Source organism: Euprymna scolopes, chromosome 13 (assembly GCF_053919585.1).
Source record: "Euprymna scolopes isolate OS-2025 chromosome 13, ASM5391958v1, whole genome shotgun sequence".
NCBI lineage: Eukaryota > Metazoa > Mollusca > Cephalopoda > Sepiida > Sepiolidae > Euprymna > Euprymna scolopes.
Genome location: NC_136494.1, coordinates 45161902 through 45233990, shown reverse-complemented (window position 1 = coordinate 45233990; position 72089 = coordinate 45161902).

Below are 72089 nucleotides of genomic sequence, written 5' to 3'. Positions count from 1 at the left end.
AGAAAACTTGGTTGATTTTATTTTTTACTTATACAAGCGTAAATTGTAAACTGAATTCGTATGATGGATGCGAAATTCAAAGATTCACTGTTGGAATTGTTTCAATTCCAGGCAAACCAAAATCACGCGTTGCAAAAGCAGAAAATTCAACAAGTAGAAAGAGAAGAGATATTTAAACAAGCATTTGAAGAAAAAATGCTTCAACAACAGAAACGCTTCGAGGAAATATTGATGAAAACACAGGATGAACAAAGAAAACTTCTGAAGGCGACACAGTTAACTAAAGTGGAGGATAATCATAACGCATTTTATCAAACAGCTGTGTGGGCCGCTATTGAAAATTTCAATTATAATCCAGAAGACGATGTACTATAGACGATATGAGGATATTTTTATATCGGATTGTGGTATCTGGTCAGACGCGAAAAAAGTTAGGTTTTTGCTAAGGAAATTGGGAACAACCTAGCATATCAAGTTCGTGAATTTTATTCTCCCAAAAAAGACCAGTGAGTTGAGCTTCCAAGGAACAGTTACGCTACTTACAGAACTGTTTTCTGCAAAAACGTTTCTTTTCCATAGGCGATATAAATATATGAATATTACTAGAAGAGAGGAAGACGACTACACTACTTATGCAAGTATAGTGAACAAGCATTGCGACGATTTTAAACTGGAGGAATTATTAACAGATAATTTTAAATGTTTAATATTTGTGCAAGGGCTGGTCTTAAATAAAGACGTTGAAATCAGGTGTAGTGTTTTAAATAAACTCGAAAACGAACCGAATTTAAAACTACAAAACTTAGCGGAAGACTGTGAACGGTTTATTGAATTGAAACAAGACAGTCGTAACATAGAGGAAAACGGAGTGTCACATATTAAAAAGACCCATCAAAAGAACAATTTGTAAGAGTATCTTGTGTAGGAGACGGTGAGACTCGACGTGGGCGACGAAGCGTTTCACTGAAGAACCACGGCAACACACAGCAAACCAACAAACAATCACAGCCACGGCGCGAAGGCAACTAACAAAGCTCAGCTGACTGCACGAATAGACACGGAACCCAACGGTCACTGTACTGATCGCCACGAACGTCAGAACCCGACTGACTCGCACCTCCAATGGACCGATTTTTATTACTCAAGATGGCCTAGCTAATTTGCATCCCCGCGAGATCTCGCGCGATCCTGCGAGATTCCGTCTCTAATAAAAGCAGGCAGGCGCCATCTTGAAACTCTTTCTTCCGCTGCCCCGACCACAGGATCAGCCACCACCCCACACGCCAGGCACACACGGACCCTCTTGCGCCGAGGGCTACGGTTAGTCTCACACTCCCCCCTGGTCTCCAGATCACATACGTGACACGGCGGACGTGGCCGTTTGATTCGAGCACTCCTGCGGAGGGGTATTGCCGGGACTTCCTCATCGGAGCTCTCAGAAGTGGCATCGGAAGCATCAGCATTAGAGCTCGCAGTTGAGTCATCAGGTCCATGGGGCACAGGTTGGATCCATCGCTCATCGTCGGATGACTCGCTCCTTCCACTGCTCGCAGTTGAGTCACCAGGTTCGTGGGGCACGGGTTGGATCCATCACTCATCGTCGGATGACTCGCTACTTCCACTGCTTGCCGATTGGTCAGCGCTTAGAGCGGGCCGGACATCGACTAGTATGGCCTGTTCACTGATGACGCCGGTGACCCGCCCCCTCCAAAAGCTGCTGGTGCACCGGCCGCCGGGTGGCTTCACCCAGACGGTGTCTCCCACTTGGTACGTCCCCTGGGGTTCTCGTTGGTCGGGTAGACACACTTCAACGTCCTTGACGCGCACGTGGTAGTGATGAATCGCATCAGCAGGCGCACTGCCGCCAGTCACGGTGTCCTTAGGCGTTGTGTTGTATCTGTAAACCGCCTCCGCGATCGTACACTTCTTCCTGGCCGCGATCCTCTTCACGGTTCGGTGGCATCGCTCCGCTATGCCATTGCCGCTCGGCACATACGCGCATCGGTGTCGAAGGCGGATCCCCCAGTTGTCCATAAAATGCCTAAATTCCCTGCTGCAGAACGCCGTGTCGTTATCTGTGAGGATCTCCTCAGGCGGCCCCCTTTCGTAGAATATGGATTCCAATTCGTGGATGACACTGGTGGAATCCTGCCTTGCCAATTGGCGCCAAATCGCGAACCTCGTTGGCCCGCAGTCTATCAGCGTGAGGAAGTGTTGGCTGCCGTAGTGGGTTATATCCATACCCAACCGACTCCAAGTCGCGTCCACTCCCAGCTGTCCTTTCCGCCATCTGGCTGGGGCGGGGTCGATGGACTGGCACGTTTGGCACTCCCTGACCACTGCTCTTACTGCGCTTTTTGGTATTGATGGTCTAGCCAACTTCACAAAGTAGTAGGTCCGTTGCACTCCGGGGTGCCCACTGTCGTGATGTATCTTCCTGATTTCGTCCTCCTCGACGGAGGCAGCACACAGAGGCAATGGCTTAGCTTCTTTCTTCATAGCCTCATACCATCTCCGTGGTACCTGAGTGAGCTTGTCGGCGAGGTTGTAGTCCGAGGCGACGAGCACTACGTCTACGGACAGGTTGTACTCCGTCACCAGTTTTTTCACAGTCTCGAGCCTCCGTCTTATCAGCATTTCGCTGGCTGCCTTGGTGCGTGCCCTGGCCTTGCTCGTGAGTGTGTCCGACACCCAGTGGTGCACGCAAAGTGAGTCAGTGTGCACACGCAGTTTCTTCACTTCCCATTGAAGTGCCAGGTTAATGCCCTTTATTACAGCGTCGAGTTCTGCCAGGTTGATATGGGCAGCATCATTCGCCGGTCGCAGCCAGCAGGCATCCTCAACTACGGCCCCATCTTTCTCCAAAACTACACCGATCGCTAGAGAACTTGCGTCCACCCACACGCTCAGTTTGTCTCCCTGCACGCACCAGTCCCCTGTGGCGGGGTCATTCTTTTTCACACTAGCGACGGTCTCCTTTAACATTCGAACCAATAGTTCGTCGGTTATCTCATCGTCCCAGCCTTTGCTGACCGCATTTGCCCTCCTTTTTATGACGCCTGTCGCTGCACGAACCCATCCGCATACTGGAAGGTGCCCCACAAGTTTTCCGCACAGGGAGAACACGGCACGTCTTGTGTAAACGTCGGGTACGTCGGGAACTGCGGTTCCACGCCTCCACTTCAGGATCCCTCGCTCCTCTTGAACGCTCAAGCCCAATACGCGGGCACCATCCTCAAGCCGCTCAGAGTCCTTGCAGTTTAGACCAAACTCGGCAAGTTTGGATCTTACGCGCGAAGAGGACACAATATCTTCGTTCACGTATATATCGTCAATATACGCCGATGTTCCCTTTCTGATCCATTCTTCTTGTGACAACACGGCATTGACGATAGCCTTCATTATCTGGGGTGCTACGTTTAGCCCAAATCCGAGTCGCGTAAGACAGTATCTCTTCCTGGAAAACATCACTGTCTGGAAAGGCCACATCGCCTCGCCGATCCGGACCTGCAAATATGCTTTTCTCAAGTCCAGTAGGGACACATTGGACCCCTGCCGGCGCCACTCTCGAAGCTTGCTGGCACAGACGTCGGCGTCCGCTGTGAACGCATCAACGTGCGCATTCAACTCACGGTAGTCCATTACCGGCCTCACCTTTGACTTGTTAGGTTGGGCAACTGCCATCAGCGGTATCAGGCCCTTGGGGGGTCCAAGTTTGTCGTAGGGGTATGGAATCAGCCAACCGTTCTTAATCCATTCACGGAGCTCGCTTTCGTATGCAGGCCTTATCTGGTCGGCATACGGTACTCTGCCACTTTGTTTTGTAGTTTGGCCGGTTCCTTGTCTTCTGACCACCTCCAAGTGGCGGTCCACGCCTTCTGTTGGTCGTCGAATTCCGCACTGAAGTCCGGCTGGTCGACTCTTAGTGCTGCGCACACCGGGGTCCTATCCTGAAACTCTACAACGCCAGCACGCGTTATGCGCACGCCGCCCAGGGCTTTGATGGCATCGTAGCCTAGTAACAGGTCGAAACTCAGCGGTTTTTCGCGTGTCACCAGCGCTTCGACGTTGGCTGAGTTCCCAGTTCTTGTGCGAATGTGTACCACACCCACGCCGCAACACATTCGTATTTTTCCAGTGATGGTAGTTATCCTGACGTTCTTCTTTTTCCACGCCCGACAGAAGTCCGCACACACTATGGTGCGGGAGCAACCGGAATCAAGGAGGGCTGAACATAACGTGTCATTAACTCGGACCTGAATGACAGGGAGCGCTTTGTTTATTTTCTGTTCGGGGAAGAGGTCGGCACTGGCACCTTGTCCCCGTCCCCGTTTCCCGCACAGTCTCGGGCCATGTGCCCAGTCTTGTTACAGCGGTAGCAGCGAACAGCCGTCGACCGCCTTCTACAATTTCTTGCCATGTGGCCCCGCCCGTTGCATCTGTAGCAGATGACATCACCTTGCGGGCTGGGTCCCTGAGACGGTCCTTCGCCACTTGGTGGGGCCTGTGCGACGGCGACTACCGGTTCCTGCACCGTCGAGTCGTCCTTCATTATTGTCCTGGCTCTGTCCACTAGGTCACTCAGCGGTAGTGAGGACATGGTAGAGGTTGCTCGCAGGAGCTGCTTTGCTCCAGCGGGGAGTCCTGACAGGAATTTGTAGGCTAGGGCCCTCTCGGGAAGACCGCCGAACAACACCGTCAGCTTCTTAAGTTCGGCGAGATACACGTCCACAGTTTCGCCCAAGCGTATAGACCTCGTCTCAAACTGCTCCCATGCAGTGGCGGGGTCAGTGGCGAACGCCCTGTACAACGCCGCCTTGATACTCGAGTAGTCACACTTCTCCTCAGCGCTGAGTTGCTGATATACAGCGAAGGCCCCGCCGGTCAGCCGCAGAGGAATCACGCGCTCGACATTTTTCACGCCGGACAACTGACAATGTAACTCGACCTTCTCAACCCAGCTGAGTACCGGGTCGGATCCGTCGAATTCCGGTATCAACTTTAGATCGAACCTATCCGCCATTGAAGAAAAGAAAACCAAGTTCGGAGTGGGGAGGCCGAAATAGCTTGTAAGAGTATCTTGTGTAGGAGACGGTGAGACTCGTCGTGGGCGACGAAGCGTTTCACTGAAGAACCACGGCAACACACAGCAAACCAACAAACAATCACAGCCACGGCGCGAAGGCAACTAACAAAGCTCAGCTGACTGCACGAATAGACACGGAACCCAACGGTCACTGTACTGATCGCCACGAACGTCAGAACCCGACTGACTCGCACCTCCAATGGACCGATTTTTATTACTCAAGATGGCCTAGCTAATTTGCATCCCCGCGAGATCTCGCGCGATCCTGCGAGATTCCGTCTCTAATAAAAGCAGGCAGGCGCCATCTTGAAACTCTTTCTTCCGCTGCCCCGACCACAGGATCAGCCACCACCCCACACGCCAGGCACACACGGACCCTCTTGCGCCGAGGGCTACGGTTAGTCTCACACAATTCGACTTAAAAAAATAACCAGAGAAAGAAACAGGGAAAAGATCCACCTGGACCATGTTGGAGGTGTGGAAATAAACATTGATACAATGAGTGTCCCTACAAATTCAAATAATGTGACAACTGCTACCAGAAAGGGCATAAAGCATCGCATTGTAGAAAAAATCTGGTAGAAAGACATCCATTAAACTTACGAAAATTGAACCTGAGGAACAAAATATCCGGAAATATGTACAGGTCAAAATGTTTAAAAAGAAAGTAAGGCTACAGCTTGATAGTGGGTCTGATATTTCCATTATTAATGTACAGAGATGGAAGAGGCTTGATTAAATCATATAAAACGGCGAGAAGCGTAAGTGGCGAAAAAATTACCTTCGAAGGAGAATTATTGACGAATATTTTTTTCCAGAATAGGGCCAAAAAAGCAAGAATTTTTGTCATGTAAAATTCAAACAACCTCTTTGGAACTGATCTGTTCGAAAAGTTTAGACTATGGAATCTGCCTTTAAGCTCATTTTGCCAAAAGGTTGAGGATTCGAATGTGGAGGCAGAAAAACTCAAGAGGGAGTTAAAAGAGAATTTCTCAGGCGTATTTTCAGGCAGTTTGGGAAGGTGTACAAAAGCAGTAGCAAAATTTGACGTAAAAGTAAATGAACAGTCAGTGTTCAGAAAGAAAAGAAATGTTCCATACGTCGCTATAGAACAGATAGACGGTGAATTAGAAAGACTCGAAAATATGGGTGTCATCGGAAAAAATTGATCATAGTGAGTGGGCTGCACCAACGGTTTACATCAAAAGGAAGAGTAAGGAGATTCGGGTTTGCGCCGACTTCGCGACAGGCTTAAACAGGGCATTACAAGATCATCATTATCCTCTTCCGAACCCTGAAGAGATATTTGCGAAACTGAGTGGAGGGAAATATTTTTCTAAAATCAACCTCAGTGACGTAGACTTACAAGTTCCAGTCGATGAGGAGTTTTCAAAGCTGCTATGTATTAACACCCATAAGGGATTTTACAAGTTTAACAGACTTCCTTTTTGGGGTCAAAATCGCCCCTGCGATTTTTCAGCAAATTATGGACATTATATTAAATGGGTTGGATTTCGTAGTGTTTCATCAACACATCGTCCAGGTTGACGATGTGTTAATGAAAAGCGCTAGCAAAGAACAACACAAAGCTCACGTAAACCAAGTATTCAAAAGGATCCAGGATTATGGATTTAAAGTAAAACAGGAAAAATGTACATTTTTCATGGAGAAAATAAATTACTTGGGGCAAATCATCGATAAACATATAGATCGAGTGCAATAAAGAATATGCCTGCTCCAGAGAATATTGAGTCTTTACAAAGTTTCTTAGGTTTGGCAAATTACTACAATGTATTTGTGTCAAATATGCATAAACTAAGGTCGCCTTTAAATGAACTGTTAAGGAAAGACCAAAAAATGGGTCTGGACATAAAAGTGTGAAGAAGCATTTCGAGTAATTAAAGAGACTTTAACGTCTGACTTGTTTCTGGCACATTATAATCCCAAACGTGAAATTATAGTTGCAAGCGATGCCAGCTCATATGGCATAAGAGCATGCATTTTACACAAAATGGACGATAGAAAAGTGAAACCCATAGCACATTCATCCCGATCACTTTTGCCAGCCGAAAAGAATTATTCACAAATAGAAAAAGAGGCGCTAAGCATTATATTCGCGGTAAAGAAATTTCATCGTTTCCTGCACGGTAGGCAATTTCTGTTACAAACACCACAGACCATTATTAACGATTTTTGGATCGAAAAAGGGACTACCACAACATACGGCGAATAGACTCCAAAGATGGGGTGCCATACTTCTGAATTACAATTTTCAAATGGAGTATGTACCAACTAAAAAATTTGGTCACGCAGACGGTTATCGATGTGAATACCTAAGCAGACAGAACCATTGGCGGATATGGTAATAGCAACCATTCAAGCGGAAGTTGAAGTAAAAAATACGTTATGTGACACAATAAGAGAACTTCCAGTAACGCTTGATGAGATTAAGAGTAAGGCAGAGGTGGACGAATTTATTATACGCACGAAAGAAAGGATCAACAATAACAAACTGGATGAAGAAATGTATTCAATTTGCGATAACGTCCTGTTATATAGCGACAGGGTGTTAATTCCTGCGACATTACAGAAAAGAATGTTCAAGGAATTCCATGTAGGGCATCCAGGTATATGAAGAATGGAAAGCCTTATGCGCCCTTTCGTTTATTGGCCAAACATGGATAAGGCTATAGAAGAAAAAATCAGGGAGTGTAGAGGATGCGCATTAGCTATGAAAGCTCCTCCAACTCAATTCGGATCGTGGGCAAAACCGGACCGACCTTGGTCTAGGATTCGTTTAGATTTTGCAGGACCACTAGATGAGTTCTGCTTACTCATTGTTTTAGATAGCCTATCTTAATGGCCGGAAGTATTAAAATGCAAGAGTCCCACATCCGAGGTAACTATCAACTTCCTGTATGAACTATTCGCTAGGTTTGGAGTAGTAGACTGCATTGTTACAAACAATAAAACGCAATTTACATTTTTTAAACATTTTTGCGAGGATCATCTAATCGAGCATATAACCATTCCGCCATACCACCCAAAAAGTAATGGACAAGCAGAGAAATCCGTTGACACATTCAAGAGAGCTCTGATAAAAAGCTAGTGGGTCGCCAACGGATAAATCAATCCAACAGTTTTTACAAGTCTACAGAGCCACTTCGAATACAAACATCGAAATGTTGAAGACACCTGCTGAGGTTATGTTCGGATGCAAGGTTAGATCGATTTTTCACAAGTTGTTACCAAACCAGGATAGGCCAAACCTCAAAAAACCGATAACAAAAGAACGGTACAAAGTTGGCGAAAGAGTCTTTTACAAGACTTTCTGGGAGTCCGGCATTGTTGAGAAACAAATAGGCAACATGGTCTACATGATTAAGGGACCAGACTTTGTGCAAAAACGTCACACTAACCAAATTCGGAAAAGATACTCGAACAGTGAGGTGACCAAATTGCCCGAGGAGGACATCATGGAACCAGTGTTTGATACTTTGCAGGTGCCCATACCAGAGACAGCTCAAGAGAACAGAAGATCAAACAAAAAATGGCAATCAACAGAATTGATTAGGGTGAACCCAAAACAAAAACGTTATTAATCCCAGACGAGATATTTTTAAAGGGCGTGTGTTGTACCAGCCTTTCTTGAACAGAGGAATTTACACTGATTAGCACTATAAATAGCGCTAGTAATTCCAACACCGGTGAGAGAGATGCGAATGCACTTCAACTGCTAGCTGAGTGGCCAGCAGATATACACGCTTTCCTATCTTTGTACATTATTGTTAATACGTTTGTTCCAAACCTCAACTTGATTGTTCTGATTTTCACTGTTGTTCCACAACACAACAGATATACCGGCTACTGAAAACGTCACTACCCAACAGAGTTTCTTGGAATTTATTCCAAACATGCCTAATCTCCATGCTCAGCTGAACGAACTCTTCAGAAAATATAAAGTTTAGAAATGGACACCCGAATGCCAGGAGACATTCGATAAAACTATCAAAGTTCTAACGTCGAACTTATTCTTCATCCGAAACTGGAAATTATACTTGTTTGCGATGCAAGCTCATACAGAATAGGAGTATGCATCCTTCATATAATACGAGATGAAACTCACAATCCTATTGCTCATGCATATAGGGAACTACTTCCAGCTGAGAAACATTACTCCCAAATCACAAAGAAGACATTAGGAATCATATTTGCAAAAACGAAATTCCACCATTGCATACACGAAAGATTTTGCACGTTACAAACAGAACACAAACTTGCCATTTTTATTTACATTTGTGATTTTTGTTTCGGTCGTCTCCTATATCTTTCTCCTCTCCTTCTTCAGAAACGAACGATGTGCAGGACTCTGTCTGACTCTGAAACAAATACTGCCCACTCAAGAAAATTCACCGTCTTTTATGCCCCTTGAGGCTTGCATGTATGCAAATGAGTACGAGCCTCACATTGTGTTCAGTCACGCATGCACGTCATTTTGGTATCAGCCGGCATGACGTTCGCCTCGTTACATATTGTCTACACTCACCCATGATTCCTGATCATAGCACATGCACGGTCACACTGGTAATCTCGGGTGTGTGTTTCGTTGTACGGGTGGTTCTGAGATTTCGCTATTTCATGTTGTCAGGCAAACAGGCAGTATGATATCCCAGGGTTATCTGAAGCCTCATTATTTGCTCTGCCAGACAGGATAGCACCACTTCTAGGTTGAACGTCCTTCCCATGACCTGGGACCCTGTCGACAATAACGGCTTGTCGGTTGATCACATGTTACCGTTCCTTCTTGGAACTTGGATGTATAGTGAGATGGTACTGGCTTTGTGTGGGTCATTATTCCTTATCCTAACCTCACGTCTGTATATCCCGTTGGCAGTTTCAGTCAATGATGATGTATTATCCTTGGATGCGACTTTGTACCAATACACTGCTTCCTGAACAGAGCATCTCTTTTTATCTGCAATTCGTTTAATACAGTGGCTTCATTCTGCTGTCAGATAGGCACACTTCCCCACTAGTTAACACAGTGTCAGTAGAATATATGGCAACCACAGTCGGTGACTATCAAGAAGTGTTTGCCAATTAACTTTTACCACTAATCCCCTTTTTGTCCAATGAATTGCAGTCGGATCAATTGTCTGACATTCTTCACATGTTCTTATAACTGACTGTACATCAGCTTTGGTAATCGTTGGGCAAACTCAACCGGCAAAATACTTTGTATGTTGGATGCCTGGATGTCCATTACTATTCTGTATTTCCATGATCTGACTACTTATCATTTCATCACTTATCATTTCATCACTTATCATTTCATCACTTATCATGGCACAGGTCAGAGATACAGGCTCAGGTGCAGATTTTATTCTTTCTAGGCATCTTTGTGATACTTAGGTCATGGGGCCCACCAATTTCTGGCTCAATGAGATCAGAACCATGTTGATGGACAGTCCATACTCTTCTACAAGCAACTTTATTGTTTCCAATTGTCGCTGGAGCAACACTTCACTGGTCACCTTTGTGCATACTCTGGTCTTTCCAGTAGGTGTGTCCACTTACTGAGTCGATTGAAGTGTATGGCTTTACACTTCTATTGTGATGCCAGATTGATGCCCTGCAGTACCGCATTGAGTTCAGCCAAATTATTGTGGTGGACGTCGTTCAGGCATCATGGCCAATATGCATTATTGAGCACAGCATCATCACATTCTAGGAGCACACTGGTCGCTCAAGAACTTGCATATACCCATACAGTGACATAGGCTCTGTGAAGGATCACTTTACTTCACCCTGGCTATTGTTTCTTCGACGATTTGTTGAATATGCTTCCACATATTTGTTCAGTTCATAACAAGGCTTTTCCTTGGTTGTGCTGAACAATTGCCATCAGCAGAATTAATCCCTTTGGGGGACTGAGTTCTTTCTCTGAGTATCAGCCATCTGTTGCGAATCCAAGTTTGCTATTCCCAATTATTGTCCTTTAGAACATGTTCAGGCATTAAGGTGTCCAATGTTTCTTAATTCGGTCGAATACAACATCAAAGTTGGCTTGTTCTATTTTCACTGCGACACCAGCATTGCCACTGGATACTTCATTTGGGAACTTCGCCTCACCATATTCCTTTATATGAATACCGCCCAACATCAAGTCCAAGCAGGAGATCGCACTCTAATAGATCATCCATGGTCAGCATCTCCACCACTACAGGGATCCTCTTATCTATCTGCAGATTCACCTCGGACTTTCCTGGTTATGCCTTTTCCATCCACGGTTAGTAACTTTTTTTGTGTCTATTTGCTGGACCACAAACCGTACTCCTTTCAAGAGATCATGTGCATTGTGAGTCAGTCAATATGTGACACATCACTTCATTGACACATCACTCCATTGACACATCACTCCATTGACACATCACTTCATTGACACATCACTTCATTGACACATCACTTCATTGACACATCACTCCATTGACACATCACTCCATTGACAGATCACTCTATTGACACATCACTTCATTGACACATCACTCCATTGACACATCACTCCATTGACAGATCACTTCATTGACACATCACTCTATTGACACATCACTTCATTGACACATCACTCCATTGACAGATCACTCCATTGACAGATCACTTCATTGACACATCACTTCATTGACACATCACTCCATTGACAGATCACTCTATTGACACATCACTCCATTGACACATCACTCCATTGACACATCACTTCATTGACACATCACTTCATTGACACATCACTCCATTGACAGATCACTCCATTGACAGATCACTCTATTGACACATCACTTCATTGACACATCACTCCATTGACAGATCACTCCATTGACAGATCACTCTATTGACACATCACTTCATTGACACATCACTCCATTGACACATCACTCCATTGACACATCACTCTATTGACACATCACTTCATTGACACATCACTCCATTGACAGATCACTCCATTGACACATCACTCTATTGACACATCACTTCATTGACACATCACTCCATTGACAGATCACTCCATTGACACATCACTCTATTGACACATCACTTCATTGACACATCACTCCATTGACACATCACTTCATTGACACATCACTCCATTGACACATCACTTCATTGACACATCACTTCATTGACACATCACTCCATTGACACATCACTCCATTGACAGATCACTCTATTGACACATCACTCCATTGACACATCACTCCATTGACAGATCACTCCATTGACAGATCACTTCATTGACACATCACTTCATTGACACATCACTCCATTGACAGATCACTCTATTGACACATCACTCCATTGACACATCACTCCATTGACGCATCACTTCATTGACACATCACTCCATTGACAGATCACTCTATTGACACATCACTTCATTGACACATCACTCCATTGACAGATCACTCCATTGACAGATCACTCTATTGACACATCACTCCATTGACAGATCACTCTATTGACACATCACTTCATTGACACATCACTCCATTGACACATCACTCCATTGACAGATCACTCTATTGACACATCACTTCATTGACACATCACTCCATTGACACATCACTCCATTGACAGATCACTCTATTGACACATCACTTCATTGACACATCACTCCATTGACACATCACTCCATTGACAGATCACTCTATTGACACATCACTTCATTGACACATCACTCCATTGACACATCACTTCATTGACAGATCACTCTATTGACACATCACTCCATTGACACATCACTTCATTGACACATCACTTCATTGACACATCACTCCATTGACAGATCACTCTATTGACACATCACTTCATTGACACATCACTCCATTGACACATCACTCCATTGACACATCACTTCATTGACACATCACTTCATTGACACATCACTCCATTGACAGATCACTCCATTGACAGATCACTTCATTGACACATCACTTCATTGACACATCACTTCATTCACACATCACTTCATTGACACATCACTCCATTGACACATCACTTCATTGACACATCACTCTATTGACACATACACGCATTACTGGGAAGTTGATGTTTGTTTTTCTCAGGGCGAGATAGATGCTCACATCTTGCCCCTGTTTCCATTTTCTGGACATTTTAATGCGATGTTGTCCTCCCTCTGGCATCTATAACATCGGATGGTTGGCTTACAGCACTGCCTCAGACATTCAAATTGGCAAATGATTGGGCCTGGAGAAATTAAAGCAATGCATCGAATTCTCTGTGAGCTTCGTCAACGGCACGTTTTCTGTGACTGATCGGTTGAAGATGGTAGCGATCTTTTCAGTGTTCACAACAGATTTTGCTTGGCTGAGCATGCTTTCCATCTTGATGTGATCAATGTTGGAAGATGCAAGAAATAGCCCCTGGATATGGACAGGCAGTCTGGCCATGAATGCATACTTCAATGTCTGACTGGGAACTCCTTTGAACAGGCTGGAGAGTTTCATCAATGCAGTATAGAACTCATCTTACGCAGTGTATTTTGTACGAGCGAAAGGTGTGTCTTGAAAACATCTTGTATGCCTCACATGGGTTAAACAAAAAGGCCCTGCAAAGCACATCTTTTACCCTTGTCATATTTGTCTTATCTGCATCCAACAATTACTGGTAAACATCGAAGGTCCCTCCCACTACTTACAATGGGATTACTTGCTCAAGCCTGTCAATTTCCAAGAGTTTGTAAATCAGGTTCACTCTTTCCAACCAGTCTAAAATTGACGTTGCTCCATCAATTTCTATTATGAGTTTTAGGTCAAACCTTCTTCAGCCATAATGCCGAAATAGCTTGTGTTTGTTCTTTGTTTTAGCCATCTCCTACTTCTTCTCCTCTGCTTCTAAAACGCTAAAACGAACGATGTGCAAGACTCTTTCTTTTATTTTTTTTTACACGGTGGTCACCACTTATTAAGGCCTGGTAGCCACTCAGGGATAAGGGTTATTGCAAGTACAGTACGTTAGTGTGGAGATTTGATGAAGTGTTTACTTAAGGGGGTGGTTCGCTAGGAATTTGTTAACGTTGGACTTGAAAACATCCAGGTAGGAAACATGCAGACGGAACAGAGTTCCACAGGCGTGCAGTTCTAAGAAAGAAGCTTTGTTCATGGAATCCACGTTTTGATTTATGCACAGATAAAGAGTGGGGAAAATTTTTCACAGTGGATTTAGCGAGGGGGGACCAGAAATTGGAGTTCAGACGAGCACCTGCCATGGAAATAACGATAGAACAAGGATAGGCTCGCAACGTCTCTTCTGTGGGAGAGAGGTTGCAGGGTAGAGAAAAGGGCATCCTCCACTAAGCCACAAAGTCTATTTTGTACTCTGTCAAGGCAGGATAGGCTGTTTTTAGCAGCTCCTGCCCAGATATGGCAACAGTATTCCATCCTTGGACGTACTTGGCTTTTATATAGATAGAGAATTGCATCAGTAGTGAGATATCTTCTGGAGCGGTAGAAGGATCCCACCATCTTTCCAGCGACCTTGGCAACAGACTTGATGTACGTGTTCCATTTCAGATCAGGAGTAAAAGTCAAACCCAGAAGCTTGTCAAAAAACGGGGCTTCACCCAGACGAGAGCCATCCATCACAATTGATGGCAGATAGGGATCAGAGCGTTGATGATGTAAAGATAGGAGTTTGGTTTTAGATGCATTAAAGATAACCAGCCACATCTTCCCCCACTGAACCACGTGCTCCAGATCAGAGGAGAGAGAATCAGAGAGAACTTTGTCATTTACAGCCTTTGATGTGTTGCCGTAGATGGTTGTGTCATCAGCATAGATGTTAACGAATGATTTTAGTATGTGTTTAGGGAGGTCATTGATGTAGATCAGGAAGAGAGTTGGGCCCAGGATTGACCCTTGAGGGACTCCAGCATTAATACTGCAGACCTCTGATTTTTGTCCATCGACCACTACTCTTATGAGCCTATCGGAGAGAAATGATTTAATGATTGAGAAAACATTTCCAATTATACCGTAGCTGGAAATCTTGTGAAGTAGGCCCTTATGCCATACCTTGTCGAAGGCCTTTGATATATCAAGAGCAATTGCCCTAGAAAGGAAGCCTTTGTCAAGAGATTCACTAATCCTGTGAGATATAACCGTTGGCACATCTGTGGTAGATCTTGCAGAATGGAAACCATATTGTGTGTCACTAAGAAGATTGTTTCTGCTGAGGTGGTTTACTATTTCTCTATTTAATATGGATTCCAGCAACTTACTCATAACACAGAGGAGGCTTATTGGTCTGCACTGAGAGGGAGATGACTTATCACCTGAATTCTTAAATACAGGGCATACTGATGAGGTTTTCCAGGGAGTCAGAAAGCACTTCTCCTTAAGGCAACACTTAAACAGTTTCGTAAGTATGGGAATAAGTTCTGGTTGAAACTTTTTTAACACTATAATTGGGATGCCATCAGGGCCAGTTGCTTTACTGGAATCAAGGTTCTTGATTAGCTTGGCGACCTCATACACAGATATTTGCATGTTACCTAGCGTGTTCTGTGTTATAGGAGGAAATATGGGAAGTTGATGGCCTTCGTCGCATAGGGTAGAATTAGCTGCAAAGTTCTTTGCAAATAGTTTGGCCTTGTCTGATGCTGACGAGATGACCTCTGGTCTATTGATAATGGTTGGGATAGAACGTGCACTTCTGTTCAGGATCCTATTTTTTATTTGCCAAAACTGGTGGGAACTTAGCCGCTGATCAGCTACTTTGATTTAACAGACTGGGCATATAGCTCTCTTGCATTTTTTATTACTCTTTTACAGTGGTTGCTGGCGTTCCTGAAAGCAGCTTTAGTCTCAGTGCATCTATTACGTTGGTAGTTATGGAAAAAGTGATTTCTGTGCGCGATAGTAGCAGATTATTCTGGGGAGAACCATGGCTGGCTGTTATGTTTTTGTTGGAATTTTTAGATGGTATGAATTGGTCTATGCCTACAATTAACCATTAGGTCAGATCTGATACTATAGAAGACACATCCTTTTTAAACATGGAATGCAGAGGTAAGTCAGATATGAATGTACGGAAGCTGTCCCAGTCAGCCATAGAGTATCAGTATACAGTACGGTGGAGGGGTACGTCTGGGGACTTATTATATTTCATTTTTATCTTAACTGATATGACGGAGTGGTCGGAGGATCTTAGAGGAGAATGAACGGAACGTGAACATAGCTCAAGGGAAGTTGAGAGAAAAAGGTCTAGGAGGCTTGCATATTGACCAGTATTATCGGGCACACGGGTGGGTTTGCGAACAATCTGAGTGAGGTCATAAGCAATGGCAAAATCATGACGAAACCTCCCCTCATCGTCTGTCTTATTTGAATGGGTCAGCCATTCCATGTTATGGACGTTGAAGTCACCACAGATGTGGATGTTAGCCGAGGGATGTGAAGACAGTATGTGGTCTATTTTCTCAGATATGGTCTTAAAGATAGTATGGGCAATCAACAATTCCCCCACTATCCAACAATCACGAGGTTGTCTCCTCAGCAACCGACAAGGCTAACATGCTTGCCAGTCGGTTTGCCTCAAACTCCACACTGGACCCTTCCAACCACCCCCTACCTGACTTTCCTATGCGGACAGACGCCACGCTAGACGATCTGAAAATCACTCCTGCTCAGGTGCGTGTCATCATAAAAAACCTTGACACTTCAAAAGCATGTGGACCTGATCACATCCCAGCTGTGCTATTAAAAAAGTGCTCAGCCGAAGTAGCTCCAGTTCTCTCCAAACTCTAGAACAAATGCCTTAATGAAGCTTGCTTTCCGGGCTGTTGGAAAACTGCTTCTGTTGTACCAGTATTCAAGAATTCTGGCGAAAGGACTGACCCATCAAGTTATTGCCCCATTAGCCTCCTCCCACTTTTTGCCAAAATATTTGAGACCATAATTAACCATGCTCTAGTCCATCACCTTACAGATGCTAAACTTCTGACTGACAAACAATATGGATTTAGACAAGCCCGTTTCACAGCAGACATCCTAACTGTAATCTCTGAATGTATATACCATTCACTGGACAAAGCGGGGGAAGGCAGAGCAGTAGCTCTAGATATATCTAAGGCTTTTGACAGGGTATGGCCTGAGGGTCTCCTCAGGAAAATTAGATCATACGGTATCACTGGTAGAATACTTAACATAATTAAATCCTTCTTAGATAAGAGAAAAATCCAGGTTGTCCTCGATGGTCGTACATCTAAACAATGTGATATAAATGCGGGGGTGCCCCAGGGTTCTATCCTTGGACCTCTATTGTTCCTGATATTCATAAATGACCTCCCCGACAAAATTGCCTCTGAGATGGGTATCTATGCTGATGACACTACACTCTATGGCAGGCACGACAGGAAGACGAATGAACACATTTCTAAAGAAATGGCAGAAACACTAGAGGAAGACCTCCAATCTGTGGTGGAATGGGGACAAAAGTGGTTGGTCGCGTTCAATGCCGCCAAGACTAAACTAGTTTCATTCAATAATTACAAGAAACCCTCTCTACCACCTATAGCAATGGCCAACGACTCTTTATCTGAGAGTACATCTTTCAAACTCCTTAGCCTAACGTTCACAAGAAACATGAGTTGGAGCAATTACATTGAAGGCATTGCCAGGGCCGCTGGAAGAAAGATGGGCTCTCTCTACCGTGCTAGACAACTACTAACACCCGAAAGTATCCTGTACCTCTATAAGGCCACCATTCGTGCATGTATGGAGTATTGCTGTCACATCTGGGCTGGTGCATCTGTTACTAGTCTCTCGCTCCTTGACAAGGTTCAAAAGAGAGTCAAAAACCTAATAGGCCCTGAACTAGCATCTAAGCTTCAGCCTCTGTTCCATCGATGAAATGTTGCATCCGTCTGCCTTTTCTACAAGTATTTTAGGGGTGAATGCTCTGACGAACTGCAATCACTTGTGCCCCCACGACGTGAGCACCCTTGATAAACCCGACAGGCTGCTAAATCCCACCCCTACACAGTTGAGATCCCTAGATGTAAAAGATCTTTTTACTCCATTAGTTTCTTCCCCAGAACCGCTAGACTCTGGAATTCTATTCCAGGTCCCTGCTTCCTCAACAGTACTGACGTGCAGAAGTTCAAGTGTAACGTGAACCGACATCTTGCTGCTCAAATCCCTACATAGTACCCCAGTAGTTGTTGCTCCTGATAGTAGTCCCCTACACCAAAGTGGCAATTTGCCTTGTTTGGGGTGAAAATGTAATAAAAAAATTTTTTTTTTTTTTAAACTCCGCTGTTATGGGGCCGATAGAGGGCAAATATAAATGCAGTGGTGTAAGCAAGTGCAACCAGGAAGCACATATAGGGTAAATTAGGATCTTCTTTAGAGATATCCCTGCCACACGGGAAGCCATCTTTAATGTAGGCACATATTCCATGCCCATGGCGATCTTGGGGGTCAGATTTAGCTGTTTAGTTAGAGTATCCGTTAATTATGAACTCATCTAGGGAAGTGGTCAGCCCTATTCCAGTTTCGCTTAGAAAGAATATGTTCAGTTTCGTCTCCTGTAATTGGGTTTCAACCTCTGGAAGGTTGGAACGTAGACCCCTGATGTTGGCGAAGGAGACCTGGTAGTAGGGGTCTACGTTGGAAGATGGGGTTCTAGGTTTATTCGAGTTTTTTTTTCTGGAGATAATTCATGTTGAGGTTTTGGGATTTGTGGAACAGGTCGGCATACTTGGTTAGAGCAGTACAGAGAGGGAAAGTAAGAGAGAAAAAGACAGGAAATTTTTTTTTTTTTGTAGCACATGAAAAGGTAAAGCCATAACAATTACCCACTAGTATGGCATCGAGAGGCCCCACCAGAGACTACAGCATGGTCCAGAATCCATTCACCAAATGGCAATACGGCAGTCCCAGTACTTTGCGCCTGCTGATAGGACAGCCTCCTTAGTGGTTAATCCAAGGTTCGGGTCCCTGACTATCAGGCGGATTACGTCAGCCCAGACAAAACGTTTACCTCCAGCACCCTTACTAGTGACATGGCCACAAGGATAGACATAGAGATAGAAAATTTTCGACATCTCAGACTACTGTTCACCAAGTACTACCGACCTTTAAAGCAGCTTTTTCTTCACCCTTTGTCAGAAAAATCACTCATTTGAATGAGGACTGATGGACAAAAAAGGAGAAGCGAGAGTTACTGGAGCTGCCGATAACACATCCACTGTATCATCTATTCTCCATTTAAAAAAAAAAGTGGGGGAATGGGTACAAGTGACTTATTAATATCTAAGTAGTAAAGTCTGTGCTAAATTATTAATTCAGGACACTTTTGATGATAATCTCCTGTCCCATATTAATGGGTGGAAGTTTTTTTATCAATTTGTAAAGTCGGCTTAATATTAATTTACATTTGAGTTTAGATAATTATTCAAGGTATTAATTTAGGAGATTCGTTTTCATAGGTGACTTTTACTTTGCTAATGTCACTGTATTATATTTCGAATATAATTGAAAATAAGACTAACTATATTAGATGGTTTGATTGGCTAGCTAGGAAGCAAGCATTTCCAATATAAGCAAGCTTGCAGTAATAGTATATATTAAGTATATTAAATAAAGTCCTAACTTTATCTACTGTAATAGAGAAAATAATTCTCGGCATTTTGGTTCTTTATTGCTTGCATTTTATGAAACTGCACTCCGTGTCTGTCTTACACTGAAACAAATACTGTCTACCTCAAGAAAATTCACCGTCTTTTATGCCTCTTGAGGCTTGCATGCATGTACGAGCCTCACTTTGAATTCAGTCGAACATGCGCAATGCTATCTCAGCATCGGCTGGTGTGACGCTTGTCTCATCATACATTGTCTAAAATAGCAAATAAGTGGTGGGCAACAATTTTACTAAACTATAATTTTAAGATGGAATACTTTTCTTTGAAAAATTCGGCCATGCTAATGAATTATCAAGACTATTTCCGAAACAAAGAGAGCTGATTCTGATTCTATGATTGCTTCTTTACAAACTGATGGGAAAATAAAAGTGATTCGTTCAACACTATAAGAAAATCCTATGTGACCTTAAATGAAAAAACATGAAGCTCTCAATTATGAGTTCCTATTTACAATGCCTCCCCACGGGACAGAGTTAGACACCAGGGTCGTTTTTTAACGTGGAGAAAAGGAACAAAAATAAAAATTGTCTCAGTCGTGAAGGATTTCTCCTCCACTGACAAAGAACAAGAAATTGAAGGGCAGCATCTGAAGAACAGATGGTATTTATTTGCTCCCCCACCGAGCAAATTAGGCACAAGGCCGATTTTTAATGTGAGGAGTGAAGGGGAAATGGGGACCAACTCCCCGGGGAGTAGGGGAGCTGGATAGTGACAATTGGTATGAAGGGTTGCCCCTACATTGACCAAGGTCTTATATGTGGGGTTGCCCCCACATATGGTCTTTGCTTGCAGTATCTGCTGGAACAGATGGTATTTATTTGCTCCCCCACCGAGCAAATTAGGCACAAGGCCGATTTTTAATGTGAGGAGTGAAGGGAGGGGGAAGGGGAAAAGGGGACCAGCTCCCGAGAGGTGGGAAATGGGAGCTGGTTAAAGGTCAGACATGTGGGGTTGCCCCCACATCTGGTCTTTGCTAGTCATAGCTAGTCATAGCTTGCAGTATCTGCCGGAACAGATGGTATTTATTTGCTCCCCCACCGAGCAAATTAGGCACAAGGCCAATTTTTAATGTGAGGAGTGAAGGGAAGGGGAAGGGAAAAAGGGGACCAGCTCCCGAGAGGTGGGAAATGGGAGCTGGTTAAAGGTCAGGCATGTGGGGTTGCCCCCACATCTGGTCTTTGCTAGTCATAGCTAGTCATGGCTGGCAGTATCTGCCGGAACAGATGGTATTTATTTGCTCCCCCACCGAGCAAATTAGGCACAAGGCCGATTTTTAATGTGAGGAATGAAGGGAGGGGGAAGGGGAAAAGGGGACCAGCTCCCGAGAGGTGGGAAATGGGAGCTGGTTAAAGATCAGGCATGTGGGGTTGCCCCCACATCTGGTCTTTGCTAGTCATAGCTAGTCAGCTTGCAGCATCTGCCGGAACAGATGGTATTTATTTGCTCCCCCACCGAGTAAATTAGGCACAAGGCCGATTTTTAATGTGAGGAGTGAAGGGAGGGGGAAGGGGAAAAGGGGACCAGCTCCCGAGAGGTGGGAAATGGGAGCTGGTTAAAGGTCAGACATGTGGGGTTGCCCCCACATCTGGTCTTTGCTAGTCATAGCTAGTCATAGCTTGCAGTATCTGCCGGAACAGATGGTATTTATTTGCTCCCCCACCGAGCAAATTAGGCACAAGGCCAATTTTTAATGTGAGGAGTGAAGGGAAGGGGAAGGGAAAAAGGGGACCAGCTCCCGAGAGGTGGGAAATGGGAGCTGGTTAAAGGTCAGGCATGTGGGGTTGCCCCCACATCTGGTCTTTGCTAGTCATAGCTAGTCATAGCTTGCAGTATCTGCCGGAACAGATGGTATTTATTTGCTCCCCCACCGAGCAAATTAGGCACAAGGCCGATTTTTAATGTGAGGAATGAAGGGAGGGGGATGGGGAAAAGGGGACCAGCTCCCGAGAGGTGGGAAATGGGAGCTGGTTAAAGGTCAGGCATGTGGGGTTGCCCCCACATCTGGTCTTTGCTAGTCATAGCTAGTCATAGCTTGCAGTATCTGCCGGAACAGATGGTATTTATTTGCTCCCCCACCGAGCAAATTAGGCACAAGGCCGATTTTTAATGTGAGGAGTGAAGGGAGGGGGAAGGGGAAAAGGGGACCAGCTCCTGAGAGGTGGGAAATAGGAGCTGGTTAAAGGTCAGGTATGTGGGGTTACCCCCACATCCGGTCTTTGCTAGTCATAGCTAGTCATAGCTTGCAGCATCTGCCGGAACAGATGGTATTTATTTGCTCCCCCACTGAGCAAATTAGGCACAAGGCCGTTTTTAATGTGAGGTAAAAACCAGCTCCCCTTAAAGTAGGCAAAAAGGGGGCACTCTGGTTACCAAAAATAATAATTGTCCCAGTATAGAGGGTTTCCCCTCCATTGACTGGTACAAATTATCTTAAGTGCAGTATCTGCCGGAACAGATGGTATTTATTTGCTCCCCCACTGAGCAAATTAGGCACAAGGCCGTTTTTAATGTGAGGTAAAAACCAGCTCCCCTAAAAGTAGGCAAAAAGGGGGCACTCTGGTTACCAAAAATAATAATTGTCCCAGTATAGAGGGTTTCCCCTCCATTGACTGGTACAAATTATCTTAAGTGCAGCATCTGCCGGAACAGATGGTATTTATTTGCTCCCCCACTGAGCAAATTAGGCACAAGGCCGTTTTTAATGTGAGGTAAAAACCAGCTCCCCAAAAAGGGGGCACTCTGGTTACCAAAAATAATAATTGTCCCAGTATAGAGGGTTTCCCCTCCATTGACTGGTACAAATTATCTTAAGTGCAGCATCTGCCGGAACAGATGGTATTTATTTGCTCCCCCACTGAGCAAATTAGGCACAAGGCCGTTTTTAATGTGAGGTAAAAACCAGCTCCCCTAAAAGGGGTCACTCTGGTTACCAAAAATAATAATTGTCCCAGTATAGAGGGTTTCCCCTCCATTGACTGGTACAAATTATCTTAAGTGCAGTATCTGCCGGAACAGATGGTGTTTATTTGCTCCCCCACTGAGCAAATTAGGCACAAGGCCGTTTTTAATGTGAGGTAAAAACCAGCTCCCCTAAAAGTAGGCAAAAAGGGGGCACTCTGGTTACCAAAAATAATAATTGTCCCAGTATAGAGGGTTTCCCCTCCATTGACTGGTACAAATTATCTTAAGTGCAGCATCTGCCGGAACAGATGGTATTTATTTGCTCCCCCACTGAGCAAATTAGGCACAAGGCCGTTTTTAATGTGAGGTAAAAACCAGCTCCCCTAAAAGGGGTCACTCTGGTTACCAAAAATAATAATTGTCCCAGTATAGAGGGTTTCCCCTCCATTGACTGGTACAAATTATCTTAAGTGCAGTATCTGCCGGAACAGATGGTATTTATTTGCTCCCCCACCGAGCAAATTAGGCACAAGGCCGATTTTTAATGTAAGGAGTGAAGGGAGGGGGAAGGGGCAAAGGGGACCAGCTCCCGAGAGGTGGGAAATGGGAGCTGGTTAAAGGTCAGACATGTGGGGTTGCCCCCACATCTGGTCTTTGCTAGTCATAGCTTGCAGTATCTGCCGGAACAGATGGTGTTTATTTGCTCCCCCACCGAGCAAATTAGGCACAAGGCCGATTTTTAATGTGAGGAGTGAAGGGAGGGGGAAGGGAAAAAGGGGACCAGCTCCCGAGAGGTGGGAAATGGGAGCTGGTTAATGGTCAGGCATGTGGGGTTGCCCCCACATCTGGTCTTTGCTAGTCATAGCTAGTCATAGCTTGCAGTATCTGCCGGAACAGATGGTATTTATTTGCTCCCCCACCGAGCAAATTAGGCACAAGGCCGATTTTTAATGTGAGGAGTGAAGGGAGGGGGAAGGGAAAAAGGGGACCAGCTCCCGAGAGGTGGGAAATGGGAGCTGGTTAATGGTCAGGCATGTGGGGTTGCCCCCACATCTGGTCTTTGCTAGTCATAGCTAGTCATAGCTAGTCATAGCTTGCAGCATCTGCCGGAACAGATGGTATTTATTTGCTCCCCCACCGAGCAAATTAGGCACAAGGCCGATTTTTAATGTGAGGAGTGAAGGGAGGGGGAAGGGGAAAAGGGGACCAGCTCCCGAGAGGTGGGAAATGGGAGCTGGTTAAAGGTCAGACATGTGGGGTTGCCCCCACATCTGGTCTTTGCTAGTCATAGCTTGCAGTATCTGCCGGAACAGATACTACACTTTGATCTTGATCTGAAGGCCAACAAATGCATTATTAATCTAACTACTACTACTCTTTCTTTCTCTTCCCTTTAGCCTAACTTGTCTCTAGTGGCTTCCTCCTCCCCCCACACACCTTGACAGTTGCCGTTGACTAAATTTCTGAAGGAGGAAAAGCATCTTTCACTCAAAAGCAGAGAGGCTGGCAGTTCATATGTAATTTGGTCCTGATACCCTGATGTATATGATTTGAATTTTCCTCAACTGATCATCTCTTAACAGTTTTGGATTATTCATCACAACAGCACAGAATTAAATTTCCTTCAAGTGTTCACAATTATCTTTTGTAACTGTTTTAAAACTCCATAAACAGTTATATATACTTCTTTTGTTTCAGGACACATACAAAAGGCTATACCACACTTTGGATTTACACAATTACAGTTTGATTTTTTCTTTTTCTCTTTTTTCTCTTTTGGCAAACCTTATTTTACATTCTATGACCACCATGCAGTTTGATAAAATGCAGTTTGATAAAATGCAGTTTGATAAAATGCAGTTTGATAAAATGCAGTTTGATAAAATGCAGTTTGATAAAATGCAGTTTGATAAAATGCAGTTTCATAAAATGCAGTTTGATAAAATGCAGTTTCATAAAATGCAGTTTCATAAGATGCAGTTTCATAAAATGCAGTTTCATAAAATGCAGTTTCATAAAATGCTAAAACCAGCAAATTTTTACCTCAGCTGTCTATATGATTTGCTAACTAGTTTCTTTCCTCTGAAAAGAAGAATCCTCCACGGAATAAGGATATTTTACCGCCTTTCTGGGGGGGGAGGGGTGTAATCTGCCGAAAAATAAATTTTTACATGTAAATTTTCAGTTTGCAGTTTTTATGATATATATATATATATATATATTATATATTTTATATATATATATATATATATATATATATATATATATATATATATATATATATATATATATAGAGAGAGAGAGAGAGAGAGAGAGAGAGAGAGAGAGCATGACATGCAAACAGAAATATAATAAATGTGTAATATTATATTTATCCTAGTAACTAATCCATTATCTAAAATAATCACCTCATGGCATAAGTATGATATTTTCAAGATTGTCATTACAGATTAAAAAGGCGATATTTTTTATCATATTGTGGTTTGAGTTGTCCCCCTTTGCAAATTGGCTGTTTGGAGAAATGGAAAACTAGATGGCTCTGGTTGATAGTCAATTTGCATAAGTGGAGAAATGGGCAGCATATAAACGGTGCTTTAAAAAAAGTAATTATTGGTAATCATTTATTGATATCTTTGTATATTAATTTGCCTTATATTGTATTGATATTTGTCTTGACATTTTTTTATTATTGTTGCAAAGAATTGTGTGGAAGTATTGAATACAACGATGTCGAATTCCGCGTTGATAAATGATTTTGTACTAATATCTTTTTTCTTTTTTTTATCTCTTTTTCTTTTTTTTTCTGCGACGTTTTGTCATCTCCACCCTAATGTAACGTGTAATGTTTATCGTCCAGTTTAAAAAGTTATGAAAAACAAATGAAGCCATTATCATCAGCAGCAAAAGGAGAACCAAATAAAGAATTTTTCCCCCGTTCGGAAAACAAATAACTCTTGGGCAAGAATTCTTATTGGTCGATCCCTAAAAGTAATTATTTAAAATGGCCGATTCTGTAGATAAAACGCAAAATTCTGACGCATTATCGATTTACTCATACAAACATAAACCTTTTTCTCGGCATTAAAATAAAAAAAAAAATTAAAAAAAAAAAAAAAAACAGGTTAGGTTTGATAGATGAGGTTTTAAAAATAGATGGACGCAGATTCGAGTGTGAACGTTGGTGTTTTCTCGCCCAACTAAACTAATAAATAGAATTCACATTAAACAAACGTGGATTCGTAATCGACGTTTCTAAAAGTACATCGAATGTGGTGAAATGAATACCTATGCCAACTTGGAATTCGATAAGCTGAGTTCAAATCTGTTTGTGACGTAGTCATTTGCTTATGTTGTGTCTCTTGCGGATTGCCTTAACTTTGATAACTCACCATTCCAAAGTTTTTTATTCTTTCACTTGATACGAGAGAAGTCGAGAGTGGAACTTCTCTAGTGAGGTAGAGATTCAATAGGTGTATCAGAATTTTGAGGGAATTTTTGACATCCCTTACACAAAACTGCAAATAAAATAGAAAAAACTCGTAATTTCTCTTTTTAAAGTGGGTTGTTTGTTTTCTTTATGGAATATACTTCCAAAATAAACTATTAAAGTTGTTTAAAAAATAGAAATATTTTTTTATTAAAAAAAACAGTGTTTACAAAGTGCCGGCGCGCCTTCATGAAGCCATTTTTTTACGTAATGAAATCAATTGAATTTTACGAGTTAAATATTTTTAAATTTTTCAATTTTAAAAATCTATCAAAATTTTTCTATTGGTTCAATTTTTACGATATTTCAGGGTCAATGTGAAATTTTATGCTCTTTCCAATAAAGTAAATATAATATTTTGGACAAACTTTTTTATTATTCACCCCACCCCCATTTTGAAATGTCTATTCAAATTTCAATAATTAATTTATGTATCAAAGTTTTATACATCACAAATTGAAGATAAAAGATCAATAAATAAAATATTGTGCTGCTGCTATCGCGCACAGAAATCAATTTTTCCATAGCTACCAACGTAATAGATGCACTGAGACTAAAGCTGCTTTCAGGAACGCCAGCAACCACTGTAAAAGAGTAATAAAAAATGCAAGAGAGCTATATGCCCAGTCTGCTAAATCCAAGGTAGCTGATCAGCGGCTTGGTTCCCACCAGTTTTGGCAAATAAAAAATAGGATCTTGAACAGAAGTGTGCGTTCTATCCCAACCATTATCAATGGACCAGAGGTCATCTCCTCAGCGTCAGACAAGGCCAAACTATTTGCAAAGAACTTTGCAGCTATGCGACGAAGGCCATCAACTTTGCAGCTATGCGACGAAGGCCATCAACTCCCCATATTTCCTCCTATAACACAGAACACGCTAGGTAACATACAAATATCCGTGCATGAGGTCGCCAAGCTAATCAAGAACCTAGATTCCAGTAAAGCAACTGGCCCTGATGGCATCCCAATTATAGTGTTAAAAAAGCTTCAACCAGAACTTGCTCCCATACTTACGAAACTATTTAAGTGCTGCCTTAAGGAGAAGTGCTTTCCGACTCCCTGGAAGACCTCATCAGTTTGCCCTGTATTTAAGAATTCAGGTGATAAGTCATCTCGCTCTCAGTACAGACCAATAAGTCTCCTGTGTGTTATGAGTAAGTTGCTGGATTTCATATTAAATAGAGAAATAGTAAACCACCTCAGCAGGAATAACCTTCTTAGTGACACACAATATGGTTTCCGCTCTGCAAGATCTACCGCAGATGTGCTAACGGTTATATCTCACAGGATTAGTGAATCTCTTGACAAAGGCTTCCTTTCTAGGGCAATTGCTCTTGACATATCAAAGGCCTTCGACAAGGTATGGCATAAGGGTCTACTTCACAAGATTTCCAGCTACGGTATTACTGGAAATGATTTTTCAATCATTAAATCATTTCTCTCCAATAGGCTCATGTAGTGGTTGATGGGCAAAATTCGGAGGCCTGCAATATAAATGCTGGAGTCCCTCAGAGGTCAATCCTGGGCCCAACTCTCTTCCTGATCTACATCAATGACCTCCCTAAACACATACTTAAATCATTCGTTGACATCTATGCTGATGACACGACCATCTACAGCAACACATCAAAGGCTATAAATGACAAAGTTCTCTCTGATTCTCTCTCCTCTGATCTGGAGCGCGTGGTTCAGTGGGGGAAGATGTGGCTGGTTACCTTTAATGCATCCAAAACCAAACTCCTATCTTTACATCATCAACGCTCTGATCCCTATCTGGCATCGTGATGGATGGCTCTCGTCTGGGTGAGGCCCCATGTTTTGACAAGCTTCTGGGTTTGACTTTTACGCCTGATCTGAAATGGAACACGTACATCAAGTCTGTTGCCAAGGTCGCTGGAAAGATGGTGGGATCCTTCTACCGCTCCAGAAGATATCTCACTACTGATGCAATTCTCTTTCTATATAAAAGCCAAGTACGTCCAAGGATGGAATACTGCTGCCATATCTGGGCAGGAGCTGCTAAAAACAGCCTATCCTGCCTTGACAGAGTACAAAATAGACTTCGTGGCTTAGTGGAGGATGCCCTTTTCTCTACCCTGCAACCTCTCTCCCACAGAAGAGACGTTGCGAGCCTATCCTTGTTCTATCGTTATTTCCATGGCAGGTGCTCGTCTGAACTCCAATCTCTGGTCCCCCCTCGCCAATCTTTCACGAAAAACACCCGTCTAGCTGAATCCACTGTAAAAAATTTCCCCCACTCTATATCTGGGCCTAAATCAAAATGTGGATTCCATGAACAGAGCTTCTTTCTTAGAACTGCACGCCTGTGGAACTCTGTTCCCTCTGCCTGCTTCCCACCGGACTACAACTTGGATGTGTTCAAGTCCAACGTTAACAAATTCCTAATGAACTGCCCCCTTAAGTAAACACTTCATCAAATATCCACACTAACGTAATGTACTTGCAATAACCCTTATCCCTGAGTGGCTACCGGGCCTTGATAAGTGGTGATCACTGTGTAAAAAAAAAAAAAAAAATTTTCTAATTTAAAACAAAACAAAAAAAAAGAATAGTTTTTTGGAAATTTACTTGTAAAGTCCAAAGTATAAAACCTTTTTTTTTTCTAAAAACCACGTTGAATTTTTTTTTTTTTTTCAAGAAGCAGCTTATGTTATGCTTAGAATGTCGAGTAAGTATGGGATGCTTGCAACAATTTTTTCTATTTCATTGCATTGCAACAGGGGTCGTTTTGGAAATTGGAGGAGTAGTTGCAGAAGATGCAGCCTGGTTGAGGAAAAAGAATGACGTCAGCCACATCAATGTGGCGGAATTAGACGCGACAATAAAAGGAGTCAATCTGGCCTTGAAATGGGGACTACGTGACATCTGCATTAAAACAGACTCTGCCACGGTGTTTGCTTGGCTAAAGTCTCTCATTTCAAGCGAAAAAAGGATAAAAACGAAAGGGGCTGCGGAGATGTTAGTGAAGCGCAGGCTTGGGGTGCTGGCTGAGCTGATGCAAGAGTTTTGTTTGAAGCTTCGCGTAGACATGGTGGCTTCTGAAAAGAACCGAGCAGATGCTCTCACGAGAGTGAAGAAGAGTTGGCTGTTGCCAAAGAAAGATGTTGTTGCTGCATCGGATCTAGATGATGTTGGCGTGCGTGAACTGCACAATTTGCACCATATGGGGGTAGAAAGGACTTGGTACTTAGTGAAAAAAGTCGACCCGAGGATCACCAAGGAGCAAGTGAGGCAAGTGGTCAGGACATGCGACAGATGTCAGTCGATTGATCCTGCTCCAAGCACGCATGAAGCTGGCCAATTGGAGGTGAGTGGGACCTGGGAGAGACTGGCATGCGATGTCACCCATTACAGGGGTGGACTTTACCTGACCATGATTGACTGTGGGCCCGGGCGATTTGCCCTATGGAAGAAGCTACGTGGAGGAACAGGCAATGAAATAGCGGCAATCCTTGATGAGGTGTTTTTGGAGCGAGGCCCCGTGGAAGAGTTGTTAACCAACAACGGGACTGCGTTCAAGTCAGTAGCAGTGACAGAAGTACTGAAGAAATGGAAGATCCAACAATTTTTCAGAGCTGCCTACAGACCTAGTGGCAACGGGATCATGGAGAGAAACCACCGCACCATAAAAGCAGTTGCGGAAAGAGGAGGCACCTCACCTGAGCAAGCCGTCTTCTGATATAACATGTCGCCTAAACTGGGACAAGTACCAGAGACGGTCTCGCAACTGTCAATGTTTGCATATTCTTGGAGACATCCCAGGGTGGAGCCGGCAAGCCGAGAAGTAGAGGCCACAGGGACAATTAAACTCGGGGACGAGGTATGGGTGAAGCCACCGGGGGCGCGCTGCACAACAATGGAGTAGAGGTCGCGTGACTGGGAGGAACACTAGTAACAACATTGTGGTGGGAGGAGTCCCGAGGTACATTCTCAACGTCAGACCAGTTGAGGGCGAAGTAGTGGAGGGGAGTGTGCAGCCACAGAAGGAGGACGAGACACCACCTCAGAGGCCAAGTAGAGAGAGGCGACCGCCACAGTGGATGAGAGACTATGAAATGTGATCTTGAGATCAGGGAGGCATGTGGTTAGAAGCAAGAAAAGACAAGTCTTACCGTGGGTGCTCAGCGAGTGAGTTCAGGCAAAGAAAAGGAAGAACAAACATGGCGGCCAGCATTTTTATTTCGTCCGTTCTCGCATAATCTCGTGCGTGCGTGAAGATGGAAACTATAAAACGATGTTCATTTCTCGGTGCTGGGAGATTATTCCCGATCAACCAGGAGAGAAGGCAACGAGAGTAGAGACAGAGGAGGACTGTAGCGATAATCTTTCTTGAACATTCCGTTTGTGTATTTGAGGTGAACCTCCCCCCCCATTTTACTTCATGAATATCTCCAGTATCAAATAATCCTTATATACTATGAAATTTACTTTATATATGAAAACTAAAGTTAGTTGTTAGTTCAGATCATTTAAAACCATAGCAGCAACTTTTAGTCTTCCCTCCATCAAGGCCAGAGGTTTTGGAAGAATATTAGATATATTGTTTAGATTACATTAGATTAAAGTTTGTTTTGTCTGTGGAAAGTGAAGAAATTCTTCTAGAGACAGATATATAGATTTTATATTAACATTAGGGTGATTAGAAAACTTGCGAATATAGAAAAGATTTAAATTGGGCTGATGGTAGGGACTGTAGGATTGTGTATTGGGGTTTAGCGTGGTATCAAGAAAATTAGAAGATTTCTTGTCATGTTCAATTTTTATAGTCCAAAATTGTTGAAAAAACTGTGTAATTTTCTAATTGTTTTATTATATGCTCTTGGTCTAGCTCTAGTAGCGAATAGGGTATCATCTCTATAAAGGCCTACCTGGATCTGTTTAAAATGATGTTTAAGTTCTTTCAAAAGGTAAAGGCCAACTAAGTCAGTCACCTCTGAAGAATCTGGGTCCAACTTTCGTCCTCATCTACATTAATGATCTTCCAAATCACATCCTTACATCATTCGTAGACATTTATGCTGAGGACATAACATGGTAACATAATAAAGACCGTAAACAACCAAGTTCTCTCTGACTCTCTCTCCTCTTATCTTGAGCACGTGGTACAATGGGGAAAGAGGTGGCTGGTTATTTTTAATGCATCTAAAACCAAGCTTCTATCTTTACTTCATCAACGCTCTGATCCCTATTTGGCATGAATTGAAATGAATGGCTCTCATCTTGGGGAGGCTTCATGTTTTGACAAGATTCTGGGCTTGACCGTTACTCTTGATTTGAAATGGAACACATACATCAAATCCCTCCCCCAAGGTCGCTGGAAAATGGTGGGATCCTTCTATCGATGCAGTAGATATCTCACTGCTGATGCAATTCTCTACCTATATAAGAGCTAGGTATGTCCAAGGATGGAGTACTGTTGCCACATCTGGGCAGGAGCTCCTAGAAAGGACTTATCCTGCCTTGATAGAGTTCAAAATAGATTTTGTAGCCTAGTAGAGGATGCCCTTTTCTCTTCCCTGCAACCTCTTTCTCACAGAAGAGATGTTGCAAATCTGTCTCTGTTTTATTGTTATTTTCATGGCAAGTGCTCGTCTAAGCTACAATCCATGGTCCTCCCTCACCAAACTTTCATGAGAAACACTAGTCTAGCTGAAAACACTATTTATAATTTCCCTCATTCTTTATCTGTTCCTAAAGCTAAACGTAGATTTCTTGAACAAAGTTCCTTTCTTAGAACTGCACGCGTGTGAAACGTTCTTCTGTTTTCCTGCTTTCCAGCTGACTACAATATGGTTGTCTTCAAGTCCAATGTAAACAAGTTCTTGATGAGCCGTTCCACTTAAGTTAACAAATTTACCGAATTTCCATTACTAACGATTACTATATTGTGCAAATTACTACTCTAAACTCTTCTATCCTTTTCCTCAAGTGGCCTCTGGCCCTTGATAAGTGGTGATGTCTATGTAAAAAAAAGAAAGAGACCAGTCGAAGCTTGAAACACAAAAAGCTCCTATTGCTGAATGTTCATCGGAAGACCAGTCAGGAAAGCTCTTCTGGCTGAATATTCATTGGGAGACCAGTTGAGGCTTGAAAAACAAGAAGGTCTTCTTGCTGAATGTTAGAATAGTTGCTATGGTAACCAAGAGCCAATCAAAAGAAACTGCTGCTACGTTCCTTACAGGTTTTAAAAACTTTTAAAGACCAGTAATTTTATTATAACTTTTATTTTATTGAACAAAAAAAAAAAATTTGTGCAAAATATAGCTGAGAAGGTAATCTATGAACTGTAAAAATTGCTTGAAATTTCGTCGCAAAATGAGTGAAACTTTAAAGCAGTTCTAAATGAGTAAAACTAACCATATATTCAATCACGGTGTTTGAATATATATATATATATATATATATATATATATATATATATATATATATATATATATATATATATATATATATATATCCAAAACCTCTGGCCTCTATGAAGGGGAGACTAAAACTTGCTGCTGTGGTAACAGCAAGGGAAGTCTTTATCCCTATATATAATAAAAACGGCACAGTTTTTCCCCTCTGCACCAAAATACCATAGGTTTGCAACAACAGATGCCACATACAAATTTATTATGTCGAGACTATTAGCCACTACATTCTGTAATTTTACAATTTTATTACAGGCGTATTAAGGCTACATAATAAAATTATACATTACATCCTAGAGGCGACATTAACACTATCGGCATTACCTTAAAAGGAAGTAGTTCCTATTTTTCCCCTATTCCATGTCCTCTTACAACCCCACTCTTCACCGTGTGAATTTATACATTTTCCTACTTTTTTGTGTCTACACCACCATTAATTGGTTACTGAATTCATACACATCGCATACTTTTACCCCTTTTCATCTACAAAAATAATGAGGTCTCCCTTACCGTATTCCCTACATTTCAATTGACTGAACTTTAAGTATTCTTACATTCGAGATTAACGGTATCAAGCTCAAAACCGAACACTTACCTATATTTCAATATGGCCTCTTCAGATTATGTATATGCAAAAGAGAAACCTTCTGGCTTATTACTTATGGCATTAAACACACCGACAATGCATCACACATGCATTTACACATAAAAAAAAAAATGCAGTGTTGCTGTGTGTGTTTGCCATAAAACTAATACGCAGCATAAACTTCCACACAAGTGTGTTTGTGTTTATACACATGCATGTGCACATGTTTTTGTTTACTTACATGCATGTTTTAGAGCATGTGTGTGTGTGTGCCATTAAATTAATAGGCCGCAAAAACTTGCACGTGCGTGTTTGTGCTTATACTCATACATGTGCACATGTACATACATATATGCGTACGTGTTTGTTTTGTTTGATTGAGTGCATCTTTGTGTACATGTGTGTGCGTGTGTGTGTGTGTACCACAAAACTAATTAAGCTGCGTTAACTTGGGTATGCGTGTGTTGGTGTTTTTACACATACAAGTGCGTGTGCATATGTGTCTTCTTTTTTTTGCTTGCGTGCGTGTGTGTTTTCCTTAAGTATGTGTGTTTGTGTGCGTGTGTGTATGTTTTTTGGTCCATATGTATTCCTTATGCTGACATGAAGGTGCAGCATTACAACAGATACTTTACTTTCAGCCAAAAACCAATTTATTATTATATTTCTTGTTTCGTTGTGTTTTGTTCTTTATTTTTTTATTTTGTTTCCTTTTCTGTGCATTATATTCACGTATGCATGGGAAAAATAAACTAATTAACAATTATATTTCATTTCAGTAAGAAAATATACCGAAATAGTGTTCTTCTGACCCTTCTGTCACCCAATTTTTAGTCTGCTAAAATTATATTCACAGCAATAAATAAAATAATAAAATAAAGCGCAACTGACGAAATACTACTTTTTTAAAGTACACACGAATTCATTCATAATTGTGAAATTATTCAAAATTGAAGAAATACAGCACAATTACAACTGAAAGTGAAATTATTATTATTTTTTTTTAAATTACACAGTCCTTGTGAATTTATTCAAACGGTCCTTTGGAACATAAATATGTCAAATGAAGTGTTTATGTACTTATATTAGTGTGCGATTTTTTTTAAATAGTATTTTCCTTTCAAATTTACGTTTTACAATATTTTTTTGTTTATTACATTGTTAGGTGTATGCTGTCAGTCACTCACACACACACACACACACACACACACACACACACACACGCACACACGCAAATAAACGAACGTTTATTCATTTAAATTTCCCCGCGCATTTTCACAAAAATAAGTTCTTCCAGCAATGACATAATTTCAAATACGCCCACACACTTTTCTCACAACAACAAAAGTAAAATAAACATATTTCTAGCGACAGTATCACGTGACACAAGCGACCAATGAGAAAATTGTAGTACTTACAACGTGTTTGTGCCTTGTATAGGCATGCGCGACAACAAAACTTGGGTTTTTTATAAGCGGAAGTCTCGAGGTTGTCAGGAATCTACAGGCGCATGCGCAAGAGAAGGGATTGAGATAGTGGTATAAAAGGCAGGTCGAGTGAGAAGGTTGTTGTTGTTGTCATTGGACGTTACAGTGACGCGTGCGTTAGCAGGTGATTAAGAGGCTGTTTTTTTTTTGTGTGTGTCAAGTCGCGCACCTCGGTGAAGATCATATAAGTCGTGCACCTCAGTGAAGGTGAAGGTCATAAGCTATTTCGGCCATTTCGTTTTGTCTCTTTTCCTGGACAACTATGGCTGGGGCAAAGTTTGATTTAAAACTGATACCCGAATTCGACGGATCCACTTCTGTTGTCGACTGGGTCAAAAGGGTTGAGCTGACCTGCAACCTCTGTGAAGTAAAGGGGGTACATACCGTGATTCCCCTGAGATTGACTGGAGGCGCCCTAAGTGTATATTAGCAACTTAGTGCCGTGGAGAAAGCTGATGTTACCTGTATAAAAAATGCTTTGTACAAGGCATTGGCCATGGATCCCTGCACGGCCTATGAAACATTTGCCTCTAGGAAACTCATGCCAGGAGAAACCGTGGACGTCTTCTTCGCGGAGCTGAAGAAACTTGCAGTTCTATTTGGCAATGGAGTGTCAGAGCAAACACTGGCGTATGCATTTGTGGCCGGCCTTCCCACCCATGTTAAGCAACTGTTGAGGGCTTCCACCAGCGTATCTGTAACGCCCATGGAACATTTGTTAGAACGCGCACTCGAGCCATTATCAGAGATGAGGAGGACCTGAGGGAACCGGTTGTAATGATGGCGCAGGCAGCCAAGACTAATGTTGAAAAGAGTCCCAGTTTGAGACCCACGACCAATGGGAGATGTTTCTGCTGCGGCCAGCGAGGCCATTTCGCAAGAAATTGTACTAACAAGGGGCGGGGGCGTCCGCGCAGTTTCCAATGTGGTAGTTATGGACATTTATCCCAAAATTGAGCGGGAAATGCATCAGGGGGCAGGACGTCAGCGCCGCCCTGTTCCCCGGACAATATTTAATTGAGGCGCAACCGACAATAAATGTGTACGTGGACCAAGTGCCTTGTTCAACTCTTCTCGACTCCGGGTGCTCACACACCATCATGAGTGCCAAGTTGTGTCGAAACTGGACAAAGCAGAACATCAAAGTAACCACAATAGGTGGCAATACGCAAGCTTGCTGTGGAGCTGGAACTGTCAAAGTCCACACAGACTCTGGTGTGGCCGCAGACATTAATGTGCTGGTGATGCGAGGGGATTTGCTGGGATTCGATGTACTGTTGGGATATGATGCTATTAAGGCACTGGGGGGAGTGGTTATTGGAAGAGATGGGACTGTGCGATTTTTGGAAACCCCAGTGTGTGCTGCAGTTCACATTGATCGGCCTGATTTTAAGGTGGACTACGACCCTCACCAAAAAGCATGGACTGCATCGTGGAAGTGGGCAGAAGGAAGGGCGCCAACCGAACTCAAGAATAGCATTGCAGAGTACTTGATACCCGACAAGGCCCGTAATGAATACGAGAAGGAACTTGAGGCATGGATCCAGGATGGATGGCTGATCCCCTACCCCAACTAGCTGGGACCACCCAAGGGTCTGATTCCCTTAATGGCGGTAGTCCAGCATAACAAATCAAAAGTTCGTCCGGTGCTGGACTATCGTGAACTCAATAGATACATTGAGACATACACTGCCGATGCTGACGTGTGTGCCAGCAAGCTGAGAGAATGGCGCCAGAAGGACTCCAATGTGTCTATAATAGACTTGCGGAAGGCTTATTTGCAGGTGCGAGTGGATGAGACATTGTGGCTGTTCCAGACAGTGTGGTTCCGGGGTCAGAGATACTGCCTTACTCAACTTGGCTTTGGGCTGAATGTGGCACCGCAAATCATGAAGACCATCGTAAATGCAGTGTTGTCCCAGGAAAAGACCACTGAGGACGCAACATCGGCCTATATTGACAATGTGTACGTCAATGAAGACGTACAATCTGCGTCGCACGTCAGAGAAAAGTTAGCTCAATTCGGGTTGGAGTGCAAGGATCCCGAACGTCTGAGGGATGGAGCACGGGTGTTAGGATTGGACGTTTGCGGGAAAGACGGTACCTTACGATAGAGGCATGGCAGTGAGATTCCAAACATCCCTGATGTTATTACGCGGCGGACTATTTTTTCGTTGTGTAGGAAACTTATTGGTCACTTACCAGCATGTGGCTGGCTCCGAGCAGCTGTGGGCGTCATCAAACGCAGGGCAAGTTTAGTAACTACAGGTTGGGATGATGTATCTGATGATGCTCTTCTAACTCTGATGACGACAGAAACCCTAGAGAGAGTTGACAAGGAGGACCCTGCCCGTGAAGAATGGTGTGTCGATGGGGACACTGTGAATGTGTGGGTTGACGCTAGTTCTTTGGCATTGGGAGTGTTATTGGAGCAACGTGGAAATGTAATTGAAGACGCGTGCTGGCTGTGACCCGTGAATGATGCTGAACACATCAACCTGGCGGAACTGGATGCTGTTGTGAAGGGTTTAAATCTGGCACTGCAATGGCAGTCAAAGAAGTTACACTTGTACACGAATTCTCTCTGCGTCTACCACTGGGTGTCCGACACTCTTTCGGGACGAACGAGAGTCCGCACTAAGGCAGCCAGTGAGATGTTAATCCGGCGGAGGCTAAACACCCTGAAGAGTCTGGTATCAGAGTATGACCTGTCGGTGAGTGTAACGCTCGTGGCATCACACTGTAATCGTGCAGACCAACTAACCCGTGTGCCTCACAAATGGTATGAAGCTGTGAAGACAGGCGTGGAGTTCGCTGCTCGATCTTGCGCAATTGGCACAATTAGCTCATGCCAAATACAAAGAATCCATGTGCAGAGTGGACATCCAGGTATCAAAAGAACTTTGTATTTTGCGAGGCGTGTGGACCCGGCAGTGACAAGGGCGGATGTCAGGCAGATCATCAAGCACTGTGAGGCATGCCAGTCTATCGATCCTGCACCTGAGCAATGGCAGAAGGGACGATTGGAAGTTGAGCATGTGTGGCAACGATTAGCGATGGATATTACCCATTACAGTGGTAAGCCCTTTCTAACCCTTATCGACTGTGGACCCACTCGTTTTGCAGTGTGGCGGCAAATGACCAGGCAGGACTCAGCGAATGTTGTCCGCCAACAGTCATCTATCTTTTCTGAGCGAGGTGTGCCGGAAGAGATATTGACGGACAACGATGCTGCTTTTTGTAGCCACCAAGTTCGGCAGTTGTTGAATGAGTGGGGTGTCCGACTACGACTGCGATGTGCTCATGTGCCATCAGGGAATGGCATTGCTGAGAGGAGCCATCGCAGCATCAAGAGAATTGCTGCCAGAAAGCAATGTACCATTACGGAGGCCACGTATTGGTATAACATCACACCAAAGGATGGGAAGACACTAACAACAGCACCGGCCAATGCCATACACAAATATCGTGTTAGGATAAAGGGCATTGATACTGTCCAACCAATCGACGAAGACAGTCATGACAAATACAAGGTAAGGGATCCAGTTTGGGTTAGACCCCCTGGAAACCGGTGCACCACCAAGTTCAAGCGAGGACGAATATCTGGAGTGGTCAGCCAGCAGTCGGTCCTTGTTGATGGAACCCCACGCCATGTGCGCGATCTTCGCCGAGCTAGTGAAGTACATCCCACAACTACAGAGAGCGATGAATCATCAGATGATGAGCTGCTGATGAGTGAGGTCACCGAGCAAGAGAGTGGTAGTTGTAGTTCGTCTGATCAGGCAGGATCAGAACCAGAACTAGAACCACACCCAGAACCAGAAGCAGAACCTGAATCCGAGATTGTAAATACCACCCTTCGCAGAAGCCAACGAACTAAGAGGCCACCCCCGGAGTGCACTCTATGTGATCATCAGATCAGGGGGGAGTGTAGTACTTACCAACAAAACAAACGCCCATGTGTTTGTGCCTTGTATAGGCATGCGCGACAACAAAACTTGGGTTTTTATAAGCGGAAGTCTCGAGGTTGTCAGGAATCTATAGGCGCATGCGCAAGAGAAGGAATTGAGATAGTGGTATAAAAGGCAGGTCGAGTAATGCACGGGTCACTGTAACGTCCAATGACAACAACAACAACCTTCTCAGGTTGTTGTTGTTGTCATTGGACGTTACAGTGACGCGTGCATTAGCAGGTGATTAAGAGGCTGTTTTTTTGTGTGTGTATCAAGTCGCACACCTCAGTGAAGATCATATGTCGTGCACCTCGTTGATGGTAAAGGTCATAAGCTATTTCGGAGATTGTCTTTTTAACGCTTTTCCAAATACCAAAATATCAGCAGTAGGAATCTTGTTTTGGAACCGGTCTAAAAAGTATTTAAACGTATCAAACATTCTTTCTTCCCTCATTTTTCCCTTCTGTCTCGCTCCGACGTGACACAAGAACATGACTCGTTTTCATATCATCGTCATTTTCAAAGCTGTTGAAACATAATGACACATGCCACACAGGCACTCAAAAATCATGCTTATGGCCGGGTACAGCCAATTTAAAATATTCTCTCCTTTAGAAACATATATATCCAGTATTAAATAATCTTAATACATATATATATATCCAGTATTAAATAATCTTAATACACTGTGAAATTTACTTAACAACTTCACCCAATCCTGCAGCATCCTTACACTGAAAGATTTTAGGCCGGTGGTTGATACTGAATAGGTATGACGAAACGAAGCCACTAGGATAATAAGTGATCTCATGTTAATAAACATGTGCTGTTGTCTTGTTGTGTTGATGTGTTGTATTATTGTGTTGTTGTGTTGATGTGTTGCATTATTGTGTTGTGGTGCTGATGTGTTGTATTATTATGTTGTTGTATTGATGTGTTGCATTATCATGGTGTTGTGTTGATGTGTTGCATTATGTTGTTGTATTGATGTGTTGCATTATCATGTTGTTGTGTTGACATATTGCATTATTATGTTGTTGTGTTGATGTGTTGTATTATTATGTTGTTGTGTTGATGTGTTGTATTATTATGTTGTTGTGTTGATGTGTTGCGTTATACTGTTGTTGTGTTGATGTGTTGTATTATTATGTTGTTGTGTTGATGTGTTGCATTATTATGTTATTGTGTTGATGTGTTGCATTATCATGCTGTTGTGTTGATGTGTTGTATTATCATGTTGTTGTGTTGATGTTTTGCATTATCATGTTGTTGTGTTGATGTGTTGTATTATTATGTTGTTGTGTTGATGTGTTGCATTATCATGTTGTTGTGTTGATGTGCTGCATTATCATGTTGATGTGTTGTATTATCATGTTGTTGTGTTGATGTGTTGTATTATCATGTTGTTGTGTTGATGTGTTGTATTATCATGTTGTTGTGTTGATGTGTTGCATTATCATGTTGTTGTGTTGATGTGTTGTATTATTATGTTGTTGTGTTGATGTGCTGCATTATTGTGTTGTTGTGTTGATGTGTTGCATTATCATGTTGTTGTGTATATGTGTTGGATTATTATGTTGTTGTGTTGATGTGTTGCATTATAATGTTGTTGTGTAGACGTGTTGTATTATTGTGTTGTTGTGTTGATGTGTTGTATTATTATGTTGTTTTGTTGATGTGTTTCATTATGTTGTTGTGTTGATGTGTTGCATTATCATGTTGTTGTGTTGATGTGTTGCATTATCATGTTGTTGTGTTGATGTGTTGAATTATCATGTTGTTGTGTTTATGTGTTGCATTATCATGTTGTTGTGTTGATGTGTTGCATTATTGTGTTGTTGTGTTGATGTGTTGCATTATTGTGTTGTTGTGTTGATGTGTTGCATTATCATGTTGTTGTGTTGATGTGTTGCATTATCATGTTGTTGTGTTGATGTGTTGCCTTATCATGTTGTTGTGTTGATGTGTTGCATTATTGTGTTGTTGTGTTGATGTGTTGCATTATCATGTTGTTGTGTTGATGTTTGCATTATTATGTTGTTGTGTTGATGTGTTGTATTATTGTGTTGTGTTGATGTGTTGCATTATTGTGTTGTTGTGTTGATGTGTTGCATTATTATGTTGTTGTGTTGTTGTGTTGCATTATCATGTTGTTGTGTTTATGTGTTGGATTATTATTTTGTTGTGTTGATGTGTTGCATTATCATGTTGTTGTGTTGATGTGCTGCATTATCATGTTGTTGTGTTGATGTGTTGCATTATTGTGTTGTTCTGTTGATGTGTTGTATTATCATGTTGTTGTGTTGATGTGTTGCATTATTATGTTGTTGTGTTGATGTGTTGCACTATCATGTTGTGTTGATGTGTTGCATTATTGTGTTGTTGTGTTGATGTGTTGTATTATTATGTTGTTGTGTTGATGTGTTGCATTATCATGTTGTTGTGTTGATGTGTTGCATTATCATGTTGTTGTGTTGATGTGCTGCATTATTGTGTTGTTCTGTTGATGTGTTGTATTATCATGTGGTTGTGTTGATGTGTTACATTATCATGTTGTTGTGTTGATGTGTTGTATTATAGTGTTGTTGTGTTGATGTGTTGTATTATTATGTTGTTGTGTTGATGTATTGTATTATAGTGTTGTTGTGTTGATGTGTTGTATTATCATGTTGTTGTGTTGATGTGTTTCATTATTGTGTTGTTGTGTTGATGTGTTGCATTATTATGTTGTTGTGTTGATGTGTTGCATTATCATGTTGTTGTTTGTATGTGTTGTATTATTGTGTTGTTGTGTTGATGTGCTGCATTATTATGTTGTTGTGTTGATGTGTTGCATTATTGTGTTGTTGTGTTGATGTGTTGCATTATTATGTTGTTGTGTTGATGTGTTGCATTATTGTGTTGTTGTGTTGATGTGTTGCATTATTATGTTGTCGTGTTGATGTGTTGCGTTATCATGTTGTTGTTTGTATGTGTTGTATTATTGTGTTTTTGTGTTGATGTGTTCTATTATTATGTTGTTGTGTTGATGTGTTGCATTATTGTGTTGTTGTGTTGATGTGTTGCATTATCATGTTGTTGTGTTGATTTGTTGCATAATCATGTTGTTGTGTTTATGTGTTGTATTATCATGTTGTTGTGTTGATGTGTTGCATTATTATGTTGTTGTGTTTATGTGTTGTGTTATAGTGTTGTTTTGTTGATGTATTGTATTATTATGTTGTAGTGTTGATGTGTTGCATTATTGTGTTGTTGTGTTGATGTGTTGCATTAATATGTTGTTGTGTTGATGTGTTGATGTGTTGCATTATCATGTTGTTGTGTGTATGTGTTGTATTATTGTGTTGTTGTGTTGATGTGTTGTATTATTATTTTTTTTTTGATGTGTTGCATTATTATGTTGTTGTGTTGATGTGTTGCATTATCATGTTGTGTTGATGTGTTGCATTATTGTGTTGTTGTGTTTATGTGTTGTATTATTATGTTGTTGTGTTGATGTGTTGCATTATCATGTTGTTGTGTTTATGTGTTGCATTATCATGTAGTTGTGTTGATGTGTTGCATTATCATGTTGTTGTGTTGATATGTTGCATTATTATATTGTTTGTTGATATGTTGCATTATTATGTTGTTGTGTTGATGTGTTGCATTATTGTGTTTTTGTGTTGATGTGTTGTATTATAATGTTGTTGTGTTGATGTGTTGCATTATCATGTTGTTGTGTTGATGTGTTGTATTATTGTGTTGTTGTGTTGATGTGTTGTATTATTATGTTGCGTTGATGTGTTGTATTATAGTGTTGTTGTGTTGATGTGTTGTATTATTATGTTGTTGTGTTGATGTGTTGCATTATTGTGTTGTTGTGTTGATGTGTTGCATTATTATGTTGTTGTGTTTATCTGTTGCATTATCATGTTGTTGTTTGTATGTGTTGTATTATCGTGTTGTTTTGTTGATGTGTTGCATTATCATGTTGTTGTGTTGATGTGTTGTATTATTATGTTGTTGTGTTGATGTGTTGCATTTTTATTTTGTTGTGTTGATGTGTTGCATTATCATGTTGTTGTGTTGATGTGTTGCATTATCATGTTGTTGTGTTGATGTGTTGCATTATCATGTTGTTGTGTTGATGTGTTTCATTATCATGTTGCTGTGTTGATGTGTTGTATTATTATGTTGTTGTGTTGATGTGTTGTAATATTATGTTGTTGTGTTGATGTGTTGTATTATTATGTTGTTGTGTTGATGTGTTGCATTATTATGTTGTTGTGTTGATGTATTGTCTCATTAGGTTGTTGTGTTGATGTGTTGCATTATTATGTTGTTGTGTTGATGTGTTGTATTTTCGTGCTGTTGTGTTGATGTGTTGCATTATTATGTTGATGTGTTGCATAAGTATGTTGTTGTGTTGTTGTGTTGCATTATCATGTTGTTGTGTTGATGTGTTGCATTATTGTATTGTTGTGTTGATGTGTTGCATTATCATGTTGTTGTGTTGATGTGTTGTATTATTATGTTGTTGTGTTGATGTGTTGCATTATTATGTTGTTGTGTTTATGTGTTTCATTATCATGTTGTTGTGTTGATGTGCTGCATTATCATGTTGTTGTGTTGATGTGCTGCATTATTGTGTTGTTGTGTTGATTTGTTTGAATATCATGTTGTTGTGTTGATGTGTTGCATTATTATGTTGTTGTGTTGATGTGTTGCACTATAATGTTGTGTTGATGTGTTGCATTATTGTGTTGTTGTGTTGATGTGTTGTATTATTATGTTGTTGTGTTGATGTGTTGCATTATCATGTTGTTGTGTTGATGTGTTGCATTATCATGTTGTTGTGTTGATGTGCTGCATTATTGTGTTGTTCTGTTGATGTGTTGTATTATCATGTGGTTGTGTTGATGTGTTACATTATCATGTTGTTGTGTTGATGTGTTGTATTATTGTGTTGTTGTGTTGATGTGTTGTATTATTATGTTGTTGTGTTGATTGATGTATTGTATTATAGTGTTGTTGTGTTGATGTGTTGTATTATCATGTTGTTGTGTTGATGTGTTTCATTATTGTGTTGTTGTGTTGATGTGTTGCATTATTATGTTGTTGTGTTGATGTGTTGCATTATCATGTTGTTGTTTGTATGTGTTGTATTATTGTGTTGTTGTGTTGATGTGCTGCATTATTATGTTGTTGTGTTGATGTGTTGCATTATTGTGTTGTTGTGTTGATGTGTTGCATTATTATGTTGTTGTGTTGATGTGTTGCATTATTGTGTTGTTGTGTTTATGTGTTGCATTATTATGTTGTCGTGTTGATGTGTTGCGTTATCATGTTGTTGTTTGTATGTGTTGTATTATTGTGTTTTTGTGTTGATGTGTTGTATTATTATGTTGTTGTGTTGATGTGTTGCATTATTGTGTTGTTGTGTTGATGTGTTGCATTATCATGTTGTTGTGTTGATGTGTTGCATTATAATGTTGTTGTTTGTATGTGTTGTATTATTGTGTTTTTGTGTTGATGTGTTGTATTATTATGTTGTTGTGTTGATGTGTTTCATTATTGTGTTGTTGTGTTGATGTGTTGCATTATCATGTTGTTGTGTTGATTTGTTGCATAATCATGTTGTTGTGTTTATGTGTTGTATTATCATGTTGTTGTGTTGATGTGTTGCATTATTATGTTGTTGTGTTTATGTGTTGTGTTATAGTGTTGTTTTGTTGATGTATTGTATTATTATGTTGTAGTGTTGATGTGTTGCATTATTGTGTTGTTGTGTTGATGTGTTGCATTAATATGTTGTTGTGTTTATGTGTTGATGTGTTGCATTATCATGTTGTTGTGTGTATGTGTTGTATTATTGTGTTGTTGTGTTGCATTATTATGTTGTTGTGTTGATGTGTTGCACTATCATGTTGTGTTGATGTGTTGCATTATTGTGTTGTTGTGTTGATGTGTTGTATTATTATGTTGTTGTGTTGATGTGTTGCATTATCATGTTGTTGTGTTGATGTGTTGAATTATCATGTTGTTGTGTTGATGTGCTGCATTATTGTGTTGTTCTGTTGATGTGTTGTATTATCATGTGGTTGTGTTGATGTGTTACATTATCATGTTGTTGTGTTGATGTGTTGTATTATAGTGTTGTTGTGTTGATGTGTTGTATTATTATGTTGTTGTGTTGATGTATTGTATTATAGTGTTGTTGTGTTGATGTGTTGTATTATCATGTTGTTGTGTTGATGTGTTTCATTATTGTGTTGTTGTGTTGATGTGTTGCATTATTATGTTGTTGTGTTGATGTGTTGCATTATCATGTTGTTGTTTGTATGTGTTGTATTATTGTGTTGTTGTGTTGATGTGCTGCATTATTATGTTGTTGTGTTGATGTGTTGCATTATTGTGTTGTTGTGTTTATGTGTTGCATTATTATGTTGTTGTGTTGATGTGTTGCATTATTGTGTTGTTGTGTTGATGTGTTGCATTATTATGTTGTCGTGTTGATGTGTTGCGTTATCATGTTGTTGTTTGTATGTGTTGTATTATTGTGTTTTTGTGTTGATGTGTTGTATTATTATGTTGTTGTGTTGATGTGTTGCATTATTGTGTTGTTGTGTGTATGTGTTGCATTATCATGTTGTTGTGTTGATGTGTTGCATTATAATGTTGTTGTTTGTATGTGTTGTATTATTGTGTTTTTGTGTTGATGTGTTGTATTATTATGTTGTTGTGTTGATGTGTTTCATTATTGTGTTGTTGTGTTGATGTGTTGCATTATTGTGTTGTTGTGTTGATTTGTTGCATTATCATGTTGTTGTGTTTATGTGTTGTATTATCATGTTGTTGTGTTGATGTGTTGCATTATTATGTTGTTGTGTTTATGTGTTGTGTTATAGTGTTGTTTTGTTTATGTATTGTATTATTATGTTGTAGTGTTGATGTGTTGCATTATTGTGTTGTTGTGTTGATGTGTTGCATTAATATGTTGTTGTGTTGATGTGTTGATGTGTTGCATTATCATGTTGTTGTGTGTATGTGTTGTATTATTGTGTTGTTGTGTTGCATTATTATGTTGTTGTGTTGATGTGTTGCACTATCATGTTGTGTTGATGTGTTGCATTATTGTGTTGTTGTGTTGGTGTGTTGTATTATTATGTTGTTGTGTTGATGTGTTGCATTATCATGTTGTTGTGTTGATGTGTTGCATTATCATGTTGTTGTGTTGATGTGCTGCATTATTGTGTTGTTCTGTTGATGTGTTGTATTATCATGTGGTTGTGTTGATGTGTTACATTATCATGTTTTTGTGTTGATGTGTTGTATTATAGTGTTGTTGTGTTGATGTGTTGTATTATTTTGTTGTTGTGTTGATGTATTGTATTATAGTGTTGTTGTGTTGATGTGTTGTATTATCATGTTGTTGTGTTGATGTGTTTCATTATTGTGTTGTTGTGTTGATGTGTTGCATTATTATGTTGTTGTGTTGATGTGTTGCATTATCATGTTGTTGTTTGTATGTGTTGTATTATTGTGTTGTTGTGTTGATGTGCTGCATTATTATGTTGTTGTGTTGATGTGTTGCATTATTGTGTTGTTGTGTTGATGTGTTGCATTATTATGTTGTTGTGTTGATGTGTTGCATTATTGTGTTGTTGTGTTGATGTGTTGCATTATTATGTTGTCGTGTTGATGTGTTGCGTTATCATGTTGTTGTTTGTATGTGTTGTATTATTGTGTTTTTGTGTTGATGTGTTGTATTATTATGTTGTTGTGTTGATGTGTTGCATTATTGTGTTGTTGTGTTGATGTGTTGCATTATCATGTTGTTGTGTTGATGTGTTGCATTATAATGTTGTTGTTTGTATGTGTTGTATTATTGTGTTTTTGTGTTGATGTGTTGTATTATTATGTTGTTGTGTTGATGTGTTTCATTATTGTGTTGTTGTGTTGATGTGTTGCATTATCATGTTGTTGTGTTGATTTGTTGCATAATCATGTTGTTGTGTTTATGTGTTGTATTATCATGTTGTTGTGTTGATGTGTTGCATTATTATGTTGTTGTGTTTATGTGTTGTGTTATAGTGTTGTTTTGTTGATGTATTGTATTATTATGTTGTAGTGTTGATGTGTTGCATTATTGTGTTGTTGTGTTGATGTGTTGCATTAATATGTTGTTGTGTTGATGTGTTGATGTGTTGCATTATCATGTTGTTGTGTGTATGTGTTGTATTATTGTGTTGTTGTGTTGATGTGTTATATTATTATGTTTTTTTTTATGTGTTGCATTATTATGTTTTTGTGTTGATGTGTTGCATTATCATGTTGTGTTGATGTGTTGCATTATTGTGTTGTTGTGTTGATGTGTTGTATTATTATGTTGTTGTGTTGATGTGTTGCATTATCATGTTGTTGTGTTTATGTGTTGCATTATCATGTAGTTGTGTTAATGTGTTGCATTATCATGTTGTTGTGTTGATATGTTGCATTATTATATTGTTTGTTGATATGTTGCATTATTATGTTGTGTTGATGTGTTGCATTATTGTGTTGTTGTGTTGATGTGTTGTATTATAATGTTGTTGTGTTGATGTGTTGCATTATCATGTTGTTGTGTTGATGTGTTGTATTATTGTGTTGTTGTGTTGATGTGTTGTATTATTATGTTGTGTTGATGTGTTGTATTATAGTGTTGTTGTGTTGATGTGTTGTATTATTATGTTGTTGTGTTGATGTGTTGCATTATTGTGATTTTGTGTTGATGTGTTGCATTATTATGTTGTTGTGTTTATCTGTTGCATTATCATGTTGTTGTTTGTATGTGTTGTATTATCGTGTTGTTGTGTTGATGTGTTGCATTATCATGTTGTTGTGTTGATGTGTTGTATTATTATGTTGTTGTGTTGATGTGTTGCATTTTTATTTTGTTGTGTTGATGTGTTGCATTATCATGTTGTTGTGTTGATGTGTTGCATTATCATGTTGTTGTGTTGATGTGTTGCATTATCATGTTGTTGTGTTGATGTGTTGCATTATCATGTTGCTGTGTTGATGTGTTGTATTATTATGTTGTTGTGTTGATGTGTTGTATTATTATGTTGTTGTGTTGATGTGTTGTATTATTATGTTGTTGTGTTGATGTGTTGCATTATTATGTTGTTGTGTTGATGTATTGTCGCATTAGGTTGTTGTGTTGATGTGTTGCATTATTATGTTGTTGTGTTGATGTGTTGTATTTTCGTGCTGTTGTGTTGATGTGTTGCATTATTATGTTGATGTGTTGCATTAGTATGTTGTTGTGTTGTTGTGTTGCATTATCATGTTGTTGTGTTGATGTGTTGCATTATTGTATTGTTGTGTTGATGTGTTGCATTATCATGTTTTTTGTTGATGTGTTGTATTATTATGTTGTGGTGTTGATGTGTTGCATTATTATGTTGTTGTGTTTATGTGTTTCATTATCATGTTGTTGTGTTGATGTGCTGCATTATCATGTTGTTGTGTTGATGTGCTGCATTATTTTGTTGTTGTGTTGATTTGTTTGAATATCATGTTGTTGTGTTGATGTGTTGTATTATTATGTTGTTGTGTTGATGTGTTGCATTATCATGTTGTTGTGTTGATGTGCTGCCTTATCATGTTGATGTGTTGTATTATCATGTTGTTGTGTTGATGTGTTGTATTATCATGTTGTTGTGTTGATGTGTTGTATTATCATGTTGTTATGTTGATGTGTTGCATTATCATGTTGTTGTGTTGATGTGTTGTATTATTATGTTGTTGTGTTGATGTGCTGCATTATTGTGTTGTTGTGTTGATGTGTTGCATTATCATGTTGTTGTGTATATGTGTTGGATTATTATGTTGTTGTGTTGATGTGTTGCATTATCATGTTGTTGTGTTTATGTGCTGCATTATCATGTTGTTGTGTTGATGTGTTGCATTATCATGTTGTTGTGTAGACGTGTTGTATTATTGTGTTGTTGTGTTGATGTGTTGTATTATTATGTTGTTTTGTTGATGTGTTTCATTATGTTGTTGTGTTGATGTGTTGCATTATAATGTTGTTGTGTTGATGTGTTGCATTATCATGTTGTTGTGTTGATGTGTTGAATTATCATGTTGTTGTGTTTATGTGTTGCATTATCATGTTGTTGTGTTGATGTGTTGCATTATTGTGTTGTTGTGTTGATGTGTTGCATTATTGTGTTGTTGTGTTGATGTGTTGCATTATCATGTTGTTGTGTTGATGTGTTGCATTATCATGTTGTTGTGTTGATGTGTTGCATTATCATGTTGTTGTGTTGATGTGTTGCATTATTGTGTTGTTGTGTTGATGTGTTGCATTATCATGTTGTTGTGTTGATGCTTGCAATATTATGTTGTTGTGTTGATGTGTTGTATTATTGTGTTGTGTTGATGTGTTGCATTATTGTGTTGTTGTGTTGATGTGTTGCATTATTATGTTGTTGTGTTTATGTGTTGGATTATTATGTTGTTGTGTTGATGTGTTGCATTATCATGTTGTTGTGTTGATGTGCTGCATTATCATGTTGTTGTGTTGATGTGTTGCATTATTGTGTTGTTCTGTTGATGTGTTGTATTATCATGTTGTTGTGTTGATGTGTTGCATTATTATGTTGTTGTGTTGATGTGTTGCACTATCATGTTGTGTTGATGTGTTGCATTATTGTGTTGTTGTGTTGATGTGTTGTATTATTATGTTGTTGTGTTGATGTGTTGCATTATCATGTTGTTGTGTTGATGTGTTGCATTATCATGTTGTTGTGTTGATATGCTGCATTATTGTGTTGTTCTGTTGATGTGTTGTATTATCATGTGGTTGTGTTGATGTGTTACATTATCATGTTGTTGTGTTGATGTGTTGTATTATAGTGTTGTTGTGTTGATGTGTTGTATTATTATGTTGTTGTGTTGATGTATTGTATTATAGTGTTGTTGTGTTGATGTGTTGTATTATCATGTTGTTGTGTTGATGTGTTTCATTATTGTGTTGTTGTGTTGATGTGTTGCATTATTATGTTGTTGTGTTGATGTGTTGCATTATCATGTTGTTGTTTGTATGTGTTGTATTATTGTGTTGTTGTGTTGATGTGCTGCATTATTATGTTTTTGTGTTGATGTGTTGCATTATTGTGTTGTTGTGTTGATGTGTTGCATTATTATGTTGTTGTGTTGATGTGTTGCATTATTGTGTTGTTGTGTTTATGTGTTGCATTATAGTGTTGTCGTGTTGATGTGTTGCGTTATCATGTTGTTGTTTGTATGTGTTGTATTATTGTGTTTTTGTGTTGATGTGTTGTATTATTATGTTGTTGTGTTGATGTGTTGCATTATTGTGTTGTTGTGTTGATGTGTTGCATTATCATGTTGTTGTGTTGATGTGTTGCATTATAATGTTGTTGTTTGTATGTGTTGTATTATTGTGTTTTTGTGTTGATGTGTTGTATTATTATGTTGTTGTGTTGATGTGTTGCATTATTGTGTTGTTGTGTTGATGTGTTGCATTATCATGTTGTTGTGTTGATTTGTTGCATAATCATGTTGTTGTGTTTATGTGTTGTATTATCATGTTGTTGTGTTGATGTGTTGCATTATTATGTTGTTGTGTTTATGTGTTGTGTTATAGTGTTGTTTTGTTGATGTATTGTATTATTATGTTGTAGTGTTTATGTGTTGCATTATTGTGTTGTTGTGTTGATGTGTTGCATTAATATGTTGTTGTGTTGATGTGTTGATGTGTTGCATTATCATGTTGTTGTGTTGATGTGTTGCATTATCATGTTGTTGTGTTGATGTGTTGCATTATCATGTTGCTGTGTTGATGTGTTGTATTATTATGTTGTTGTGTTGATGTGTTGTATTATTATGTTGTTGTGTTGATGTGTTGTATTATTATGTTGTTGTGTTGATGTGTTGCATTATTATGTTGTTGTGTTTATGTATTGTATCATTAGGTTGTTGTGTTGATGTGTTGCATTATTATGTTGTTGTGTTGATGTGTTGTATTTTCGTGCTGTTGTGTTGATGTGTTGCATTATTATGTTGATGTGTTGCATAAGTATGTTGTTGTGTTGTTGTGTTGCATTATCATGTTGTTGTGTTGATGTGTTGTATTATTGTATTGTTGTGTTGATGTGTTGCATTATCATGTTGTTGTGTTTATGTGTTGTATTATTATGTTGTTGTGTTGATGTGTTGCATTATTATGTTGTTGTGTTTATGTGTTGCATTATCATGTTGTTGTGTTGATGTGCTACATTATCATGTTGTTGTGTTGATGTGCTGCATTATTGTGTTGTTGTGTTGATTTGTTTGAATATCATGTGGTTGTGTTGATGTGTTGTATTATTATGTTGTTGTGTTGATGTGTTGTATTATTATGTTCGTGTGTTGATGTGTTGCATTATTATGTTGTTGTGTTGATGTGTTGTATCATTATGTTGTTTTGTTGATGTGTTGCATTATAATGTTGTTGTGTTGATGTGTTCTATTATCATGTTGTTGTGTTGATGTGTTGCATTATTGTGTTCTTGTGTTGATGTGTTGTATTATTATGTTGTTGTGTTTATGTGCTGCATTTTTGTGTTGTTGTGTTGATGTGCTTCATTATCATGTTGCTGTGTTGATGTGTTGCATTATTGTGTTGTTGTGTTGATGTGCTGCATTATTATGTTGTTGTGTTGATGTGTTGTATTATTATGTTGTTGTGTTGATGTGTTGGATTATTGTGTTGTTGTGTTTATGTGTTGCATTATCATGGTGTTGTGTTAATGTGCTGCATTATTGTGTTGTTGTGTTGATGTGTTGCATTATCATGTTGTTGTGTTGATGTGTTGCATTATCATGTTGTTGTGTTGATGTGTTGTATTATCATGTTGTTGTGTTGATGTGTTGCATTATTGTGTTGGTGTGTTGATGTGCTGCATTATTATGTTGTTGTGTTGATGTGCTGCATTATTATGTTGTTGTGTTGATGTGTTGTATTATTATGTTGTTGTGTTGATGTGTTGCATTATTGTGTTGTTGTGTTGATGTGTTTCATTATCATGTTGTTGTGTTGATGTGCTGCATTATTGTGTTGTTGTGTTGATGTGTTGCATTATCATGTTGTTGTGTTGATGTGTTGCATTATCATGTTGTTGTGTTGATGTGTTGTATTATCATGTTGTTGTGTTGATGTGTTGTATTATTATGTTGTTGTGTTGATGTGTTGCATTATCATGTTGTGTTGATATGTTGTATTATTATGTTGTTGTGTTGTGTTGCATTATCATGTTGTTGTGTTGATGTGTTGTATTATTGTGTTGTTGTGTTGATGTGTTGTGTTATTGTGTGGTTGTGATGATGTGTTGCATTATTATGTTGATGTGTTGCATTATCATGTTGTTGTGTTTATGTGTTGCATTATCATGTTGTTGTGTTGATGTGTTGCATTATTATGTTGTTGTGTTGATGTGTTGCATTATCATTTTGTTGTGTTGATGTGCTGTATTATTGTGGTGTTGTGTTTATGTGCTGCATTATTATGTTGTTGTGTTGATGTGCTGCATTATTATGTTGTTGTGTTGATGTGCTGCATTATTGTGTTGTTGTGTTAATGTGTGTCATTATTATGTTGTTGTGTTGATGGGTTTCATTATCATGTTGTTGTGTTGATTTGTTGCATTATCATGGTGTTGTGTTGATGTGTTGCATTATCTTGTTGTTGTGTTGATGGTTTGCATTATTGTGCTGTTGTGTTGATGTGTTGCATTATCATGTTGTTGTGTTGATGTGTTGTATTATCATGTTGTTGTGTTGATGTGTTGCATTTTTGTGTTGTTGTGTTGATGTGTTGTATTATTATGTTGTTTTGTTTATGTGCTGCATTATTGTGTTGTTGTGTTGATGTGCTGCATTATTATGTTGTTGTGTTGATGTGTTGCATTATTGTGTTGTTGTGTTGAAATGCTGCATTATTGTGTTGTTGTGTTGATGTGTTGCATTGTCATGTTGTTGTGTTGATGTGTTGTATTATTATGTTGTTGTGTTGATGTGCTGCATTATTGTGTTGTTGTGTTGATGTGTTGCATTATCATGTTGTTGTGTTGATGTGTTGTATTATCATGTTGTTGTGTTGATGTGTTGTATTATTATGTTGTTGTGTTGATTTGTTGTATTTTCATGTTGTTGTGTTGATGTGTTGTATTATTATGTTGTTGTGTTTAGACATAGGCAAAAACACACTGCTAGTTTGTGTGCGTTCATACAAAACGGACTCGATTACATGTTCCCTGTCTAAGCATGGCACACGCCAACTCTAGATCCAGTCCAGATAAATGGTCAATCCCATCATGGTGGATCAATCTCTTAGCTAGTTGGTATAAATGAGTTCTATATCTCTGCTCTTTATTTTCAGGTGTTAAAATACATTCAAGAAGCCCAATCCTAAGAATTCATTTTTGACCCCGACAAGTCTTTACACTATATATCTTGGAGGTCATCGGACATCTCCACAAGATCTACATCATTGTTTTGTTCGTCGACTTCCTATCCCCATTTAGTCTTCAAACCTGCTTAAGATGCCGTTTAGTTTGTTATTATTTGTTTATCTTTTACGTTAAATTGTGTGTAGTTAGTTATTCACAGACTTTTGTTTTTTTTAAAACATCCATTTCCTGTGACTCATCCTGTATATTGATCTATTAGGTTGAGAAGAATGTCCTTGCGGAATTTTTTATTTTAATTTCAAATGATGTATTTTGAAAATAAGTTTTCGTTAGAATATCTTTACTTTATATATCACTCTAAATAGCGTTTTTCGCTCTATATAATCGTTTAAATTACAATCGTTTTATAACAATTGTGTCTTCTTTTCAGAACCTTGAATACAAGCTGGAAAAAACAAATTTGAACAATTTTCTTAATTCAATTCAAGCTAGGCCGAAAAGCTGCTGAAACAGCTCATGATATAAATGAAGCGTTTGGCCCAGAAACTACTACTGAATGCACGACAATAGTGGTTTAAGAAATTTTGTGGTGGCGACAAGAGTTTTGAAGATGGTAAGTATAGTGGTCAGCCATCGAATATTGACAACAAATAATTAAGAGCCAATCAGTTAAAGTCAATTCATGCACAACTATTTGAGAACTTGCTTCTGAATTATAGATTAGAAAGACAAAAAACTTGATAAATGAATTCCTCACAAAAGAAACGCTGTTATAAAGTGTCATCTTTCCTCCTTTTATGCAACAAGAACGTCCTGTTTCTCGACTGGGTTGTGACTTACGATTATAAGTTGACTCTTTACAACAACTGACGACACTGAGCTCAGTGGTTAGATGCCCAAAAGGCTCCACGACACTTCCCGAAGCCAGAGTTGCACCAAAAGAAGGTCGTGCTAACTATTGAGTGGTATGCGACCGATCTCATCTATTACAGTTTTCTGAATGCAGGCGAAAGCATTACAGCGGTAAAGTATGGATGAATGACAACGACGCCTAATAAAAGCAATCCGGCTAGGAAGCAGAAAGCTTCCCAAATCGCAACTGTGACACAACTAGTCAAGTCATTTGAGTCCAGTAGTTGAAGAGTCTCAGCAGCAGTAACAGAAGATCAAACGGCACTTTTTAGTGTTACTTTCATCAAACTACTTTGCAACAAACTACTACTACAAACTACTTGTTTGAAAACTACTACGGCCTGCTTGCCTTCTAAGACTACCCTCTACAACCAGCGAACTCCGGCTCCCTCCTACAGGCTTTCAGCACTTCATGCAGCTTTCTAGCGCCTCCTGCAACTTCCAGCCGTTCTCAACGCCTCCTGCAGTGTTATATACATCAAGTAACACGAGTTATTTCTCCTTAACTATGATTACTCCCACCTTCACCATTGCCTGCAACCTCCCACCACGCAATCACGTGGTATATCGTAGTAGCAAAAACTACTACTCCTTCTTAGTGTTAATAAAGATTTTGTTCCGTTCACACGTGTCTCTCTCTATATTCTCTCGATGTTCTCACTAACCCTTTACTAATTCAGTCCACATAATACAACATGGTGTCAGAAAATTAAACGTCAAATATATATATATATATATATATATATATATATATATATATATATATATATATATATATATATATAACAGCAACAAACTATGGAATTTCTGTCGCACCCCAAAGAACTTGACTTTTCATCAGACAATCTCGGACAAGAATGGGAAACATGGAAAACCAATTCAAGTTATTTTTAAAAGCAACAGAGTCAGATAAAAAGCTGGAGAAGGTTAAAACATCGATCATATTGACCTATATAGGAAATGAAGGAAGAAAAATTTACTACACCTCCAATTTCGAGAACGAAGAACAGAAATACAACTTGAAAAATGTGATAGAAAAATTCGACTTGCACTGCCAACCAAGAAAAAAACCTAACTTTTCTCACATACCAATTCTTGACTTGCAAACAAAAAGAAACGCAGAGATTTGATGAATATGTCACTGAACTACAACAAAAAGCAAGCAAATGCGAATTTAGAGAACTTACCGAGAGACTAATAGAAGACATTCTCATCTGTGGCATTAACGATAACATGATTTGAGAAAGAATGCTGAGAGAACCGTTGTTGGATTTAGAAAAAGCAATTCAAGCAGGGCTCAGTACCGAAGAAACGAAGAGACACTCTAAAATAATGGCCACGTCATACACAGAAAATATATCGCTAATTCGGGACATGAAGAAAAACAGAATAATAAAAAACAAGATGTCTGCCCATGCAACCTTTAAACAAGAAGCCAAAAAGCCCGCCAAAACACAGTACTGGATTGAAAAATGTACCTATTGCTCCGGTTCGCACCAGAAAAACAACTGTCCCGCATACAACAAAACCTGTACAAACTGTGGAAAAAAGGGCATTATGCACGAATGTGTCGAACAAAAAAGAAAAAATTATACAATGTCGGACAATCATACAACTCAGACCACGTGGAGTCAGACCAGTTTAACTTGGACGCCATATTGAAAAAAATATACACGTGCTCCAAACTGACAAGTGGAAAATAAAACTACAAGGTAATGAAACATTTATTAATTTTAAAATTGATACAGGAGCTGAAGTGAATGTAATACCAGTAAAGATTTAAAACACCTAAATTAAACCTAAATTAAAACTAAACCTAAATTAACGGAAACAACGATAACACTAACTGCATACAATAGTACAAAAATTCCGATAATAGGAAGCTGCATAATACGGCTACAAAACAAAGATATAAAAATAAAAACCCAGTTTATCGTAGCAGATACTAATGCAAATGCAGTAATTAGTGCAAACAGAGCGGAAAATCTGGGATTGATAAAAAGAATATATTCGATAAATAAGACTGATATAGAAGCCCTAATAGGAAGATACAAAGATTGCTTTGGTGACATCGGAAAATTACCGGTCACTCACCACATAACTATAAACCCAGATATAAAACCCGTAATAAATCCCCCAAGAAATATCCCATTTGGTATGAAACTAAAATTAAAAAAGGAACTTGAAAAAATGACAAAAATGGGAATAATAAAACCCACTGAAGAACCAAGATATTGGGTAAACTCTCTAGTAATAGTGGAGAAACAAAATAGAAAACTAAGATTGTGTTTAGATCCCAGAAATGTAAACAAATCCATAAAAAGGGAACACAACCAGCTCCCTATTGCCGAGGAAATATTTGCGGAAATGAAAAACCTAAAATATTTTATTAAACTAGATGCGTCGAATGGATATTGGCAAATACCTATTGACGAAGAAATTCCAAACTATTAACCTTCAATTCTCCATTTGGTCGTTATTCTTTCACACGTCTACCATATGGAATGCATAGTGCATCTGAAATTTTTCAAGCACAAGTAGCCAAGATAATAGAAGGCATAAAAGGAACGAAGGACACACAGGATGACATAATAATATGGTCAGAAACCCTTGAGGCACACATGAAAATACTAACAAGGTATTTAGCCAGCTGCGCAAAACCAAATTGAAACTAAACAAAGCAAAATGCGAGTTTGTAACAAAACAATTAACATGCTTATGTCATCTTATCATTCATGAAGGAATAAAACCGGACCAAAATAAAGGCTATCATAGACATGCCTCTCCCCGAAAATAAAATAAAAAAAACATACAGCGATTTTTTGGAATGACAATACCATGTAAATTCATACTGGAATATTCAAAGGTAATGACACCGCTAAGAAAACTCCTACACAACGATTCATTCTGTCTGGTCATTTGATAAACTTCAAATAGAGGCTGTAGAGAAATTAAAACAAGTAATAACAAGTAATACCAATTTTGAAATTCTATGATTCTTCTAAAGAAATAAAAATTACCACTGATGCTAGCAAACATGGCCTAGGTGCACAACAAAAACATAATGAAACATGGCTACCCGTATCATACGCATCACGATCGACAACTCCTGCTGAACAAAACTATTGTCCTATTGAATTGGAAACACTTAGCATAGTGTTTAGCAAATTTCACCAATTCATCTATGGAAGAAAATTTTATATTGAAAACAATCATAAGGCAGATTTTCAAAAAATCAATCACCAAAAGCCCCTCGAGAATACAAAGATTTATCATGGCACTCCAAAAATATGAATTTGAAGTGTTATATATCCCAGGTTGAGACGATCCTAAAACAATACCCTATAAGCGACCAAAAACTTGACACCTACCGAGAAGAGACTGGGAAAGACCCAATATTACAAATGCTTATAAAATATGCAACGTCAACTTGACCAGAAAATAAAGACGTACCACCCACAATAGCGTCGTATATGCCAGTTCGGGATGAAATATCGGTCGTCAAAGAACTATTACTAAAAGGTACATGGATAGTAAGCCCAACCTCTTTAAGAAAAGAAGTCCTACAAAAGATGCATACGGGACATAGAGAAATGCATTGCACGAGCAAAGAAAGATATATATTGGTCCAACATAAATCATCAGATAAAAGAAATGATAGGCACAGGCATACACTGTTTAAATCATAGAAAGCAACAACCGTCAGAACCTCTGATGCATAAAATGAAATACCAGTAACACCATGAAATACCAGTAACACCATGAAATACCAGTAACATCATGGACGAAAGTAGCGAAAGACATTTTTTATTTATATAATGAAACATATGCAGTGATAATAGACTACACTTCGAGACACTGTGATATCCACAAACTTGATGACTGTAAATCACGCACAAAGATCAAGAAAGAAAAAAAAAAAACACTTTCGCAAAATTTGGTATTCCACAAATCAGCGACAATGGACCCTAGTTCGCATCATCAGAATTTAGACAATTAGCTAAATATTTGGACTTCAAACACATCACAACAAGTCCGAACTATTCACAATCCAATGGACTAGTAGAAAGAAATATACAAACTATAAAAAGGATAATAATAAATAAAGTCACGTGAAAGCAACCAAGACCCATATCTAGCAATGTTAGTAGTATGGACATCCCCATTAAATGATAAATCATCGTCGTCAGCCCAACAATTAATGAAAAGAACAGTTAGGACAAACTTCCCAACATCATGCTTAATAAAGCAATGAAAAGGCATGAAGTAGATAAAAAGTTTAAAGAACTACCAACACTAAACAAAGACAACACTGTTCGTATTCGCTCCCAAGGAAAATAGAACCTGAAAGATGAAATTGTTAAAAAACTAAAAGTGCTTCGTTCGTATTTAGCAAAAACAGAACAAGGAAAATATTTAAGACGTAACAGGCGTCACCTCTTAAAAACAAATGAAAATTCAATTACATACGACTATGAAAACATATTCAATCAAGAAAATAGTCCAAGACAAGCCGTACCACAAACGGACACAGAAAAGAGAACAACAACAACAAATTTCACAACGAGAGGAAGAACAATTAGGCTTCCAGTCGGATACAGACACATAAAATAAAAATAATTTTTTTTATTTTTTAGTTAAAAAACCGATGTTATATACATCAAGTAACACGAGTTATCTCGCCTTGACTGGGATTACTCCCACCATCACCATTGCCTGCAACCTCCCACCACACAATCACGTTGTATATCGTAGTAGCAAAAACTACTACTATTTCTTAGTGTTAATAAATATTTTGTTCCGTTCACACGTGTCTCTCTCTATATTCTCTCGATGTCCTCACTAACCCCTTACTAATTCAGTCCACATAATACATTAATACAACACCTATCTCTTACTGCAGCCTCCAGGGTCCAGAACCTACTGACGTCCGGTTATTTGTTCCGATGCTTGCTGACGTCCGACTACGCGTTCCAGAGCTAACTAACGTCCAGCTATCCTGTTCCAGTACTCACTGTTGCCTGGTTGCCTGTTTCAGTGTCCTCTGATGGTCAGCTAGCTTCCTGTTCTAGAGCTCACTGACGCCCAGCTACCAGTTTCCAGTGACCGATCCTGTCTCTCTCGAATTAATCCTCATTATACGATCTCCACTCCTTACAAATTTAACACTCGTTTTACTAGTAAATAAAACACGATGTCTGCCGTCTTTAAACGAATATTAGTGCCTGCCATTCTTTTGTTATTGCTGTTATCTTTTTGTTTCTGTGTCTACCTTGTAGGTGTACGGTTTAGTGGCACCTTTCATACCGCTTTTTGCATCTGCTGCAACATAATCAATAATAACTCCTCTCTTCACTTAAAATCAATAAAACAAAAATAAAAAGTTACACTGAAATATCTTTTTTTTTGTGACTTCAAACATTTATACTCAAATTGATGGAATTTCTATGCGTTTAATTCTCAGACTGATATTTAGTGAATTCTGCATGAGTGACCCTGAAAACAAAATATTTAAATAACGTTAGTAACGCTATTTATGTACGCTTTTTTTACTATGTTCATATTTTAGCCGACAACAATCTTCAGGGCATTTTCTCCTAAAATTAGAATTAAGCATCAATAATAAAATTCCAATCATTGATGTTCTTATGGTCGCCTCTAACAATACATCTAAAACCTCTAATTATAAAAATTTAAATTCTTATCCTTTAAATTTCAAGAATGAATACCCTCACTGCTATCAAATAGCCATTTTCCAAAACTCACTAAAGCGTACAAAACTAATCTCCTCCACAAAAAAAACATTACTCCTTGTGTAATGTTATGACCCTTTAGGCTGTGATCATAGCGTAGTATCTGTTAACTGTGGCAAGCAGGGTCAATGGTCAAAACATGATTATTATTATTGTTATTGTATTCTTCTTAATTGATTTGAGCGACGGATGGTCGCTGGATCAGTTATTATGATTAGAAGAATAAACAATTAAATTGAGCTGTAAGAATAGAAATGTAGACGAACTGCAGATCCTGTGAAAACCATTTGAGACAACTGTAATAAATTTATATTATAAAAATATAAAGAGTTATTTTAATGGTTTCACGACAGATGTCTCAATTGGATGGTGCTGATCGTTTCATGGTTCATCACGGAGCAGCGGAAATATACAGAAGAACTCATCAAGAAAAAAAGGTATATTATTCTTAGATATGAACTGTAAAAATATCAGGTGTGATAAGTCTGATACAACATGATTCAGTTTACATGTCAATATCATGTCCTCCTGACTAAACAACATACATACGATTTATACGTTTATTATCTGTCTGTTAAAAGAACAATATCTCACATCCACTAGATAACACATGACACGTTTTAATATATCATCTCCTCCAATATAAACCAATATACAACATATATTGATTTTGGTGTCCGTTGACCAGTTCGCATCGATGATGCGATATCGAACCTGGGGTGAAAAATACAACGTGGAAGCAGGTCCTGAGAATGGAATGGAGATTTCGTGTCAAGGAAAAAAAAGGACAATAAAAACACATAAAACACAATAAAATGTCTGGAAAAAAAGAAAAAAAAAGAACAATAGAAAAAAAGCAATACACACGTACAACCTTTTCACGAAGACAGAAAAGAAAGACATACAGACACACAGATGTAGAACTTTATATATAGAAAATAGTTAAGAAAAAATGTTTATCGTATTAGAAATGAGCTCGTTATGAACAGAAGAAAAATACCACTTAATGTCAAAATTAGAAGAAAAAAAAAGAATTACGTTATTCTGTTTAAAACAATGGACCGATGAGAGAGAGAGAGAGAGAGAGAGAGAGAGAGAGAGAGAGAGAGAGAGAGAGAGGCAGTAAGAAAATGTAACGGAAACACGCACAGATGAAATTGTTTTGAATTGTGTCAATCATGGTTGAAATATTTACACGTTGCAGAAGTTTATAGAGGAAATGGCCATCGGTTGTTTTGAACTGGTTAAAAAAAAAGAAAAAAGAAAAAAGAATTGATGCTCTTTTTCGGGTCAGAAGCAATGGACAGTTTCTGTAAATCGTGAACATTGTTTTTCCAGTTTTAACGGCAGTTTTGAACATTTTTTAAGGACTAAAGAAGGTTGTTTTATGTAATTACTTAGAAGTCAATGTTCATTGTTAGAAAAAATGATGATTTTATGTTGTATTATATAATTGTTTTCCAGGAGTCTGCAAAATATTAATTAAAAAAAAAAGAAAGAGAAAAATCAGAAGATTAGATTAAGATAAAATGGTCGGTCTAGTAAAATTAGACTTTTAAAAAGGGGACAGGATTAAATTTACGTAGGCGGTTAACTATTTTTTTTTTTTTTTTTTTTTTTTTTTTTGAAGAGATTCACAGGACCCTGCAATACGACATTTTAATCCATGCCGATTTGTGTGTATAAGCAGCTGAGTCCGCATGGTGATAATTTCGAGCCGGTTATTCAACCTGCGAAAAACTGTCTGTAGATGGGAAGTCATTGCTACGAATTGCAGAACGGCTGTCTGAACTTGGTAGTTTTTAAACGTCTTTCGGTGTTACAGGCGATGACGATAGTGTCCGGAGAAAACTCAGTCAAGATTTTGGTATTCTTTGCGATGCTGTTTAACGTCTAATAGACGGAGCCCGGCGTATGAGATAACCATGAGCAGCTGTAATGGTTACCGGCGGAAATACTTTCTGGACTGTTTTAATTTTGGCGTATTATTCTTAATATACTGGCTTTCTTGAACATTTTAACCTGTTTATTGTCTTCCTACGCAAAGATATAAAAATGTAGTCCCATGAGTTTGTGTGTTGAAGTGACACATTACAACCGCGTTTCCTTGCGCAATATAGATTTGCGTGAGTGTTCGGTGACACAATCATATATATATATATATATATATATATATATATATATATATATATATATATATATATATATATTAGCAGAGAAACCCGGTGTTACCCAGGATGAATAGATTTCGGCCGTATGAATTGTTTTGTTTATGTGACGAGCGATTTGGTTTAGCTGGTCAGGTCACTACAGACCCAACACTACCTACAAAAAAACTACCCAACAATAAAAACATTAACAAGAACCAATATTATCTATAAGTTTAAATTCCCTTTGAGAGAGTGTAACTACAATATTAGTCTTGAAACAGATAGTTACGTTAGTTACACAACCAGTAGCCTACATAATTTAAATTCTCGTGCAATTTATCAAGTTTACAAAAAACAAGGCCGATAGCCATTAGTCACGTGCTCTCATGTAATGAACGAATGCGTGAATGTAGGATTGACATGGAACTAAACTAAAATGACCAAAAAATGATCTGAAATGACTTAAATAAATAAAAAGTAAATGACTTAGAATGACTTTAATGAACTTAAGGATGAATTGAATGACCTTAAGAATGACTTGAATGCTTAAAAAATAACTGGAATCCTTCAAAAACAACTTGAATGATCTGGAGAATGACTTGAATGGCTTTGAGACTGACTGGTTGTAAAGTGGGTGATCATTTTACATTAAATTAATACAGAAAAGTGATCCCCCACTTTACATCACAAAGTTACAAACATAAGTACAGCATGTAGTAAGAACAGATACTACACTTTGAGATATTAAATTTTTTATTCACAGGAAAAAATACAGTTGGGAAAATGAAAAAAAAAAAAACTTAGGCACAAGGCCAACTCAAAAAGATGGTGAGGTTGGTTGATCCATCTCGTCTCTGTTGTAAATTTTAAATGATTTTTCTTGCGGCCAGCATCTTTTATCATGGTTACCCCTTTAAATTTGTATTTATGTGTGTGTGGTGGGAGGGGGGTGTTGCTACTTGAACCCAATTACTTTGATCTTGGCCAAAAGACCAAGAAAAGCTTAAAAAGCTAAGAACAGCATCTATTAGCAACAGACCTTTGATCTTAACCAAAAAGGCCAAGCACAAAAGTGTTACGGACAGACCGACCGACCGACCGACCGACCGACCGACGGAGTGACTTATAGAGTCGCTTGCACGCGACTAAAAACGTAACTATCCCCCTCACATATTTTTTATTCTCATTGATTGATTGCCTGCTCTAGGTGGGGACCCGTCGCGGTGCACCGGGAGGAAGCTTCACATGCCTCTTCGCAGTGACTTAGTCCACAATGCGTTGTAGTCTACATTGTAATGTACTGAACCGAAAGGGAAAGGGAATTAGATAGACGGATAAATATATGTAGAAAGAAGTTACCCTGGGCAGCAACATATAAAGCTTTACTAATTTTCTTTACGTCAAGATTATATAATGAGATGAAATGTAATCGTAGGACGTTTTCTAGCAAAGGCTTATCATCCTACATTGTGCATTAGAAATCAAATCTTTCGTTTCAATAAAATCACATCCGTATTTTTGTATTCCTTGTTTCCCCCCCCCCTCTTTTCTTTTAGAAAAGTTCACTTTCGCTGCCCCGCCCAACCTACAATCACAATGCGGGCCTAACAAAGACATACTGAAGCTGTGACGCAAACTAATTATAGAATGAAATTTTTGAATGGCAATATCCAAATGAGACTCACCTTAAAAAAATATTTTCTGACATTTTCGCCTGTTGGATATATTTTTGTTATTTTTTTTTTTGGTGCTGTACTGCTGTGTCTGTGTACTGTTAATAGAGATTTTAGATTAAGCCCATCCTACATTCCCGCTTTTCACATTCTTTCAACGCCATTAAGCAAATATAAACGTTTTCATTTTTAACCTACATAGGTAGTTTTTGTTTATTTTCAATATGAAAAGCATTTCATTTATCAATTGCGAACCAGCCTATTTGATCGTTCGTATCATTGGCTCGTTGGAAAAAGTAATTTCAAATATTTACATAACTTTCAGACAGTACAATATTGAATGGTCTTGTGATAAGTTAAAGAACAAATAGCTAATGTTTTAATGAGTGATTATCACGCCAAATAAAGGGTTTGTTTGTTTGTTTGTTCTGTTTTACGGCATATCAACCACTTTGGGGTCATTTAATGCCGAAAGGTTCGTTATGTTGTGTTAAATATTGGTTTGTTCTTCTTAAGGTTTTTCTTTTTTTTGGGGGGGGGGGTCTTTCCTTATATTTTTGAGTATATTTTAGTTTCTTTCAGAAAATTGATAATTTTTTGGGGATCAATCTTGTTTAATATTGTTTTCAGATTTTTTTCTTGGTAATACTTTGTTCGGATTTGTTCAAGGTCAATGCAGTTTGTCAGTATATGGTGTATTGTGTAGGGTTCTTGACACGTTATACAGTTTGGTGTCTCCTCCCCTTTTAGTAGATGTGAGTGGGTGATGTGAGTGTGACCTATTCGCAGTCTGGTCATTACTACCTCTTCCTTTCTTGTTAACTTTTTGGTGTTTCTCGTTCCAATATTTGGTGTTATTTGGAATAGTTTGTTTTTGGTGCATGAGCTCCAGTTTTCTTGCCATTTTCTCTTCAAAAATGTGTTTATTTTAGTCTTTAGGTCTGTATAGGGGATTTTTCCACTTATGTGGTTTTGTTGCAGAGTTTCCTTTGCTGCCTTATCTGCTTGTTCATTCATGTATATGCCGATATGGCTTGGTATCCAGCAAAAGATAATGTTTTTTTTCATGGTTATGGCATCTATTTTGTTTAGCAATTTTGTAATAAGTGGGTTTGTCATTTTTTTTTCTTTTAGAGATATGAGTATTGAAAGTGAGTCAGTAAATATGATATATTTTTGATGGTCATCATTGGTTATTATATTCAGTGCCGAATCTATGGCTGTTGCTTCTGCGCTGAAAATAGAAGATTCGTTTGGGAGCCTTTTCTTTAGTTTTATTTTTTTGTGGATGGCTGCGCATCCTACTTTATCTCCATCTTTTGATCCGTCAGTGTAAATTTGTGTATATTCTTTGTATGTATTCTGGATGATAAGTAGTTCTTCATGGAAGGTTGATGGGTGGGTTTTCGTTTTGGGATATTTATTTAATTTTAATATTATGTGTGGTTGTTTGATCATCCAGGGTGGAGTTTTTGATTTGTTATATTTATGTATTTTTGTAATGTCCATTTGGGCTTCTGTGAGAAGGTTTTTTATCCGGAGGCTGTAGGGCTTGATGATATTTTCTTTCTTGTTGAAGAGATGTGTGTATTGTGGGTGGAGGGTACATTGGTATGCAGGATTTGTTGGACACGATACCAGCTTTAGGTAATATTGTAGCGCTAACTTCTGTCGTCTTAGAATCAGTGGAGGCTCATGGGCCTCTATATAGAGGCTTTCTACTGGAGAGGTTCTAAATGCTCCCAAGGCTAATCTTAATCCTTGATGATGGATTGTATTTAGTTCTTTTATGTAGGACTTCCTTGCTGCTCCATAGATGAAGCATCCATAGTCCATTTTAGATCTGATTAGAGTTTGGTATAATTTCAATAATGTGACTTTGTCTGCACCCCAATCGGTGTGTGCTAGGACTTTGATCAATTGCATTGTCTTTTGGCATTTTGCTTTTAAATATTTTATATGCGGTATAAAGTTCAATTTTTTATCGAATATAATACCTAAATATTTATGTTGGTCGGTGAGTGGGATGTTCTTGTTATCCAGTTTCAGGTTGGGGTCGTGGTGGAATTTTCGTAATTTGCAAAAGTGGATGCATTTAGTTTTTTCCTCTGAGAATGTAAATCCATTTTCTATGGCCCATTTGTTTATTTTATTCAGACAGAGTTGTAGTTTGCGTTCGGCTGTTTGTATATATTTAGATTGGTAGTATATAAGTAGGTCGTCCACGTATAGGGCGTTTTCAATTCCTGGGTCTATGTTTTTTATGATATTGTTTATTTTAATGTTGAAGAGGGTGACAGACAGGATACTGCCTTGGGGGACCCCCATTTCTTGATCTTTTTGGACTGAATAAGTGTTGTCCATCCGTACTTGGAAGTTTCTATTTGTTAAGAAATTTCTGATAATTTCTGGCATTCTACCCCTAAGTCCTAGTTCATACAGGTCTTTTTGGATTCCGTATTTCCAAGCGGTGTCATACGCCTTTTGCATGTCAAAAAAAATTGCTATTAGATGTTCTTTTTTTGCAAATGCTTCTCTTATGCGTGTTTCCAGTTTTATTAAGTGATCGGTGGGGCTTCTATTTTTCCTGAAACCCGACTGGCTTTCTGTAATTAGATTTTTGCTTTCCAAGTACCAATTTAACCTTTCGTTAATCATTCTCTCAAAAGTTTTGCACAAACAACTAGTTAGTGCAATGGGTCGGTAGTTTGTTGGGTTTGTATGGTCTTTTTTTGGTTTGGGTATTGGGATTACTGTTGCCTGCTTCCAGTTTTTTGGAATGTTGTTAGTTATCCATATCTCATTGTAAATTTGTAATAAGTAGTCCAGTGATGGTTTTGGTAGTTTTTTGAGGAATTGATAATGGATCTCGTCGGGGCCGACTGCTGTATCGGGAGATTTGTTTATTGCCTCCTCTAGTTCTGCACTGTTGAATAATTGATTGTAGTTTTCTTCATTTTTTGATTTGAAGTTTATTTTTATTTTTTCTTCATTTTTCTTTATAGCTTGGAATTTTTTATTTTGGTTTTTTGATGATGAGTTCATTGAGAATTGTTCTGCTAATTTATTTGCGATATTTTGTTTGTCGGTAATCTTTGTGTTGTCGCATATAAGGTGTTTAATAGGGTTCTTTGTATTTTTTCCTGCTATTTTTCTGACCATCTCCCATACTTTTTTGGGTTTTGTGTTTTGATTAATTTTTGTTACATAGTCTTTCCACGAGTTCCGTTTTGATTCTTTGATAGTTTTCCGTGCTTTGGTTTTGCTGTTTTTATAGGTGTCCAAATTTTCTTTCGTTGGACTGTTTTTGAATTTCCTTAGGTTTGCACGTCTGGCTCTTATAGCTTCTTTGCATTCTTTATTGTACCAGGGTTTGTTATATTTTGTAGTAGTGGAACTTTTTGGTATGTTCTCCTCGGCTATTGTGAGTAGGGTGTTGCTGAAATATGTGATGTGTTCTAAGTCAGGATTCGCTTCAGGTATTAATCTGTATTGACATGTATTTTGGAAATTTTCCCAATTTGCCTTTTGTAAATTCCAGCGGGGTGTTTTGTCTTCTGGCTTGGGATTCTCGTTTTCTATTATGATTGGGAAGTGGTCACTTCCGCATGTATCCTTATGTGTTCTCCAGCTATAATCCATGTATATAGTTGGGTCACATAGTGTTATATCGATTGCTGATAGGGTTCCCGTTGGTGGGTGCATATATGTATTCTCTTTGTTGTTGAGTAGGCATAGATCATTTTGGTTAATTATTTTTTCTATGGTTTGGCCTCTTTTGTTGTTTTTTTTACTGCCCCACCATATATTGTGACTATTGAAGTCTCCCAACAGTAGAAAAGGTTTAGGTAGTTGTTTGATTATATTGTTTAATTCTGTTTCGTTTATTGTTTCATTTGGTGGTATATAGAGTGAGCATAGGGTTACTGTTTTGTGTAGTGTTGCAGTTATTGCAACAGCTTGCATATTTGTTTTTAAGTTCACTTTGCTGTGTGGAATGTTTTCGTTTATCAGTATTGATGATCCACCGGTGGCTTTGCATGATAATTTGTTTATGTGGTTGTATATTGAGTAGTGTTTTATGTTAATTTTGTCATTTTCTTTTAAGTGTGTTTCCTGTAGGCAAATTATTGCAGGACATAAGGATTTGATAAGTATTTGCATTTCTTCGATATTAATTTTTAATCCTCTTATGTTCCACTGTAGGATTTTGTTAGTCATGGTTTATATTTTCTTTTGGTTTTGGACTGTTGGTGTTTATGTCTACGTCCATAGTTTCGATATTAGTTTGGGTGTTTCTTTTGGAAGTGGATGGTCTGTTTCTTGTTTCTGGTGAGAGGCTTTTTTTGGGTTTTGGTCTGGGACTTTTAGATTTACTTTGTCTTGACTGTCTTTTTTGGCTACCAGTTTCAACTAGTTCAAATTTATTTTCATTTTCAATTAATACTAATTCTGTTTTTTGTTTGTCATTTTGTTTTTGGGGGGTAGTTTTTTTGTTGTTCTGTTCTATTTCCATTTTTTCTGTTGTTGTGTGTTTATTTTTAACATCTGTTTTTGTCCTTGTTAGTGACTTGGATCTTTCACGTTTTGATAATTGAGGAGGTTTCATTTCTTTAGAGATTGATTCCTCAATATTGATGGAAGTTTTTCTGATTTCCTTTGTTTCGTTTTCTTTTATACTGGGTTGTTCGTTTCTGACTTTTATTTGGCTGTTAGAATTTATTTTCAGTTCTGATAAAAAAGATTTTAATTCTTCAAGTATGTTCTTTAGTTCTTTTGCTAGGTTTGCAATTTCTGGAGCAAGGTTTAGTTCATTGTAGTTGTACATTTTGTTTGCTTGTTGGGTTATTGTGGCATATGAGTTTTTGGTGCGATTTGTGACTTCTTTGCGGGCTTCTTGGAAGGTTATATTTTTTTGATATTTGATTGTTATTATTTCCTTCTCTTGCTTATATATTTTGCACTGTTTTGAGTGAGAGTGGTGCTCTTCTTGACAGTTTGTGCATTTGGTTTTATTTGGACAGTCTTCTTCATCGTGGTCTGGGTTTTTTTCACTGCAGTTTCCACATGTGAAGAATCTTAGACATTGGTCTTTATTATGTCCAAACTTTTGGCAGTTGTAGCATTGTAAAGGTTTTGGAATGTATTGTTCTATTTTCGTTCTTTCATAACCTATATTGATGGTCTCTGGTATTTGAGGATAATTGAATGTTAATATATAAGTGTTTGTATATATTACCTCTCCTTTTTTTTAAATGTGATTCTTTTTACATCTGTGACCCCTTGGTTTTTTAGTTCTGTTTTGATTTCTTCTGTTGTGCAGACGGAGATTTCCTGGTTTTTTATGACTCCTTTGGAGTAGTTTAGTGTTTGGTGTGGATAAGCTTTGATGTTTGTTTCATGCAATTTTTGTAGTTGAAGTAGAGTTTTGGCCTGTTTTTTATTTTGTACTTCTACCAATATGGTACCATTCCTTAATTTTTTGACATTTTTAGGTGTTATTTTGCTTGATATTACCTTTTGGATAATGAAGGGTGACATTTTAGTTAACGGTATATTAGACGTTGCTTCTAGCACGATGAATCTTGGAAAGTTTGTATCTTCATTGTCGCTGTCAGAGTCTATTTCTGTGTGTGGTCTCTTGGATTTTTTGGCATTCATAATAATTTTTGAAAAATTCATCAGCCATGCTCCCCACCCTCCTCGGAGCCCCTTATGGGGAAGAACTATGAGGGGGTAAATCCCATTCGCCTCGGTTCTCCAGGGCTACATAGCTGGTATACTCAAACATGGGGAGGTTTCCAAGCATTCACAATATATGGTTATGCCCACCCAAGTATGGGATTTCCCTGTATTTTTATTATTCCTGATGGTTACCTTTTTCCCAGCTTGATTGACCCTTCAGCCATCGCTTATTAACTCAGTTTATTGTTTATGTTGAGTGTTAGTGTGTTTTTGTTTGGATTGTCTGAATTAGTGCTTGTCATGACCAACCGATTGATTGGATCGGGCCTATCCAACCTCCCGTCTAGCCTAGTAAGGGCCAAAGTGGTGTGTTGTAGTATCATGTTATTATTTCCTAGGCATGTTCCACTCAACCACCAGGATCCCGTTCTTAATGCATTACGGGTTGCCACCAACGGTCAACTGGTGGTCCCATTGAAGGATTTTTACCCTCTGCAGGGGGGCAGTTGGTATGTTCTATCGCCCTACCAACTAGGCAAAAAAAAAAAAAAAAAAAAAAAAAAAAAAAAAAAAAAAGGGGTGAGGAGGTGAAGGAAAAAGAAAACGAGGGAGGGGAAGGGGAGGAGAATGTTGTTTTTGTTTTTGTTTTCGCAGAACATGACTAAGTTTTGCAAAAGGGAATAAAAAAACAAAGACATCTATGTAGGTGCGTTTCATCTCAGGAAGTCAGTAGACAGCCTGATCTGGTAGCACCAGGCCAAATAAAGGGAATAATTAGGAAAGTAAAAGAGTATAAAGGTAGTGGCACAACAAGAAAAGGGTAAAAAGTACAGATTGACAAACAAATTATAGGATAGCAGAACAACTACACATTGGCGATTGACTGGGTCATATACGCGTACTCTGTATCGTTTTTTAAACTATATAAAATAATAATTAAAAAATATACTTTTTAAAAATACACACACACACATATATATATATATATATATATATATATATGTGTGTGTGTGTGTGTGTGTGTGTGTGTGTGTGTGTGTGTGTGTGTGTGTATGTGTGTGTGTGTGCGCGTGCGCGTGCGAAACGATGTTGGTTGTTTAACGGCGGACTCAACGGAGTCAATCTGGTTGTTACGGCATACTTGGCTGGCTTTTACTGCGACTGATTGGTTGTGACGCGAAATGCCTTTTTTTTATAGATTTCAAACCGGCTCCAACAAAAGCTGTCGGAAAAAATATTTTTAAAATTCACTTTCTTCGTAATCCGATTGGATAAAAAAAACATCTTCGTCACGTGAGGTGCTTCCAGCTACATCGGCGAAACAAGACAAGTTTTTAGTTTTGTGCACGGAAATTGCGTGTGTGTAGGCAGCAGCTGTACGTGCAACTGAAACGTTCGTTGTACAGTCACTTTTAATATTTGTGGCGAGTCGCTACAGTGTAAAATACTGAATGGACATATGCGGATACTTGAGCATTAAACAGCTGATTTTTAATGAGTAATTATCACACCAGATAAGAGGGAGTTCTAGAGGCTAGAATGCTGGTGAAGTCATTCAATCTACCCCCTTACAAAATGAACTTTCGCTCGCTCTCGTGTGAAAGCAATTTTATAAAGGCGGTCTTGTCTGTATCTGACAGAGCTAACTTGAAAGGAAGAAGAGAGTCACCAAAGTTCCATATAAAAAATACCAACGTCTTCCCTACAATTAAATCAATTTATTTATAACAGTTTTATTAAATAGAACAGGATCATAGTTGTATAAGACAACAAGGCAAGTTGGTTTGGCAGACTGCCTGGCGAAAAGAAAATCCCTTTCTAACACATCAAATGTGTATAGTTCTTGGATAAGTTATTGTAATAAGTGGCTTGCCAGAAATTGGAGATAGCCATTTTATAGAGGCGATCGTGTCTGTATCTGTCTCTGACGTGAAATGAAGAAAAGAGTCACAAGGGTTCCATATAAAAATACCAACGTCTTCTCTACAATTAAACCAATTCATTTATAACAGTTTTGCAGACATAAAAACACAATAATATAAGCTGATTCGGCAGATATGGTTTAAATAAAGTCATATAATTAAGTTCTCAAATTCTGTTGCATTTTAGATTTCTCTCTGTTTTTAAGTTTCTTATCATTTTGTTTTAACTGGATTGAGCATCCTATTATCTCATACACTCCAACCGAGAGATCTTTTTAAGATTTTAATCATAACTTTAAATGCAATTGTTTGTATCTCTCTTACATTCGGATCATCGGGTATATTTGCCGCGATGAGTTCCCAACTAAACCAGGCAATAAATCGATTTGATTGAAAATAAGTGATTTTACCGATTTCGATGGCAATAAAAATATGGGAGTGTTAAACATTCGTTGACCATTATTCAATTCCGGGCAACAACGGGTCTCTCTGATAGTATATATATAGCGATATAGACTACGAATGAATTTATGTTGCCAAGCTAATCAAAAACCTTGATTCCAGTAAAGCAACTGGTCCTGACGGTATTCCAATTATAGTATTCAAAAAACTTCAACCAGAACTAGCGCCCATACTTACAAAACTGTTTAAACGTTGTCTTAAGGAGAATTGCTTCCCATCACCCTGAAAAATCCCATCAGTATGCTCTGTATTTAAGAATTCAGGTGATCGCTCATCCCCCTCTCAGTACAGGCCAATAAGTCTCCTGTGTGTCATGAGCAAGTTGCTGGAATCTGTGTTAAATACAGAAGAAATAAACCATCTCAACAAAAATAACCTTCTTAGTGACACTCAATATGGTTTCCGTTCTGCTAGATCTACAGCAGATGTGCTTACA